General features: G+C 38.8%; 4 protein-coding genes and 2 long non-coding RNA genes across 9 annotated transcripts in view; 2 read left to right on the top strand and 4 right to left on the bottom strand.

The window, feature by feature from the left end:
• Window positions 1-996, top strand: part of LOC113275223 (protein LOW PSII ACCUMULATION 2, chloroplastic-like) — a 2,262-nt gene extending 1,266 nt beyond the window's left edge. The window contains exon 2 of the mRNA XM_026524676.1: window positions 653-996. Within this exon, the coding sequence (XP_026380461.1) occupies window positions 653-795 (143 nt within the window). The 3' untranslated portion in view covers window positions 796-996. The remainder of the gene's footprint in view (window positions 1-652) is intronic.
• A 364-nt stretch (window positions 997-1,360) lies between these two features.
• LOC113275222 (primary amine oxidase-like) lies at window positions 1,361-4,346 on the bottom strand. Its single transcript, XM_026524675.1, has 5 exons — window positions 2,928-4,346; window positions 2,728-2,841; window positions 2,164-2,616; window positions 1,845-1,942; window positions 1,361-1,758 (listed from the first exon to the last, which is right to left on the bottom strand). Exons 1-5 carry the CDS (start codon window positions 4,257-4,259, stop codon window positions 1,548-1,550), a joined length of 2,208 nt encoding a protein of 735 aa, XP_026380460.1. The 5' UTR covers window positions 4,260-4,346; the 3' UTR covers window positions 1,361-1,547.
• A 34,876-nt stretch (window positions 4,347-39,222) lies between these two features.
• On the bottom strand, window positions 39,223-39,651 carry LOC113272391. Its single transcript, XM_026522234.1, has one exon. It carries the CDS (start codon window positions 39,649-39,651, stop codon window positions 39,223-39,225), a length of 429 nt encoding a protein of 142 aa, XP_026378019.1.
• An 8,440-nt stretch (window positions 39,652-48,091) lies between these two features.
• LOC113275221 lies at window positions 48,092-50,222 on the top strand. Its single transcript, XR_003323511.1, has 2 exons — window positions 48,092-48,791; window positions 49,004-50,222. It is a non-coding gene; the product is annotated as an uncharacterized LOC113275221 (long non-coding RNA).
• A 763-nt stretch (window positions 50,223-50,985) lies between these two features.
• LOC113275220 (primary amine oxidase-like) lies at window positions 50,986-57,104 on the bottom strand. Its single transcript, XM_026524672.1, has 4 exons — window positions 55,593-57,104; window positions 52,239-52,352; window positions 51,680-52,129; window positions 50,986-51,599 (listed from the first exon to the last, which is right to left on the bottom strand). Exons 1-4 carry the CDS (start codon window positions 56,916-56,918, stop codon window positions 51,288-51,290), a joined length of 2,202 nt encoding a protein of 733 aa, XP_026380457.1. The 5' UTR covers window positions 56,919-57,104; the 3' UTR covers window positions 50,986-51,287.
• Window positions 57,105-68,141: 11,037 nt separating this feature from the next.
• LOC113275219 lies at window positions 68,142-70,146 on the bottom strand. Of its 4 annotated transcripts, XR_003323510.1 has the most exons (8): window positions 70,009-70,146; window positions 69,746-69,792; window positions 69,279-69,622; window positions 69,095-69,164; window positions 68,910-68,973; window positions 68,722-68,787; window positions 68,473-68,628; window positions 68,142-68,265 (listed from the first exon to the last, which is right to left on the bottom strand). It is a non-coding gene; the product is annotated as an uncharacterized LOC113275219 (long non-coding RNA). The 4 variants fall into 4 exon arrangements; XR_003323508.1 differs by having other exon boundaries at window positions 68,145-68,265; window positions 68,473-68,787; XR_003323509.1 differs by lacking the exon at window positions 68,142-68,265 and having other exon boundaries at window positions 68,369-68,628.
• Window positions 70,147-72,089: the final 1,943 nt, after the last annotated feature.

Genomic DNA, 72,089 nt, shown 5'->3' with positions numbered 1-72,089 from the left:
TTCACAATTAAAGACATTTTTGGTCTCTAAAAGCATTAATGAGAAACATATGTTCTACAATTAGATCTTTGATTCTTTGTATTCCTGTTTTATGCTGTCTCTTTATAGGTAGTATCTATTAAGTCGAAAAGGTAGTTCACGTGTACTTAAGTCTAAGACCAACTTCTGAAGTCCTGGTAAAATATATTACCTCAAAGCATACCCTCTAAAGATATCATATTGAGTAATTGTCATGATCATTCTTTAATGAGCATGTTAAAGCTGCATCTGTATGCGATGATACTGTTTCTTTAAATGTGCTTATTTTACTAAAGTAGGAATCTGCATCTTAATAAGCTTTTACAATCTGATGGATGACGACATGGATAACAGATACCAACTTGCTTAGTCATGAACTAAAGTAGGAATCTGCATCTTAATAAACTTTATCTAAATTCTAATTTTGAGTGTGTTCCAAGTTGATTGAAGCAAGTGCTTTGTGATACTTATGTAATGGTTGGAATCTGCTCCAATAAAAGAATCCACAAGGTTTATTTTGTTGGTTTTGTATTTTATGTAATTATTTAATATTCGTGAAGTAGTGTGGTTTTCTGATTCGAATTTCTCTTTTAATGATGTTGTCATACCAAATAATATTACTCTACGTGTGCAGGATTCTTACCAGAGGACTGGGATAAATTTATAGTGAAGTATGTGTATCCAGTTTTCACCCCAACAGTCTTACTGTTCTTGGCTGGAAGTGTTGTATATGGAGTCGTGAAATACTTCCAAAGTGAGGAATCAAAAAAAGAATAAATTGGTTTTGCTGCGGGATCTAGTTTCATTCAACGGTTGCAGGCCAACACCGAGGGTCAATGTCTGAGTAAATATCTGGTATTAATCATACCTTTTTAACTTTATTTTCTGTACCGAGATAAATGAAATCTGTATAATGATGACATAATAAATATAGAATGAGTAATTTTCTGAAAATGAAACACCAACTCAGCTGTTCAACAACTATTGCTCCTGTGCAGTACTTTAGATTAAAAAAACAAAAAATTGCAGCCCTGTGGCGGTCCAAGGATCTTGGTCTTGCTTTGTTGATGTTTTAGCCATGTGAATATCGTTCAGTTTCAAATAGAACATGTGAAGAACAAGATGATATACAAAAGAGAAGCTATAATGTAGTTTGCCATGTTAGATTTTAGAAAATTTTCCTAGCAAAAGTGGGGCGTAATTTAGTAAGATGTACTTTTCTTCTTCTTTTCAGCTGGGTTTGGTCCTATCCCTTTTTTTCACACAACCCTGTCTTATCCCTGGAACATGAGCAGTCCCTCGGACTCACACATGTCGGGAATGAAGGGATGAATTTCCCTGGTGATCTCAAATTTTCTTTTCATTTTTCCTTCAAGTAGTATATGAATTTTAAGAGACTAGTTAATTCAAAGACATTATTTGCATATATACATAGGCATGAGATGCTCTTCAGAATATTTGTTTCTGCATACATTTGGTCATACTCGTGGACTGAATTCTTAGATTTAACTAAGATCGAAAAGCTACTTTCAAGCAGAAGCAGCAGCTTTGCAAATAGGCAAATCCTTCTCAAGATTTGGTGGCATTCTGAGAATCGGATTGCTTTCAAAGAAATTGACTGGCTTTAGGTCGAAACTCGAAGACACTGTCGGCATAATAGGGAAATCCTCTTGACACGGTATGTGGTGAAACCCTAATGTGTACCACAACACGATGTCTTTGTTTTGGATAGGCCGGTCCCTGCACATAGAAATAACATGTTTATAGAGAACATAAACCAATTTTGGAACCTAACATTCATAGGGAGAAAATGCAACAAGTCTCACCTCTCAGACCAAACAGCTAGAGTGTCTTCCCCATGGCTTTGGTACACAAACAGCCCCCCTGCCCATTGCTCGCTCCGGTTGTATGGTGTCACCCATATCTGATTTCCAAGAAAAATTCAACAAGCATAGTTCGATAAAAAATTAATGTAGTTGAGAAAATTCAGTCCAAACATGCAGTACTTTGGGTTGAATAGTGTTGACTGTTAAGTGAGGTTGCCTATTTATTTATGTGGAATCTTGTAAGAAGGTGGAAATTAGCATGTTAGGTATTAAGTCTGTAGGAACTCTAAGCCCACAGTAAAACTATTTTTTACTGTACCTGGTTGTTTGTAAATGCTCCTCTTTTCTGTGGAGGATCCAGATGATCAAGTAAACTAGCTGCAGTACCGCCAGGAACAATCTTATAACCAACAGGATTTCCAACTCTAGTCTCTTTGGATGGATTAATGACATGAAATTCTGAAGGTTCGTATAATTTGAGTTTGATCTGTGCATCCTTCTCAGTCTTGGCTACATTTCTATCAGCTCTCAGATAACTTCTCCTTGGTGACCCCTTTTCTGGTGATGTATTTTCTCTGACTAGATTTACCTTCACAAAAGAATTGTCTGATCCATCGACATCCATGTCTAGGTAGAAGGTGACATAGTGATCGTGGATGACGCCTACAACATTTTCTGACAGTATAGTACCGTAAAGTTTCTCATTTTTAGGCACCTTGTTCAGGTTGTCATATGGGGTGCCTTTCACCATTAGAATTCCGCTGAGTCCAACCTGACAGGATATTTGAGCCAAAAATGAGAATTCTGGAGTATCTTTCTGAAAGTAAAGGTATTTGGATTAGATCACCTAGCACTGTAACTGAATTTTAGAAAATAGAGATACCTTGACACGGATAAGTCCATCCATTTGGAACTCCCAGTCTACAATGTAATCATAGTTTGCAACTGAGGCTGCCATTCGAACCACCAAGGTCACCTTTGGTCTCACTTCTCTAATCTGCAGATAAATTGTCAAGCACACACTCATTTGCACCACCTTATATAGCAATGAACAATACAACTCTCTGACAAAGTTAGATTTACCTCCATTCCAGTGATAGGACTTTCAGCATGTCTCCAACCAATATCACCAGCATAGCTTTCGAAGACACATATCATATTGGATCGAATGAACGGCGTTCCATCGGAAGCCGTAAACACTCCATCCATATAGTGTGCATAGCGAGGACAATCGTTAAGTGGGTCAAGCGGCATAGCTTGTAAGCCAAACCCATATTCACCAGCATCCATATAAGTCTTAAAATACCAAGCATCAGTAGGATCCATATAAGGTACAAACAACTCTGAAGTTAATCCTTTATACATAACATTTCTTAGAACCCCAGTTTCTGAATCTCTAATCCTAGCTTGAGAAATAACCACACCAGCTCTCGGGTCAGGTTTTAAATGAAACTCCCAATTTGCCCATTTAACTAAATGCCCATCTTCAATCACAAAACTTGGACCTTTTGGTTGTTCAATTGAAATCGGGTTTAAAACGCGCATCATTAAAGGTTTATTCGGCTGTTTAGAAAATCTGTAATCAGTATTTGAAGCTTTGGGTATTGGAATATCTAAGCCTAAATCTGTTATTTCTACAACTTGTTTAGTATCCATATCAAGAAGAACTGTCAAACCTTCAATGGGTCTCATATAAAAATTTATTGTACCTTGCATGGTGTAACATTGGACTTTAATCAACCTTCTCTTTTCTTCCTTTGTCCCAAACCATCCAGTTGAAAGCGGCAAGCATGCAAGATCAGCAAGATCAACGCCGCGGCTAGCGATCGTACGGTTGAAATTAGCATCAGAAAGGGGTGCCCATGCTGCTGAATTCATATCTTCTATAGTCATAGTTGGGTAACCAGTTTTAGTTTCCCTAATATCATGTTGTATGACTTTGTTTGACTCCAAGTCAATAATGATTACATGGGCTTGACCATGAAGAAGTGCTACGATTGAAGCTTTTCTTGGTGAAAGTTTGTCACCTTCTCTCCATTTTAAAACTAGTTCCTTTTCTGGTTCTTCTAAGACTAATGAATGGATAGTAAAAGAAGATGAAGAAATAGTAAAAGGTGGGTAAGATAAGAGGATGGATTTAGCTTTGTTCATTTCTTGGATTGTTAATGGGTCTAATGGGTGGTGTGGGATATGAGATTTATGATCTCTGATTGTTTTTTTATAACCCGGATAGAAGAGATTGTTGGTTGATTTGGATTGGAATCTGTTCTTGGAAGTGCACCATGGAGAATAGTTTGAGCAGGTTAGTTGGTCTGATTTGTTTGGGATTAGATTGAACCATGATTTAGTGAAGAAGAAGAGAAATAGAGTTGTTATGAGAATAAACATGAAACGAAGTAGAACTCTTGACTCCATATCTTATCAATCTAAGTTGTAGTAAGGGGGGAGATATATAGAACCAGAGATAGAGAATTGTTTGTCTCTCTAGATAGAGTGGAGATAAGAGAGTGAGAGTGATCAATGGAGAAGAAGATGAGTGTGAAATTTTTGTTGTTACTCTCATTGCATCATCACTATCACAATCAAAAATGAAAAAAGTTTGTTTCGGTGGGTGGAGAGTCATGGTCCATTTGGTGGAATCTCTCTCAGTGTTTTGTTATTTTATCAGTTTAGAGAATATTCTTGTTTGCTTTTTCTTTTATCAAATATCCCAATTGAATTTTTTTTTGCCAAAAGAATCAGTGGACTGTGATAGATTTGGTCAAATTGGTCACATAGTCAAGGGACATAGGATGCAAAACAGCAAAACTTGCAAAAGAATAGACCATTCTGAATATCTGATGCACTTCCACACCCCCATCTGGCTAGTCGGTTACATAGTCACTCTTACTTATGCACCAACAGGGTGTCCAACTGCCCATCTTTAGTTGGTTCTCCAGTCCACTTCCTAAAAAATCCTCATAAACAATGCTATTAACCTTTATGGGCTTTATCCTGAAAAATGAATGGATAGTGTGTTGGTGCAGAAATTGGTATAGGTAAAGAACCCTTATTTTGGGCATACCAAAATATTTCTAGGCATACAAAGTAATAGTCCTAACTTGGATGATCTTATAAGGGGTTTCTTATGGGTAGTTCAATTACCTATATATCCTTAAATCTTTTAAATTACTAGCAAACACAAAATCAGTTTCATTCCAACCTTTCTTCTTCCTCATCTCCTCTGCCGCTCGCCGAACCTCCTCTCTATTTATTTTTTCATCCACCATCGCCGAAATTGATTATCGTCGATTCGTGAAAAGTTATTCGACGATTCTTGAAAAGTTAATCGAACCTCCTCTCTATTCGTGAAAAGTTAATTGATAATCATCGATTCATGATACAAAAACCTAAAATTAAGTTTAGATTTGCGCCGAACTGTTCTTGAAACTGAACCCTGAAAGTGCATATGAACGGCTCGGCTTAAAATGCATATCAGTTTTGAGCCGAACTACAAAGAATATCACAAGGTTAAATACTACAAAGGGAAATTAATAGTTATGTTCGGCTCATACGATAATCATATTTTGTGCCGAACCATGAACATATAAAGGTTTCGGCTTATACGATATTCTCAATATGTGCCGAACCGTTAATAATAATATGTTCGGCTCATACGATTTTCAATATATAAGCCGAACCACTGACAATTTTTATTCCAAAACTCTCAGGAGGAGGTTCGGCTTTCTATTAAACTTTCGTACAAGCCGAACTAGTATCTAGCAAATGGGTTGGAAGTGGAAAATATTTGTTCGGCGCATACTGTAAACAGTTTCAGCGAGCCGAACCGTTCATCAATTGGTTGGTTCGGCTCATAGATTTAAGTCGAACCTCAACCTGGTTCGCCGAACCATGAAGAAATTAACCATTTGGGAATCATTGTTGTAGTTGATGTGTATTTTCCTAGGTTTTTTAGATGAATTATGACCCTCCTCATCCTCCATTGAATCAAGACGAAATTTTTTCTCACTTTCTCCTTCTCTTTCTCAATCAAAACTTTGATTTTTCCCCCCAAATTTTTTCATCTAAACAACCTTTATAATTCTGAAAATTATCTTAATCACTAAACAAAAGTTTTAATCACCAATCCAAATTACTAACACTAATACATAAAGGGTAAATTAGCCATTAAAAAACAATTTGGTTAAGGGGGTATCTGATTTTGTTATTTCACATCCCTTTTTGTCTTTATTCAGTATGCCCAGAAAGATTTTGGTATGCCCAAAATCAGGATTCTAGGGAAAGGGAAATGTTTCCGCACTTGGATCATTGGGAGAATAATTCAGCCACACAACCTAGGCATCCTTGTTAAGTTGTTATCGCTGAGTTGCTTGGGCTTACGTAAAATATTGAAAACGTACGGACCTTTTTTTGTTGGCTACTGATGTAGTGATGGGTGTAAATGTGTCGCACTTACGTGCTTATTAAATTATTCCACACTTACATTTTGGTTGTCCTCGAGCAATACAGAAAATATAACCGCTCAATAGTTGGGTATGGGAAAAGATACTCGTTCCACAAAGTATAAATAAAAAAAGTATTCGATCAACAGATGGATAGGGAGAGATATCTGCTAAACACCGAGACGGATCCACTAAATATAGTAAAGATATGTCTGCTAAACAGCAAGACAGTTTATCTGGAGAGAAAATCCCGCTCAACAGCTGATCATATCATGCAAAAAAAATTTAAACCCGCTCAAAAAGATAATTATGAAAATTCCTAATAAAAGTGAGAACCTATAAAAATTTAAATGCTTAATCACTCCCCTACACTTAAACATTACATTGTCCTAAATGTAATTGAATCGTCCAACGTAGAAATTAAGGGTGGAAATCCTAAAATGCGATATGCAACAAAAGATAAACGATATAGTAAAGGTAATAAGTATGATGAGTTGACTCCCATGAAGTGAAAGATATTTGTTTCCCAGCTTGCATATAGCAAGTAATCTCAAACAAGGTGAAAATGGTATCCCAAAGTAACCTTCCAAGCATATATATAAAGTCTGAAAAGCGGGGATCAATCCAACAAATCAGGTCAGCTGAAAATATGAAACTGCAAATACTATAAATATCAAAAAAGATATGTGAATCCATAAGTAACGCACTCCCATAAAAAACAAGTTCAAAATGTTTACTAGTTTCGATTCTCAATGGAGACTCCAAATTGGGTATTAAATCAGCTGAAATATTTTCAGCGGATTCACCAGAAGTCGGTGGAAGAAATGCATTAGTAATATCAATAAGCATCAAATCACAGAAATTGGCAAAATGATCTAAGCAAATAGATTTGTTACTGAGAATTACCTGACCAGTATCCGTATGTTCAACACCTATATAAGCGTCTTGAAAACTACTAGGTGGAACAACAAAAGAAGTGTTTGATGTAGCAATCCCGCAAAAAATTGGATTATCTAAATCGGAAAAATAACATAAGCAAATATCTGACAATTTAGTTTTAGTGTACTCCTTACAACCTGTAATGTCTTGAGGCATGTTTCCGAGATCCTCATTATAATAGCGAGTATGGATAAAGACATTTATATCCATTTTCATATTTCCAAAAGTAAGCTCCATGATTCCATTTCAACAGTTGATAAACGCATTAGAGGTAGCCAACCCGCATTAGAGGTAGCCAACCACCTGGGTGTGGCTACTCTAGGCCTACCTAAAATGATAGGAACCTGCCCACTAGGATTAGAATCCAAAATAATAAAATCAACAAGATAAAAAAAACTTTTAACCTGTATATGAACATCCTCTACCACTCCCTAGGAATTTTAATGCACCTATCAGCCAATTTGGGGTAACATTAGTGGGTTTCAAATCACCAAGTTCTAATTGCACATATACAGAGTATGGCAAGAGATTCACACTGGCCGCTTGATCTAACAATGCATGTTCAATCCTATGTTCTCCCATGGTGCAAGCAATCGTAGGACAACCTGTATCTTTAAATTTGAGTGGAGTTTTCTGTGATAATATAGCTTACATGTTCAACAAGGAAAGATTTTTCATGTACATTCAATTTTCGTTTCACAGTGCACATATCTTTTAGAAACCTAGCATAAGAAGGATTTTGTTTAATGGTATCTAAGAGGGGAATGTTGACTTTAACCTATTTAAAAACTTCTAAGATGTCATCAGGACTAGCTCCGTTATTACGAGGTACTAATGCTTGAGGAAAAGGAGTGTGGGGAACATAAGAAATTTCAGAATATCCTTTTTCGGTTTCTTCGGGTTTTTTTTGTGTTGAAGGAGTTACATGTGTCATAGTAGGCGGGTTCCTATCTTGCACATTCTCCTCGGCATCACTAACATGATTATCAATGACCCCTCCACTTCTGAGAGTAGTGACGAGCTGTACATGATGGGTTGAATTACCACCAGATGTGCTTACCTCAAAAGAACCCTTGGGGTCAAGCTGTATTTGACTCAGGTACTGATCCTTGTCTCGCTCACTTAATTGGCTAGTAATACGATCTAGTTGTTTCTTTAAGTTCGCCATAGATCTTTGAGTATCCTGCATAAACAAACTCGTACTTTCTTCCAAACTAGAGATTCTTTGGTTAGAAAAATCATCAGTAATAAAAGATGTATGTGCAATAAACTCAACATGCTTGATTTTAGCAATTCTTTCTAACAACTCAAGTCTTCGTGGCACAACAACAATCTTGGCCTCAGAGTTTAATTCACAATCAACTCTGTAAACCCCTTTGATACTAGTCATTATGGGTTCTCTAGCTTCCCACTCTTGGGGTTTTTTTTTTTTTTTGCTACTTCATGCAAAAACTTTTAACCTTCTTCGACAGTCTTATCAGAGAAATTACCACCACAAAGTGATTCTATTTCTACCAGTGTTTTGAGCCTAGGAATATCAAATCCATGGTGTGTACATTATATCAAGAGATCATGGAACCTATCTAAATAATCATAAAGAGATTTTCCTTCTTGTTGCGAAAAACTATTCAACTTTTGACGAATGGCAATAATTTTATGCCTAGGAAAGCATTTATACAAGAATAGAATATTCATGTCATTCCATGATTTTTCCTTTTCCTTCAAGGAAAAAGGGAACAACCTAAATCCTTGAATTTCATTGTACCACACAATTCTTCAAAATCTCTAATGTGGTAGTAAGGATTTTCATTCTCCTTACCATAGAAATTAGGAAGTGCTTGAATGGTGCTTGTTCTAATCTCATAGGTTGATGTGGTGGTACGCGAAACAATACATGAAAGTTGAGAGACTCTAGTTGGGAACATATAGTCTCTCAAACTTTTAATCGGAGGGTTCGTACCCTCATCATGTGTTTCCGTCATGTACAAAGGGTTAATTATAATAATACGATCAAATTGTTCTCTATCATAACCACTTGGTAGATCCTGCATATGAAAACAATATGTAGAAGTTTGTTCAAACTCACTTTGCAAATTACTCTGCGAGCTTTTCAAATACTTACTTTACCGCATGTCTTAGAGAGATTTCAACTGTGCGTTTCAACCTCGGTAAGGTAGCTAAATAAAATCAAACAAAACTACGTAAAACGAACTAAGAAACCTAACGGAAAATCAAAAATAAACTATGTACAAAATATGATAAGGAAAGAACTAAAAAATATATATATAAAAGAAAAACTAAAAACAATAACTACTAAAAATAATCTTAAACCACGACTAGAAAATTAATGGTATCAATAAGAGAGTATTTTGCAACCATTCCCCGGAAGCGGCGTCAAAAACTTGATGGGTCGAAGAACCAACTTTGATTAACCGTAAGTATACTGTGCACTATATGTAAATAAAAAGATATTGTTCTTTAGGTGTATCTAAAAAATATAGAGAAACCCTTTTCCTTGGATTAACTCTATAGGTTAAGAAACATTTTTCTGTATAATCTCCTAGTACAGCTTAAGAAGAGGATCTCTCCGATGTAGACTAATAAGCTTATATAATCACTTAAAACAACTTAAGAAGTGGGTACTCTCCGATGTGAAACTAATAAGTTTTTCATTCACAAACCAAATCAATAAGTTATTTTGTTTTCTCAAAATCTTTAAAATTTATTTTTAGTTATTTTTTTCAACAATCCAACGCATGAATGAAAACCGCAGTAAAATATGAAAAAAAAAATAAACCAACACCTCGACCTCACGACTTGACCTCACCGAACAAATTGGAGGACCGTGAGTGTGTTAGAATCATACTAGACATGCCAACGTCCTCTACGTCACACAAAAGTGTGTTGACCCTAGGCTAATACTATCGATTGCAAAAAACATAGTAGTATATAGAGTTTTCATCTTTAGATTCCCATATGTGGGATTAAAGGTTCTGTTCACGAAAGCGAAAATGGTCTAGTGAACCCTCAGTGACCATTTTATCCTTAGTTCCAATAATACCAAAACCATCAAAAGAACATGGAACTCATTTTTGTAGAATCCAGTAGACATTTCCTTTAAGATAGAAACACTACTACTTGTTCGTCTCGAGTAGTTCTAACGGTTAAACACAATATAGAGAACCAAGAAGAAACAAGAAAGAATTCGACAAACAAAAGATTTCACTTATTTTTTGGAAAAACTCTTACAATAGTGTTTACCTCACAATAACTAGTCACTCAAAGTTCTCTAACAATAAGAACCCTAGCTGCTCTTTCTTTCTCTCATAAACAAATGTATGTAGACTCTCTAAGAATAAGATATCTATAACTCCAACCCTATGGGTCCTTTTATAGATCACACAAACTTGTCCCCCAAGAACTTCCTAGATTAGTTTTCTACCTAAAATAGATAACCGACTCAACTAGGAAACCATATAACTTGGGAAACACCCAAGTAATATTTATGACCCATTCTAGAATATTCCAGAACTTAACGGAACAAAACCTAACAATCACCACCTTTTGTGACGTGAACAAAACCAGCAGCTATCTTCGTACTTCTTCACTTTGACGTATGAAAATCTTCTTTTGTCTCACCCTTATTCAGGGACACCCTCTCATAAGGGCCCTCAATTATCTAGGATGATAATTAAGCCATGTCCAAAGAGGACATAGTCACTGACACCTTCCGTTGAGTTGTCTTGAACTTTCGTCTAGAAGCACCACCTAAGCCTAACCTCCTCCTTGTTGCATCAGCACCACCGGAACATATGTTTCTTAAACTTCTAGCACCACCACAAACTACTCTTCCATGTAAGTTATACAAGTTCCTGCACCGTCTTGCCATCAAGATTACACTATTGCCATGATATACACTCATTACTCCATGTTTATTAGAGTATCTCATTCCAAGTGATTCTATCTAGTTAAACTAATTAGATTCCACTTCATCTCCGGCACATGTCTATCATTTATGATTGTTTGAACTGAGCCATCAAACAATTCCTGGCGAACTTCACCGACTCCATGAACCAACAATCTAGAGTCATTCCCCATGTAGAAAAACCCGCTGCAATCTTCATAATTGATGTATAATGAACAATTGTTGCAAACATGCACAGCGGCACCACAATCTAATACCTATCCTCCCTGACTTTTAAGATTTGCAGGCGTCAGTAGGACCTCATCACGATCACCATCTTCCGATAGCATCGCTAAGGCTGCAGTATCTTTAGGAAAGTTATCCGAAGCTTTCCCAAAACCTTCCTTCTTCCTAGTACAATCTCGAGCACAATGCTCTGGCTGACCACACTTGTAACAGTCACCTTTGAAAACAGTTCGTTTTCCTTTGTTGTTACCAACTCTCTTCCCATCATCTACAAACATATCTTCAGAAATATTACTAGCCCGATCTCTCTTTCGCATCATCTCCTCCGTAGCTAAAGCGTTGCAGACTTCTAATGTAGTAAACGATGATCGACTCATAAAATTCCGTGACAATGTTTTGTACGATTCTGGAAGTGTCCAGATCAGTTGTAGAGCTTTGTCTTGATCATTCAAATTGTCACCAATAACTTCAAGCTTCGATATTAATGAATCAAAGGAAGAAATATGATCCATTCCCGGAGTATTCTCTTCCATCCTCATATCATGTAAAAGACCCTTAATAAAAATCTTATTAGTCATTGTTTAGCCATGAACAAACTTTCAAGAGAGTCCCATAGCTGTTTTGCTGATGTAGCATCCTTGATTGCAGCATGAACTTGCACTTTTCTAGCGAGATGAAACCGAATCTCCGACAAACACTCTTTATCCATCTTTCTCCATGCATCAGTAACATCTTCTAACGACTCCATCTCATCTGAATCTTTCTTTTTCTGTTGCTTCATCGCTGGACCTTTTAGGGCATCGTCCAAATCTAGCACGAAAAGATAATCTTTCATATTCATCTGCCAAAGACTAAAATCAGAACTCTCATCAAACCTTTCCATACGATAAGACTTTAATTATCCATACTTTTCTATCGCAACAACTCCTTCTCGACTATCCACGCCCACCACACCAATTTTAGAATCCAGTAGAGATTTCTTTTAAGATAGAAACCCTACTACTTGTTCGGCTCGAGTAAGATGTTCTAACGATTAAACACAATATAGAGAACCAAGAAGAAACAAAAAAGAATTCGACAAACAAAAGATTTCACTAATTCTTTGGAAAAACTCTTACAATAGTGTTGACCTCACAAGAACTAATCACTCAAAGTTCTCTAACAATAGGAACCCTAGCTGCTCTTTCCTTCTCTCACAAACAAATGTTTGTAGACTCTCTAAGAAGAAGATATCTATAATTCTAAACCTACGGTTCCTTTTATAGATCACACAAACTTGTCCCCAAAGAACTTCCAAGATTAGTTTTCTACCTAAAATTGATAACCGACTCAACTAGGAAACCACATTATTTGGGAAATATCAAAGTAATATTTCTGACCCGTTCTAGAATATTCCAGAACTTAACGGAACAAAACCTAACAATATTCTCATAATGAATTAAATTCGATAACAAATGAAAATCACATAAAAACACGAGAAATAATATTTTAGGCAGAGGTGTCCATGAGGTCTTGAACCTTTGCTTAGAGAGATATTACCGAAACTACTTGCTAGAGGCAGTGAATGCGATATCTTGAACTTCCAGCGTTTGATGTAATTCGTGATAACAACCATGCATGATATCTCCAAGGTTGCTTCCAAGCTCGTGGCGTCGTGTCCATTTTGTCCCTAGACGTATCATGTTTCTCATAATGCTCTAGAGAATCAACTCATATTCTCATAGGAAGCAACTCACTTTCTCATTCAGATAGGTGAGTTCTATCAAGATTGTTATTGCTATACCCCAATTCAATCTTAAATTGAAACTATATAACTCATTAAGACTACTTAAAACTCATCCTTCACATGCACCATAGGGAAGGACATAGAATGTAAATCTCTAAATAGTACATACCTTTAATTACCACAAATTAGTTGTCTCATTGAACCTTCATCTTTGGATCTCCAGACAGTAAGGTTGAGTATCCTTCATGTTAATTTTATTTCATGAAATTATGTCCCATCCTTCTCGATGCAATAACAAACTATCTTTTTATATTATACTTTCATCAAACGATCCACTGATTTTTCTCTAGACTTTACTAAGTTTAGAAAAATCGCTTCATTAGAGAGTGGTTGTCTTACCGAATTATCCTTCTCCGATTTTGTCTAGAATTTTCCATTGCTCATTTATATTGAGTTTCCGCAATGATGGCCACAGGCTTCGGTCACAAAGGAATACCGAACAAAAATGCTTTAGTCATTCAACTTCCTTTCATGCTTTAATTTAAGCAAACAAACTTTTTTTTCATCTCAGTCAAGTTCCTCATGTTTTCCTGTCATTCAGCTTCCTCTCACGAACTTTGTTTTCATCTCAGTTGAGTTCCTCATGTATACTTATACCTCTTAATACAGTAGACACATATGCTAAGATTCTCTAGAGTCTGAAATCACAACATATCTCAATGTTAGTACAACATGTATCATACACAGGCATAAATTAAAATGTACCTCATCAAGTACTGCAAATTTCTGATATGATCATCCCAATAATTCTTCTAGGGACACAACTGTATTTGTACACCTAATCCACTGAACATTTTCAACACGTTAAATGCATCGAGTTTGAGGAAGACCATTTCCGTCATAATTTGTTCCGGTTCCAATGATCCTTAGATCATGCTTGTCTATAACAACTTAGTCTTTCAATCAAGTGTAAACATCACATCTAGGTGGTTGTAAAACATATAAAGGCATTTAAATGATATATGTAATACATACTAGGACAGTCACTACATCTTCCTCCAAAGGTTAGCGTAATATATATCAAATATTTGAAATAAAATATGTACCCAAGCATAACGCTTTATGGTCCTATGATAAGAACATCCCTGTAATTCTCCAAGATAAAATGAAAAACATGCATACCTATTTTGCAACACATATTAGTTAATTATCGTTTTCTTCAACTTAATTATAAAGAACCAAAGAATCAACTTAACTATCGTTTTCTTCCGAGAATCATTAAACGACAGTATGTGCCCATCCTCTTTCAATGATTGTAATAGTACAGGTACACTATCTACATATGATACATAACTTCATGATTGAAAAAAAATATTTAATGGTGTAACCTTTTCTATATCCAACTACTTCCAAATAATGGAAGAATAGGATTATGTTAGATTTCTAACAATAAAATAATATGTAACAAGCCTAATGTATATTGATCATGAAAGAGATTGATTGCGAACATTTATTCCCTTTGCAAAAAAAATATTTACCTATCAATAAAGACAAATCAATGTATATGTACAAGGATTCTTTTTTCTGTGAAAATAATAAAAAACATACTAAAAACAAATAAATAGTTTTACAAAAATAAAATCATTTACCACTCAGTGAAAAGAGCTCGTGTATGATAACGTGTAATGAAACTAAAAAGCAGAGAATAATAGACATAAAGTAGAGAAGAGAAGTGGAAAGAAATTCTTATTCATGTGTATCTTTACAAAGGTTTAGAAATATATTCATGGAGTTTAGGCACTTTTTTTTTATACTAAAAGAGATTTTATTTATTGAGTAGGATCAGTCAAAGGAGTTTTTTCAAGATCAATGAGACTCAGAACATCCTGACTTATACCATATGAATATTCAAAACTATGTCTTGAAGTTCTAGTCTTTTTGGATAAAATGTCAGCCACTGCATTGAACTTCCTATTAACTGACTTACAGACCCAACTACTTAACTGACTCAACAAAAACTTAATATCCAAAATTAAATTCTGGTTCTTCCAGTGAACATAAGGGATCTGCTCATTAACAGATTTTATTAGAACTTCACTAGATGATTCAAATTCAACTTTATCAAGCCTCCTCTCAATGGCCCGTTTACAGTTTTCTCCAAAGCTAGACACTCCATCTATTCTACTTCAATATCCTTAATCAGTCATCCATTAAAATTATCTCCCTTTGACTCTGAAATGGTCACCTGCACAATCTCTAAGAATTATTCCAATTCCATCATGTTTGGTTTCCTTAAATAGACATCCAATTAATTTTTCATCAGTTCTGATCTGGTGGTTTCCATTTTCGCATCTGTCTCAAAGTAATATTCCTGACAGATACATCAACTCCTTTTAGACTGTCATTAACAAGAATGATAATACTTGCAATGGTTACAGTTCTATTAGATTTAATATTTTGAAATATTAATGAGCACATTCTTCCATATTGTCCAAACTGTAAACGTAAATAAAAATAAGGTTTTCTAGTTTATATTACCTGTGACACCAGTCAACTGAGCCCCTGCAGAAAACCAAGAAATGACCCAGCCTTGAAAATCACCAAAGTCATTTAGTACATTAGCAACATTGATGTTAACCCCCAACCATACAAATCTAGCATATGGGAAATCAATAAATAGATGATCATCTGTTTCAATAGGAGAATTACAAAGCCTGCAATGAACATCAATGTCAGCTTTATACCTACCGATTTTATGCCTAATTGGTACAATCTTTCTTATGCATTTCCAAATAAATAATTTGGTTCTATGAGGAATCTTAAGATTCCATAACACCTTCCACACATGAGCTGGAACACCAGGAATACCTACATAAATATATAAATTCTCATTGATGACCGTATATGCACTTTTAACTGAAAAGTTTCCCTTTCTATATGCAGTCCACATAAGTTTGTCAGTACCAATAGCTGGAACATTCATGGCAAGAATTTTTATTGCAGAATTCGTACTAAACAAATAATTAACTAAATGTATATTCCAAATTGTGGTGCCAAAAATGAATAAGTCACACACAAAAGTATATGACACAGAATTGATGAAACCCTCAGCAGGAATGGAAGGATGATCTAGACCAACAACCCAACTATCTAACCAAATCCTAATTCTAGTCCTACATATCACTGCTCAAAAAACTATAATCTTTAATGATATCTCTACAATTATATATGCTCTTCCAAACCCAAGAACTATTCTCATTTAGCTTATCTTAATGTAGAAAACCACATAGGCTAAAGTATTTAGCCTCCATAATTTAGACCCATAAGGCATCAGTTTCTGTGCAAGCTTTCCAAGCTTTTTTGCAAATAAATTAGATCATCATTGAAAACTTCAAGATCTCTAAACCCTAACCCTCTGTTTGTGGGTGAAACCCGTTTCTGCTGATTTCGGTAATTTCGTGTGAGTGCGGGTGAGAAACAAATCTAAACCCAAAAAAATGTACTGCACGGGAGTACATTTGATTCGAGAGATCAATCTGTACAATCCTGGCCTAAACCAAGAAATAGTCATTCCAGGCTTGCTTCGGTCACAAAGTGAAGGAGAAGGGTTGGTCTTAGGGAGGGAAGCGAAGAAAGTGTTGAGGCCAAAATAGTTGATTCTGTAAGTGTGGATGTTTTGCGACTTGTAACCGAAAGTTGAACTGGCGAGCTGAATGGAAAGCTACCAGGTGATTTTTGGATGTGTATTGTTCTCCTGACCAAAAACTTGTTGTCTGGTGGAAAATAAGTGAGACCTATTTATACAAGTCGCAATAAAACGTACCCTGGTCTCGTAGAAGCGGGAACATTTGAGTAATGGAAGAAAGGAGTAACGGGTAACGCCTGGAATTGATGTTTCCATAATGAAGGATACGTTTTCACCATTACTTCTTGTCATTACTAACCGCCCCGCTTTATGACACTTTCTTGTAATGGGCGCATTGCACGCCGCACGCTGTAAACCTCCAGACCAATACCCTGATGAGTATCCCCCAATTTGTGACATGTTTTGATGTCTCGAGAGTTTTCGTGGAAAACATGTAGCACTTTTCTACGTGTGGCAAGTTAAAATTGAGAGGTTTGTCATAGGTAAATAGCATATGTGATGCTAGGATTGTTTTGGCTAGTAGTTGTGGCATGGTGGCATGCCAGTGGTCGTGGCATAGCGATGTGCTAGTAGATTTGGCATGGTGGCATGCTAGTGGACATGGAATAGCGACGTGCTAGTCTCTGTGGCATGGTGGCATGCCAGTGGCCGTGGCATAGCGATGTGCTAGTAGCCGTGGCATGATGGTCTTCCAATAGCCGTGGTGTTGTAAGTGGCGCTGGCATGCGCGTCTGGTAAGCGCGTCTGGAAAGCGCGCCTGACATGCACGTCTGGCAAGCGCGTCTGACATGCGCGTCTGGCATGCACGCCTGGCATGTGCGGCATGCTGGCGTTTTTTGGGAAGCTAGCGCGTTTTTGGGAAGCTGACGTGTTTTGGGAAGCCAACTTAGCATGGCGACTTTTTTAAGGCCGTGGCAGGTTTGAAGCGACCTGATTGGTCGACGGGAATAGGACCGGCATGCTAGGGCGCGACCACACTTTTAGCGCGTTGTGGAGGATTTTGTTGCCTAGCTTGTTTAAGCATGGTTTCGATCAACGGGGTCCAGTATACTGCGCGGGGTGCGAAACCCTAATTTTCAAATTAGTTGGGTTTATGAGTTCTTTGCGAGTTACCACAATAATTAGCTGGATTTTGTATGCTGCCACACAAAATCTTTATCTACAGAATGCAGTGTGCTTTCTGTCTGAACATTTCGCGCAATGGCCTTAACTTTGGTACTTGGAGGTTCATGCTACTCCGCTGCGAGTGAACATAAATCCGTCATATGCCATACCGATTAAGAGTTCTGCTGGGGAACATAGCACAGGAAAGTACTCAGTGAGTCTCGTATTGGCGAGGTGCCGAAATTTACAGAGTGTTATGGATAAAAGTATATTGAGAGACTCAATAAATGTGTCGGTGGATAGGTTAGTACTCGCAGCACCGTTTCCTTGCAGATTGACGTCACAAGCGAGAGTAAAATCGAGAGAGCAAACGTGAACAGATCGCCAAGGAAATCCAACTAACCTTTAGTGTAAGACATAAGAAATATGTGATCCTTTTGCTGGCGGATTTTGCATAGATTCTTCTTGGCGTTGGCACCGGTGCTAGCTTGACTTGGACACTACTTGGCTTGGCTTGGGCGCGACTTGGCTTGGTTTGGGCGCGACTTGGCTTGGCGCGGTTTGGACGCGGCTTGGCTTGGCTTGGCGCGGTTTGGACGCGGCTTGGATTGGCGCGGCGCGACTTTTCTTGAGTAGCGGATGGACGTGTCTAGCTTGGGTAGCGGATGGACGTGGCTAGCTTGAGTAGCCGATGGCGCGGAATGTTAACACTGCAGGCCCAGCTGCCTTCTTTTGTGCGTGTCCCAAAAGGGAAACCCTTCTCTAGTTGAACTCCAAAAGACCATGCCTATAAAAGGCGTTACCCATCTTCCTTACTTTCGTATTGTTGGTTTTGTTTCCTCACCTTGGTGCTAGCGGAAAAGACTTGGACCAGCGGAGAGAAGAGCAGCGAAAGTAGGCGAGCGTATTTTAGGTATGTTTCTTAACGTTTCTTCTCCTTTGTTTGCTCGTCTGTTTTGGTGTAAACCCTAGCCATAGGCCTGTTCTCCACAAACCTGTAGAAATCCTCTAATATGAATGATTCCTATCCGACGGTAGTATTGTAGGAACGTTGGCCACAACATCAATAGCAGTGGAGCCGATTATTGTATAAAGCAAGCACGTATGGATGGTAGACGTAGGTTCCTCTCTTCGTAAAACCTAGTTTTAGTTTGTGTTTGGCCGTGAGCGATATTACCGCGTCAAGACACGGTTTCGGCCAATAGCATGTTTTTCCACGGCAAGTGTTTGCTTGAGTGAACACCAGTACCCATTCCCTTTGACCGCGAGTGCCGCGACGTGTGGCCAAAGAAAATTTCCCATAGAGAATTTGTTGTCAGATCTTAATCATTGTACCCTAATTTCTTGACAAGATCCTCACGTGTGGTTTCCTTCAAGGTAGTAACCTTTCTGTTTTTGTTCCGTTGTAGTTACTTCGAAAGTAAAAGTAGCACAAGGACTTTTGTTAAGATGTCACCTGAAAGCAGTTCTGCCGCCGCATCAAGAAATGCTAACAACTCCAAGCCGAATACGGATGATGAATTTTTTACAAAGCCTTATACACTTAGGAGAGCTCATCCCAAGTATGTGGCGATCCTTTTGAACGATTCAGAAAATGAAGGAGAGGTCCAGTCGGTTCGTCCGAGGCGCGTAATGCGGTTTTGCCTTTAGAGGAAAGAGTATCCTGCTTCTCCAATCGACTTCAAAATCTGTCAAAGTCCATTGCGCTCTTTTGATAAATGGATGCAATTTATGATAAGTCAAGATTGTGTGAAGGCCGATTTGGCCAAGGCGAAATCATTGATGCTGTCATGGCTTCTGCAACACTTCAAATAAGGAAAGACATCCCGGGCTTGATCACTTTTATCTCCAGATGGTGTCCAGATACTCATACGGCCATATGTAGGTGGGGTGAAATGACCATCTCTTTAGAGAGTGTAGACTTCTTGCTGAACCTTCCCATAACAGGGAATCTTGATATCACGTTGTCTGATGATGAAAAAGAAATGCGTGCCACTCTTGACGAGAAGTCAAAAGGATTCGTTCGGAAGGATTACGAGACGAAGTGCTTCTATAGCAGGTGGGTGTCTGGGTGGTTCCCTGATGAGCCGGAGTCGGATCTAGTGTTGGACGATACACTCCATGTCGCTGCATTTTTAGTTCTGCGGCTATCTAGAGATATTTTCGATGATGGTTCTGGTAAGAAGGAGATAAGACAGGAGCTCATTAAATTCGCCATTAAATTGGCGAAAGGTGTCGTTCTTCCCATTGGCGGCTTGTTTCTTGGCTCTTTGTACACCCATTTGGATCATCTGGTCGCGGATATGTACTCTTAAAATGGTTATATGAAAGTGGATTCGCATGTCCACGTTGCTTTTCTCCAAGCATGGTTGTGGGAGCATTTCGTAAAATATGCTCCCAAACCGTTGGATTTACTTCCCGAGTCTTGTGGCGGCTCCAGAATACTGCTTTGGTTGAATAAGTGCCCAAAATCTGGATTAAAGCTCATCGAATTTCTTGACAATGCCTATGCCGTTAGATTTCGTCCTTGGGATCCAGTACATGCGTCCATAGTTCAGCCGAACACTTTCGCCGCTGCTCCGAACTTGACTTTTCTTTCTGCTGGAGAGAATATGAGCGTTTGAGAGGTCGTATTTATGCGAAGCTGTATCCCCGGACACGTGTCATCTTTCTTCCAGGGGTCTTTCGAGGCAGTCCCTTGTAATATTGACAGGGCGGCTCGGTATATGGGTTTTGACCAAGGGGTCTCATTTACTCGTCAGCCGGTTGCTCCGGAAGAATTGTTGCCAGCTTTCCTTGATGCCCGTGTTCTCGCGCCAGGTAAAAGTCTTCCTTCTTGCTCTCGTAAAGAATTCTGGTGATAACCTCCAGGTACAACGTGTTATGGCAGGATGAGTTTCTCGCCATCCACGGATTTTTGAATGACGTGGTGGAAAATTCTCGCGGTAAGCCTTCCCCTGCGACTTTAGCGGAACTTCCATTGTTGAGGGAGCCTTCTACTGCTAAGCTAAAATCTCCTAGGTCAGATGTGAACAGTCTCCAGAAGAAGGAGCGAAGGTCTAAAAATCGTGCGGGTGGTTTCCAGTCGGATACGGAAGTTCCTGTAACTTTACTTGGAGGTTCATGCTACTCCGTGTCTTATCTCCTTAACTTTGGTACTTGGAGGTTCATGCTACTCCGCTGCGACCAAGAAGATTACTAGACGTTTCGCGTTGTCTAAGCGGGTGGAGGAAATATTATCTTCAATTCGCGATATGTGCAAAGTGACTGGCCATACCGTTTCTCGAGATGTGATCTCAAACTGGGAGTTTCACCGGGACTTGTGCGTAGACTTTAAGTTTAATGCTTCCTGGTTCTGTGAGGGATTCTCCGAGATTCAAAAGCTACAGGCTGAAGCGGTTGATGGCCCTTCCGCGGATTTGATTAATCAACAGGCGGAAGAAGTCGAGAAGTTTTCCCAGGAGTTAAGCTGAAGCAGGCGTCTCTTCAGAGCATGATGGATATTTTCTCCAAGAAGAACGAGCCGTTGTTAAGCAATTTTCCTTGAATACTTTTACTTTATGAACTCCTTTTCTTAGGGTTTTTTTTTAAGGGCAAACGCAACGCCTAGTTATGGTCTGATTTCTTTTTGGATTTTTGGATTGATAGAGAATTGTTACTTGTGAGAGTTTTGGATTATTTTGGAATAACGGTCTTTTGATAGGTTAAAGTATGAATGCGAGTGTAAGTAGCAAATCATCCGGGAAAATTGTGAATGTTGCATGAGAAGGAAAAGATAAGAAACCTTGGGATGATTGGGTCATCGGCTTCCATGGAAAATGTGAAAATCCAAACGAAAGGTCATGTAAACATCATCTGGCAAATTTACTCGTTTTAGGGTCTTTCGCCAAAACTGAGTTTTCAGGGAGTGAATATGAGTCTTCACGTGATGCCGTAGTTGTTTTGAGAAGTCCCCAGTTGCTCTTTTGTTGTCTGTGGAACATATTCACGACAATCCATAGTAAAGCGGAGAATCCATAGCCCCCAGACGCATTCTCCTGAAACCCCGCTCTTCTTGGACGCTTAAAAGTATGGCATTCGCTGGTAGGATGATGGTAACGAGAGTTGAATTTATAAACGAGAGATTAATCTCCCACTGTGGTCGCCAATTGTTTGTGGGTGAAAACTGTTTCTGCTGATTCCGGTAATTTCGTGTGAGTGCGGGTGAGAAACAAATCTAAACCCAAAACAATGTACTACACAGGAGTACTTTTGATTCGAGAGATCAATATGTACAATCCTGGCCTAAACCAAGAAATGGTCGTTCCAGGCTTGCTTCGGTCACAAAGTGAAGGACAAGGGTTGGTCTTAGAGAGGGAAGCGAAGAAAGTGTTGAGGCCAGAATAGTTAATTCTGGAAGTGTGGGTGTTTTGCGACTTGTATCCTAAAGTTGAACTGGCGAGCTGAATGGAAAGCTACCAGGTGATATCTGGATGTGTATTGTTCTCCTGACCAAAAACTTGTTATCTGATGGAAAATAGGTGAGACCTATTTATACAAGTCGCAATAAAACGTACCCTGGTCTCGTAGAAGCGGGAACGTTTGAGTAATGGAAGAAAGGAGTAACGGGTAACGCCTGGAATTGATGTTTTCATAATGAAGGATACGTTTTCACCATTACTTCTTGCCATTACTAACCGCCCCGCTTATGACACTTTCTTGTAACGGGCGTATTGCACGCCGCACGCTGTAAACCGCCAGACCAATACCCTGATGAGTATCCCCCAGTTTGTGACATGTTTTGATGTCTCGAGAGTTTTCGTGGAAAACATGTAGCAGTTTTCTACGTGTAGCAAGTTAAAATTGAGAGGCTTGTCGTAGGTAAATAGCATATGTGATGCCAGGCTTGTTTTGGCTAGTAGCTGTGGCATGGTGGCATGCCAGTGCCCGTGGTAAGCGTCTGGCATGCGCGTCTGGCATGCGCGTCTGGCAAGCGCGTCTGGCATGCGCGCCTGGAATGTACGGCATGCTGGCATTTTTTGGGAAGCTAGCGCGTTTTTGGGAAGCTGGCATGTTTTTGGAAGCCAACTTAGCATAACGACCTTTTCGAGGCCGTGGTAGGTTTGAAGCGACTTGATTGGTCGACGGGAAGAGGGCCGGCATGCTAGGGTGCGGCCACAATTTTAGCGCCCTGTGGCGGATTTGGTTGCCTAGCTTGTTTAAGCATGGTTTCGACCAATGGGGTCCTGTATACTGCGCGGGGCGCGAAACCATAATTTGCAAATTAGTTGGGTTTATGAGTTCTTTGCGAGTTATCACAATAATTAGCTGGATTTTGTATGCTGTCACACAAAATCTTTATCTACAGAATGCAGTGTGCTTTCTGTCTGAGCATTTCGTGCAATGGACTTAACTTTGGTACTTGGAGGTTCATGCTACTTCGCTGGGAGTGAACATAAATCCGTCATGCCATACCGATTAAGGGTTCTGCTGGGGAACATAGCACAGGAAAGTACTCAGTGAGTCTCGTATTGGCGAGGTGCCGAAATTTACAGAGTGTTATGGATAAAAGTATATTGAGCGGCTTATAAATGTGTCGATGCAGAGGTTAGTACTCGCAGCACCGTTTCCTTGCAGAGTGATGTCACATCTGATGCAAGGTTTTACGATTTTAACCCTAAGGTAAAAACCACCATCAACACCCTCCTAATTCTTTAGGCTTATTAATAGAACTCCAACCTATGAATTTCATACCCTTGTTCTATTTATGACCCCACCAAAAATTTCTCTGAAGAGAATCTAGCTTAGCTATAAGAGTACTAGGAATTTTGAAACAACCCATTTGGTAAGTAGGCAAAGAATTTAAAACTGAGTTTATCATTGTAGAATTAATTTTGAACTCCAACCAAGTAATGGGTACTACTAAAATGGACACCTACATAATAAACTTCCATTAATAACAACAACTAATTTATCTTTACACTTATCGTAGAAACTTTTCAATTTGGTAGGCACCTGTCAGATAGACTAAAACCACCAAAATTGCTACATGTACTAATTTACACAGGGGTGTACTCATGATCCAGTAATTCCTATAGGCATGAGAGGTTTTTTTTATATGGATTTGGTGTAGTATAATTTGGTATCCTTAGGCCTATTCCTATGCACATGGAAAACATCAGATTTTTTCATATATGCATCTACTATGGGTATGCTAAACTGCCAAACGTATATGTCTATATGTCAATTATAACATATAGGCATACAGACATACTTTCCAGCGAGCGATAGAGTGTCCATCGCTAGATGGTCATAATATCGCTCGCTGGTCATTCCAGCGTCAACAATGGTCACTACGTCGCTCGCTGACATGATCATCGCTCATCAGTTCCTCATCCAACGTCTACAATTTTCCCCCTCTATAAATACCCAATTTGAAACTCATTTCAACTCACACCAGAATTTCTAAATCTCTCTAGAATTTCTCAATTTCTCAATCTTCTTCAAATCTAAAACAATCACACATTTTCTACGATTCTTTATTTCTTGTAATATGGATTCGCAATCTCAAAATAAAGGCAAAGGTAAAAAAACCAATGTCCGTGGTGCAAAATACAACATGACAGAGTATGAATGCATTTGTCGTAATTATGTTTTTTTACCCAAGATTCTATCGATGGTGCACAACAACATGGTAACACCATGTGGGAAAATATATTTCGTAAATATGAAGAACAAACCATGAACATCAATTGTCGTGATGCAAAAGGGTTGGAAGAACACTTCATTGTAATCAACAGGGAAGTAGCCACTTATGTTGGATTGATAATGCAAGCCAAGAGAGGAGGCCGGGAGAGTGGTCAGGTGGATGTTGATTTTGAAAGACAGGTTCATACAGAGAGGCAACGAAAACATGTCAAACAGTCCTCTTTCGAAAGATGTTATCATATTTTGAAGGTGTTGAACAAATATAATCCATATTTTTAGCAGGTAATCAACAAGTACCTGAAATGTCATCATATAATTCTTCTCACTCAACACCAAATTCTTCACCATTTCACCAGGTCCATCAAATTCTTCACCAGATACCCCAAGAAACCCAAATGTCAACTTAGTTCTCAATAATGATGATGGTAAGAGAAAACTTCCAGGGAGAAATAATGCAAGACTGACAAGAAAATTATCTCAAAAAGGAGGAAGCTCCAATGTATTTAACATGACGAAGTTTATGGAACATCAAAAGACCGTCGAGAAGCAAAGAGCAGTTGATAGGAAATTTTAAAACAGGGAGAGTAATAAAAGTCGTCTTTCTCAAGAAAAATTTGGGTTTGACTATGACAAGATAACATTCTTCAAGATAACGCTTCAATTATGAACGCCTAGCAAAAACATGTGTGGAAAATCGAATTTGATAGGATTCAAGCACAGATAGAACAACAAGCTGGATTTACTAACAACCAACCTAGTGGTGATGATGATGAGGATGGGTTCGATGATGAATTCGATGTAGTAGTTCCTTTAGATGATTGATGTATTAATTTAAGTTTTAATTTGAAGTATTGCATTTTAATTTGATATGTTGTTGTTGCATTCTACTTAATATTAGTTTGAAATGAAAAGTTGATTAATTTGAAATGTTGTTGCAGTCTACTTAAATAAGTTTCGCATATTAACTTAAACCAAAATATATAACTTTATATAATTAAACCAAAATACATAACTTAATAATTAAACCAAAATACATAATTTAATAATCACTGTCTCCCATGCTCTGCCCAAAGATTCAATCTCAGATCATCTCTTAAAATGTCATACAAATTCTGGTTCTGAATGTAACTAGTCATTTGAGCATAATTCCTTGCAGGGACGCCAATTTGTGGTTGAATCTCCGGCCTCAAATCTCCATCTTCATAGTTAGTCCATTCTGAATCACGACGGGTTTCCTGAATTACCATGTTATGAAGAATTATGCAAGTGAGCATAGTCTTGTGGATTTCACGAGGACTCAACCCACGATATGGGCCACAAATGATAGTGAACTTCCTCTTCAAAATTCCAAAAGAGCGTTCCACATCCTTCCTCAATGCCATTTGGTTGGTGTTAAAATGTCGATATATATGAACGGCCCAATGTACCGGAAAGAGGATGATGGAAGCATTGAACCAAGGTGGACCATTTTGGTTAGATACCATCCGCATGATAATACCCATGAGTGTACCGATGGTTGTTGATCATGAAACGGGATTGGGGACAAATTCCATACTTCAGATCTTCAAACATAGGCGACTTGTGCAAAACATTAATACCATTTTGTGAACCTGGAAGACCAAACAAATTGTGCCATATCCAACAATCATAAAAAGCATCAGCTTCAAGGATAACAGTTGGTTTTCGATAATGATCCTTATATTGACCGGCCCAATATATAGTGCACCTTGCCATACCAAATGCACAAAATCAAGACTACCTAGCATTCCTGGGAATCCCCTTTCCTCATTCTTCCTCGATATTTGTTGGACATCTTCCTCGGTTGGTTTTCGTAAATATGTCGGACCAAAATGATTAATCATTACTTCACAGGACAATGAAAGGTAAGTGAATGAAGTTCTTTTACCCATACAAAGGTACTCATCGGTCTCATCCGCTGGAGCGCCATAACCTAGAATCCTTAAAGCTGAAGTAACTTTTTGTTCAGGACTTTGACCACTAATATTCAGTGCATCAAACTGATAATTAAATTGAGGTTATACTCGACAAAGATCTTCAATAATCTTTTTCACCAGATGACGAGGCATGCGAAATCGACTTTGAAAATTTTGATCAGAGTACACACAATTGAGAAGAAAATAATCGTGCATCATCTTCTGGTGGTAAAATTCCCTCCCTCGATACGTATATCTTCTTGAGAATACTTCTTGTGGCTCTGGAACTCTAGGCATTTGGCCCGTATGTACAAGCAACAAAGTGTCGATTAGTTTATTATCTTCAGCTTCCTCATCGTCAAGTTCTTGCAACCTCATTCGATGCATTTCTTGCTGTAATCTAAGCCGATTCATAATAACATTCCTCTCTTCATTGGATCTCGCCATTGATGATTATGAAATTTAAAATTGAGAATAAAGACAAATAAATTGGTGAAATATATGTAGAAATAGGTGTGAGTAACTTGGTGAAGTACAAGGGCGTATATATAGGAATCAACAGGGGAAAATAGCCGTTGCAAAATACCCACTGATCGATAATCTTAATATCGCCAGTGATACTATTTATATCGCGCGATGGGATGCATGACGCCAGCGATATTCAGAATATTGTTGGCGTTCTAGATGATAACGGTCGAATCTCTGTCGCTCCGTGGTTTTCCCATAGTGGAGAAATTCGTTTGCCATGCCACCTGGTATGCCAAACAAATTTTTTTTGGCATGTGCATAGGAATAGGCCTTATAGCAGCAATTTAGAAAAAACAACATTATGCTTTTGAAAATATGGAATATATTAACTTGTCATTTTCCATCACTCGAGCATTGGTGTTGAGCAGAGCAGAACGCCAGAACGTTTCTCACTAGTAAAAGTGAGTTCTGCTGACCCACTTTTGAAGTAGCTGATATTTTACTGAATCCCTCCGTTAGATTAGGACCAAAAGGAACTACAAAGGTAGTACAGTGTACTAATTCTGTCACAAAAAAAGAAGCAAAACTTAGGGATTCACGGGAAGGAGCTCTGGTTTTTTCTCAATCTCTTTTTTATTATTGCGTTCTTAAGTTTCTTTGATTTTGCGCGGATTCATGGCGCAAAATCAGCCAAAGCCCCCTGATCTTGGTGTTCAAACGTACTCATGTTATGTCTCAAATTGATGCTGATACTTTGTCGCATCCACCTGTTCGCACGTTAACTGGAGATATTGTTATTAAGATTCCGCGTGAAACACATGTTAGGGCTAAAGAAGTTTGGAAATTCAGTTTAGTTGGTCGCTTGGATTTCAAAACCCTAACTTTTGATGATGCTAAGAAGAACTTATTGAATCAATGCTAGTTAACAGGTACGGTACAATTTATTGTATGGAGTAAGGGATATTTTGTGATCAAGTTAAACAACGAAGCTGATAGGAAGCGTATGAGCTATGGAGGTACGTGGAAAGCAAAGAGCCAACAACTTAAAATTCAGCCGTGGACTCCAATGTTCGATTCTGAATCTGATAAGATTACTAGAGAAACGCTTTGGGTAAGATTTTTGTATCTTCTTTTTGAATTTTGGGATGAAGAAGTTCTTTTTCGGATGGCTAGGGGTCTCGGCAAACCTGTTGCTGTTGATCCTAGGACTTTAAGACATGAGTATGATTAAAACATAACACAATATTTTGGTGAATATTTTCCACACAGACTTGGTGGATTAGGATTCCTTTTTATATAGATTATTACATTACTCTAAATAGAGTTTGATTTACAATGAATGAGAATAAGTAAATACGGTGATTGAGGCCTTGACTAAGGAATGACAGAGCTAATATTTTGCAGCTGTAATATAGGAGAATCAGTAACAATTACGCCATTGATTAAGGCTTTGCAGTTGTATCCTTAACATCCCCTCTTAAGTTGTGCATGAGTTTGACGAATGTTCAACTTGTTGCGCAGAAGATTAAAACGTGAAGCATCTAACCCTTTGGTAAAAATGTCGGCCAACTGATCCTTTGTAGAGATGAACTTCACTTCTAATTGTTTACGCGCCACCCTTTCCCTTACAAAGTGGTAGTCTATCTCAATATGTTTCATACGAGCATGAAACACAGGATTAGCAGTTAAGTACGTGGCTCCCAAATTGTCGCACCATAATGACGGAGTTTGAACATGTATTCCCAATTCTTTTAGCAGAGACTGAAGCCATATTAACTCTGACGTATCAATGGCTATTCCTCTATATTCAGCTTCAGTACTCGATTTTGAAACAGTCTTTTGCTTCCTTGCACTCCACGATACAAGATTACCTCCAAAGTAGATGGAATATCCACTTGTAGATCGCCTGTCATCCAAACTGCCAGCCCAGTCTGAGTCAGAATAAGCATGTAGTCGCGTCTCTGATGATTTGTTTAACACTAATCCATAGTGAATTGTATGCTTTAGATATCTCAAAATCAGTTTCACTAACTCCCAATGTTCTTCATATGGATCAGTCATGTACTGACATACTTTATTGACAGCTACAACAACATCTGGACGTGTAAGATACAGATATGGCAATGCTCCACAGACACTGCGATAGAGTGTTGCGTCTTCATATCTTTTGGTACCTTGTTTGGTGATTTTGGCATTCACTGCAAGTGGAGTATTTATTAGTTTTGCTCCATCCATATTTGTACGCTTGAGAAGATCTGAGATATACTTATGCTGACTGAGTATTATAGAACTTCCTTGTTTGGCAACTTCTACTCCTAAGAAGTAATTTAATTCACCAAGATCTTTGACTGCAAACACAAAATTCAGATCATGAATAAGATTTGTAATAAGTGACGGATTGGAACCTGTTATGATAATATCATCGACATAGATAAGCACATATGTAACTCCAGCATTTGATTGTTGTATGAATAAATAACTATCCGCCACTGATCCCTTGAAACCCAAATCAGTAAGATATGTGCTAAGCCTTGAATACCAGGTACGTGGTGCTTTCTTTAGACCATATATTGATTTGTTCAACTTGCATACATGATTGGGATAATCTGGATCTATATAGCCAGCAGGTTGTTTCATAAACACATCTTCTGTCAGTACGCCATGTAAGAAGGCATTTTGAACATCTAATTGATGCATATTCCAGCCATGTGATACTGCAATAGAGAGAAAAAGACGTATAGTGCTTGGCTTTATTACCGGGCTGAATGTTTCTGCATAATCAAATCCTTCTCGCTGGTTGAAGCCTTTTGCTACTAGCCGTGCTTTTCGTCTATCAATCTTTCCATCTGGTTTTTGTTTCACTCGAAAAACCCATTTTGAGCCAATTACATTCATCCACTTTTCATATGGAACCAGACTCCAAGTCCCATTGCGAATATGAGCATTGATTTCATCATCCATAGGAGGTCGCTATTCAGGATCCTTGGATGCTTCACTGTAGCATGATGGAGACATAAATTATGGTAATCCCAAAGGATATTTGATATCAAGGCATAACTTATTAACTGGCTTCCTAATACCATCTCTTGCTCTCGTAACCATGGAATGCTGCTGAGGTGGTGGCTGAGATGGAGTACTTGAACTGCCAACAGCAACTGTACTATCAGCTGTATTATTAGTGACTTGAACTGAAATTGAGGGTAAGATTTCACCTGGTGGATGCAAAGTATCATTAGATAATATATGATCTTGAAGTGTAGGTTCAGTTTGCACTTTGGAATTGTAACAGGGATAGTAACAGGTGAAGGAGCTTACAAAGTGGATGATGTGAGAATATTAGTAGATGGTACATATTTTTGAGATTCAAGAGAATACTTGTTGCTTGGAATAAAATGGGAAGCTTGTTTCTTCAAATTTGACGTGTCGAGAGATGTAGAGTCTATTGGTTGGCACATGAAGGCATAGATACCCTTTGTGTGCACCACTGTATCCAATACATACACAAGGAAGAGACCTTTGTTCAAGTTTGTTTGCTACATAAGGCCTAAGACATGGATAACATAGACATACATATACCTTGAGGAAGGAAAAATCAGGTTTCTTGTTATATAGCAGTTATATAGGAGATTTAGACTCATACTGTGAAGCTGGAATTTGATTTATGAGATAACATGTTGTTGTGAAAGTATCTGCCCAGTATGACTTTGGCATAGAGGCATGGAAAAGAAGAGCTAGACCAGACTCAGTCATATGCCTAATGCGTCGTTCTGCAAGACCATTTTGAGTTGAAGTATGAGGGCATGAGAATCTATGTATGACTCCCGAGCTATTGATAAAAGATGTAAATTTCTTGTATTCTCCTCCATTATCTGACTGAAAGACTTTAATTTTGTGATCAGTTTGATGTTCTATCAACTTTTTGAACTGTATAAATACTGGTAATACATCTGACTTCCTAGCTAGTGGGTATATCCAAGTATAATGAGAGAAAACATCAAGTAAAAGAAAATAGTAACGATAACCATTTCTTGAAACAGTTGGGGATACCCATAAATCAGAAACTACTAAGCTCAGAGGCTTATCAAAGGTTGATGAACTAACAGGAAATGGAAGTTTGTGACTCTTTCTTACATGACAAGAATGACAAAATTCAAACTTTTTATTCGATACTGGAAGGGAAAAATTCTTGATAACTCGGAAGACAGTCCGTAGCATTGGATGACCTAAACATTTACGCAAGATAGGTATTGTAGGTGCAACAAGAGCAGATGGTGAATATTTGATGATCTCTCGAACACCATCAAATATGTAGAGACCATTTTTACTCATGTCGCACAACAATATTGCTTTGGTGGGGAGATCCTTTACAAGAAAGAAACCAGAGTGAAATTCAAAATAAACCTCATTATCTTGACAGAATTTTGAAACTGAGAGTAAGTTAGTTTTAATCTCAGGAACATGTAGAATATTTGTAAGACGAAATGAGTGATTATTGTGAGAAAAAGAGGGGTTACCAATATGATCAATATGAAGTGCATTACCATTTCCAACTCGAACATGCTCAGTTCCATCATATTCATGGAAGATGTCGAGATTGTTGAGATTTGCGGTCAAATGGTGTGTAGCACCTGAGTCAGTTACCCAATTGTTGTCTGTTGCTCCACCAGGTAATGCTAAATATGCAGTTGGTTGACGTTTCTTGGGAGAAGGTTTATCTTCCTTGTAGCGAAACCAACAGACTTTGGCAGCATGATTCTTTATGTTGCAGATCTGACAACGTCCTTTTTCTTTTTCTTGTGGACTGTTAGATTGATTATTGAATCTTGGTTGTCTTTGCTGTTGTGGAAGAAATCCTTGATTTCTCCTTTGTTCTGTCCCTTGAGAGGATCTTGGAGTTGATGAAGATACGATGTTGGCTATTGTCTGTTGCAGTGTTTCCATATGTTGTTCAAGTCTCATATCATGTGAGAGCAGATGCGCATAAAATGCATCCATATCTAGCTTTTCAATAGTTCTAAGAGAAGTCACAATCATATCATATGCTTGATCTAGTCCACTGAGAATGGACTCCTGCATATCAGCTTCATCTAGTGCACTTCCTGACGCTGCAAGAGCATCAAACAATTGTTTAGATTTCGAGAAATATTCATGCATAGTGCTATTACCTTTCTTAAGACTATGAAGTTGTCTTTTTAGGTTCATCAGATGTGCTCTAGTTTTAGGAGCATATCATTTTTCCAAAGCATCCCACACCTCCTTTGAGGAGTTTAAGCCAAAAACTCGACCTAGAACTCATTCAGTGAGAGATGATAATATCCACCCTAAGAGGATCTGATCTTGTTCCTCAAATTTGGTATATGCAGGATTTGTAGTTGCTGGTGATTCTGGTTATGTACCAAGAATGGTTGGTGATGGTTTTTTGTAGTGTCCATTCACATAACCCTCTAGTCGATATCCCTTCAAGAGTGGCGTAAACTGAGTTTTCCAAAGAATATAGTTGGTGTCTGTGAGTTTCACGTTAATTAGATAATTAACATGAATAGTATGAAGAGTTGAGGTTTCTGGTGTTGTCATTGAAGAGAATGGTTTGTTGAAGAAAACGTGGTATGGATATTTCCGGCTGATACCAAAACATAACACAATATTTTGGTGAATATTTTCCACACAGACTTGGTGGATTAGGATTCCTTTTTATACATATTATTACATTACTTTAAATAGAGTTTGATTTACAGTGAATGAGAATAAGTAAATACGGTGATTAAGGCATTGACTAAGGCATGGCAGAGCTAATATTTTGCAGCTGTAATATAGGAGAATCAACAACAATTACGCCATTGATTAAGGCTTTGCAGCTGTATCCTTAACAGGTTATTTTGCGGCTGTTCTTATTGATATTTATTTTTCATAACCTCTTGGAAACATTATTGTTGATGGGGAAGATAATTCTGAAGGTTTTTATCAGGAATATGGAATTCTTAACGAGCCAAAATTCTGTGACTATTGTACATAAATTAGGCATGATGAACCAAAGTGTAGAAATAAGAAGTGCATTGAGGAAGAAAGCTGACAATGAAACTGATGTTAAAATCCAACAGGTTCTTTACAATTGTAGTGGCATGAAACTACACACTACATCCGATGGAGTATAGAGTGACTCCTCACAACATGAAGAAACATAAACAAATATAGACACAAGGATTTACGTGGTTCGGTATGATTGCCTACGTCCACAGGGTGAAAGGATGTGTATTATTATTCTTCTTCCTTGGTTACAAGTTGTACTCTCTCTCTCTAGTGGTAATGTTCTCTCAACTTAAGTAGGATGCCTTGTTTTCTCTCTCTCTCTCTTCGACCTCTCTTTCTCTCTCGACTAGGCCTTATATTTATAGGCCAAAGTCGACATACAATAGAATTACAATGTTGGTCACATTACATCATTTTAGATGTTCTCTATCGGACCTTCACTAATCGCCCGACTTCCTGGTTTGACCGATAGTTCTTAACCCGAGGCTGAGTCTATATCGCCTGGTTAGCACGATGCCGCCCTTCTTTCTTCTCGTTCATTTGTTTGACCATCTTCCTTTGTCTGACAGAGTGCTTTCTGATTGTTCGCCCGACCTGTCAGAGGATAAGGGTCACATCACATCCGACACCTATTGGGACATCACGTCCGACCCACGTGATACCTCGCTCTTTGCGCCGTTTGGTTCTATCATGTGCTTCGCCGCTCTTTTTTCTTTGGTGTATCATAGCTTATGAGCTTGCCACCTAGCCCTGTGGATTATCTATACCTACATTTATGCCCCTTCTTTCGCTCGTGTGCTTGACACGAGGGAAAGAAAATCGTTCCATCTTCCCACGTCCTCGAGCGTGCCGGGAATTCCGCCATGAAGTCTCCCACTAACTCTCCTTTATGACTCGTAACCGTTGCTATCGGTTGAGACGTTGTACCCTATAAATACCCTCCCTTATGTTCTCACTCCCTTGTTCTCCATTTTTCAGAGAAACGAAGTGTTGTTCATCTTTCTTCTCTTCCTCCCTTTGTTGCCGACGCCATTAATTCCGGTGACTCTCTTCTGTTTTCAATCTTCGTCTTTGTTGTTTCTGTTGGTGAGATTCGCGACAGTTGTGTTTAGTTCTTCCTTTTGCTTTTCTCTTCATCAGAACTCTTATCTCCCTGTTTGTTTTTCTTGCCATGGCTTCTTCTTCTCCGTCAATGACCGAAAAAAGGTGCGTGAGTGATACCTTCTCTGAGGGAGATGTCGTTTCTCTCGATTCCTTATTTTAGCTTGAGAGTCCTTCCCATCACGATTATCGTGCTATAAATTCCCCTTTTCCTGATGATTCTCCATCTTTTTCATGTAGGGCTGATAAGAGAATCTCCAAAGACTTGTCCGATGATGAGTTTATTGAACAGCTGAAGAAAGAATTCGGTCTTCAAAACTATGAAGTGACCCTAGTGTCGGGCCAAACGGGTGTGTTGAAGAAGACCGATGTCGATAAGCATGAGCAGTCGTCTGAGGCGGTCATCGTCACTCGTGGGCAGTTGGAACTTGGCCTTCTCTTTCCTCTATACAACCCTACCAGCCCTTTCTACTATGAAGTATTGTCGCAGCTTCGTCTGTATCGGGCCTTGACTCAGTGGAATGGCAACACTTTCCGTCTGAGTGGAGAGACCGAGGCGAGGGTCGCGGCTCTGCGGCCGATTGGTCGACCTATAAACCTGGAGATGCTCCCGATTACACTTCTGCTAATTTTATCGTGAACTACCGAAGCGGAATAGCTACCAATGGAGACCTTGATGGTTTTGCTGCTAGCCCTCATCGTCAGAAATCTATGCCCGAGGGTGTTGACAGATTGATGCTAGATGTTGATCCCCTTGGTAAAGGTTCCAACAAGCGTGCTCGCCACACCAATGACCCATACTGGGACCGAGTTCCACTTCTTGTTCGCGGCCAAATTTTGCATGGTAGATTTCCTCCTCCTCAATTTCCTGCAGAGCCTTATCCATTCTGGGTGATTAACGATGATAAGGTATGTTGCTTTATTTCTACTTTATTTGATTCCTGCTGTATCGGCTAGGTGTATTGATTACTTTCTTTTCGTAGGTTAAGCCTCAGGGCGAGCCTACCAAATCGGCTTCTATTTCCAAGAAGAGAAGCGCTGGCACAAGGGTCGGGGAAGACCAGGGGAAGGTAACAAACATATAGCTTTTATTCTAAGTGCATGTACTTGCCCCTGTTTTTTGCTTTCACGTGTTCTGACGCTGAACCTTGTGCAGAAAATCCCTAGGCGCGAGGATGAAGATGTTGGAGGGTCCGATACTGTTGGTGGTGAAGGTTTGGTTCCAAGGCGTAATCCTCCTCGGGGAAAGGTGGCTGCGAAGGGAGTAGTGCTGAAAAGCTCAGACATTGTGATCGACATCCCCGATCAAAAAGATGAGGACGATATATTCGGGGACGAGCAGCTGTTTGATGAGGATGCTGGTGGTCCGAAGGAAGGGGAGTTTCCTGCGGAAACTGCTATTATGACTTCTATCGCGCAGTCTAGAGCTCAGGGGCCGACCTATACATCGCTCCAAAAGCTGCCCCAGAAGGATGTTGGGTCTTCATCGGGTGTTCTGACATCTTTTACCATATCGGGCCCTATGTGTGATTCTCTTGGCGCATTACACTCGGAGGAATTCGGCTCCTATACTGATGAGAAGATGATTGCTGCCGTGCCCCTGTATCCTGACATTGCGTCGGTCTTTGATAATCTGGTAAGTGGTCTGTTTGATCTCTTTGTTTTGATGTTATCGGGCCTTATTAATATCGTCATGTGATGGAATTTGTAGGCGTTGAACGGTCGAGGTTGGAGGCTGCACTCCGCCGACAAGAGATTAGGAAGTTGGAGGCTGCTCTTCAGCAGGAGAAGGAACGATCTCGTGACCTGTAGATCAAACTCGCTGATGCTCAAGGTATATTGTTTACATAGTTGTGTTGATTGAGTTCTTCGTACCGATATCCTGAGTCAATTATTGTTCTTCTAGCCGAAATATCTAGTATAGATCTAGATGCTTCTTCAGAGTATAGGATTATGAAGAGAAAATGGGATATCGAGAAAGATCTTGTGGAGAATCTTCGACAACGAATTTGCAATAAGGATGGGAAGATAGACCGACAGGAGGCCGAGATCCATCAACTTCAAGAGGAAATTGACAGATATCGCCTGTTTGAGTATGTCCCCGAGGAGATAGATAACTTACGGGCTCGCTTGGGGATGTTTCAGAGACTTTCTGGTGATAAAACGTTACTAGCCGATAATCTGGAGAGTCAAAATGGTTCCCTTAGGCTTCAAAATTGATATCTTCATGAAGATCGACGACGAATTTTGAGGGAAAAAGCTGTGGCCGAAAAGTCCAACCGAGATCTTCTTGAAAGGACCAAGGGCTTTGATAAGATGTCCAGTGACCTAGAGTGGACCCAATCCCAGTTATCGATGCTAAAATTGTCCTATAATCGTATCTTAACAACCTTTGGTATCTGGCTTCCAACCACCAGTACCCTTAGGCTACCTCGGCACTTGCACACTGCCACTGCACCGAGTATCGAATATCCAATCGACTGTAAGTCACCTCGGAACTTCCACACTGGGTTTGCCCCGAGTACGAATGACCATTCGAGTGTAAGTCACCTCGGCACTTCCTCACTGGCTTTACCCCGAGTACGAATGACCATTCGAGTGTAAGTCACCTCGGCACTTCCTCACTGTCTTTGCCCCGAGTACGAATGACCATTGGTCGCTCATGTCATATTTCCTAAACCTCTCGGTTTTAAAGAAATGAATGACAAGTATGTTTTCCTATTTTCCTCGAACCCCTCATGGGTAATAGAGTTTCAGATGTTGTGTGTGCCGTCTGGTTTGAGTAATCGATAAGCTACCTCGCCAGCTTTAGACACGATTGTGTATGGTCCTCCCCACCTTGCCGCTAGTTTACCGCCCCTTTTGTCACGTTCTCAATCGGCTAGATATTTCAACACTAACTACCCCGGTTGAAACTCTCTTGGTCGAACTCGTTTGTTGTATTCTCGTTGTAATCTCCTTTGGTAATTCTCCATTTTTTGCAACGCCATCTCCCTTGTTTCCTCCAAGTCATCGAGCTTGGCCAATATTAGATCTGCCGATATGTTTCGCCTCCAGGATTCAGTTCTTGTGGTGGGTATCATTGCTTCAGTTGGTAGTATCTCTTAGGTTCCATAGGTCAGCATGAAAGGTGATAGCCTTGTAGCTTCCCTTCGAGTGGTTCGATAGGCCCATAAAACATTGTAGAGTTCTTCGCACCAATTACCGTACTCTCCATCTAATTTTTTTCTTCATATTATCGGCGATAGTTTTGTTTGTGATATCGGCCTGCCCATTACTTTGAGGGTATATGGGGGTAGCCTTGCTTTTTCTGATGTTGTGGGTGTTAAATAGTAGGTCGATGATTTCTCCCTGGAGTTGTTTTCCGTTATCCGAGACGATGGCCGCCGGTACTCCGAAACGACATATGATGTTCTCCCAAATAAACCTGAAGACGTCTTTGTCACGGATATGTATCAGTGGTTCCGCCTCCACCCATTTAGTGAAGTAATCCGTCGCTACTATTAAGTATTTTCTCTGCCCCGATCCCACATGTAATGGCCCCACGATATCGATCCCCCACTTGGAAAAGGGCCAAGGGCTCACCACCGAGTTTAGAGTTACAGATGGCGCATGTATCTTCTTACCAAACCGCTGACATTCTTCGCAAGCTCGTGCCATTTGTTTTGCATCATCATTCATGTACGACCAGAAGTATCCCATCGTTTTCGCTCTCGCTGACAAACTTCGTCCCGAGCTGTTATTTCCGGATGCCTCATAGTGTAGTTCGTTCAGTATTGTCTGGCCTTCTTCCTTGCTCAAACATCTTAAGAGGGGCCCCAAGTACGATTTTCTGTATAAGATTCCATCTCTTAACTCATAAGCGTCCGATTTGCTTTGGATCTTGTTGATATCGGGTCGCCCCTTGGGTAACTCGCCTGTCTCCAAGTACGAATGAATCGGTCTTTGTAATACTGGAAGACTTGCAAGATGTAGCTTAATATTCTGAAACGCCTCCTCACAGGTGTCCGTCCATTTGAATTTCTCTCCCTTTTTAAGAGTGCTAAAGAAATCCTTGCATTTGTCGGACGACCGAGATATGAATCGCCCCAATGTTGCTATACTTCCGCTCTGCTTTTGTACGTCTTTTATTGTGGCTGGTGACGGAATCTCGAGGATAGCTCTGACTTTCTCGGGATCTGCTTCTATCCCCTTTGGAGTGATGATATATCCCAAAAATTTGCCCGATGTGACCCAAAAATCGCATTTGGTCGGGTTAACTTTCATTTTATATTCTCTCATCGTTCAAAAAATTTCCCGCAGGTCTCGGATGTGATTCTTGGCTAGGCGAATTTTCACTAGCATATCATCGACATAGACCTCAATGGTGTTGTGGATCTGGTCCTCAAACATATCTCCCACCAACCTCTGATATGTGGCGCCTGCATTCTTCATCCCAAACGACATCTTGGTGTAGCAGTATAGGCCCCTTGGTGTGAAGAAGGAGGTGTGTTCTTGATCCTCAGGATCCAGCGGGATATGGTTATACCCCGCGTATCCGTCCATAAACGTTAGTGCCTCGTACCCCACTATAGATTCCACCAGTTGATCGATACTTGGGAGAGGGAAATTGTCCTTAGGACAAGCTTTGTTCAGGTCGCTGAAGTCGATACAAATTCTGACTCCTTCATTTCTCTTTGGTACCACGACCATGTTAGATATCCACTGTGGGTAGTGCGATTTCCTAATTATTCTTGATTCCTGTAACTTCTTTAGCTCCTTCTCGACGGCCGCCTGTAATTCTGGTGCGATTCTCCTCATCTTTTGTCGGACTGGCTTGAAGCTTGGGTCGATCCTTAGATGGTGACAGCATACCTAGGGATCTATACCCTCCATATCGTGCATGTTCCATGCGAATGCGTCCATGTTTTCCTTTAGCACCGCCACGAGATGGTTTACCTGTTCATCCGATAGTAAGGACCCGATCCTTACCACCCTTGGTTCCTCTTCAGTTCCCAAATTAATCTCTCGAGTAGGTTCCACGGCCGAGAAGTTTGGTCTTGATTCCTTCACTGGCGTCGTCTCCTTTAATTACTATGAAGGCTCGTTTCCTTGTACTTCGTAAGCCATGACCGCTTGCGAAATAACCTTTTCCAGTTCTTCTGCGACTTTGGCTTATTTAGCCTTTTTCTTCTCTCCCCTTTGTCGTGCTCTCCGCTCCTCATTTATCTGGGCGTCATCCTGCATGTACTGTCGGGATGCTTGTGGATCTCCTACGACTTCTTCTATCCCCTTGTACGTTGGGAACCGTAATCTTTGATGATAGGCCGATGCCACTCCTTTGATTCCCGCGATCCATGGTCTTCCGATAATAGCTTCATAGGGAGAGGCGACATCAACCACACAGAATGTGGTTAAAATATCCAGGTAGCCACCTTCATCTGATACCCTTAGAGTTACTTCGCCCTTCGGGATGGTTACCGTCCCATTAAAACCGTATATATGATATGTTGACCGGACGAGTATATCATCCGAAAACTCCATCCTTTTGAACGTATCGTAGAAGAGTACTTCGACGGACCTCCCACTATCTACTAGTACCATTCTTACCCACAATTCCTCAATTAGCAGGGTAATAACCAAAGGATCACTGTGAGCTTGGCCGTTCATCGGGACATCCTGGGCCGAGAAAAAGATAGGTCACACCATCCATGGTTTCATAGGCAAAGCTTTTGCCACACTGAAAGTTTCCTTCCCACTATGATCTCTCTTGTGGATTCTAGACACTATTCCGGGATTCAGATTGTACGCTTGAGTTGCGGAATGCGAAATCGTGTTGACAAACTGCGTGGATCTGTCGATCCGAACCTGATGGACTGGTGCATTGGGCGCTGCGATCGTCTGGGATGGATGTCGGACGAACTGTCTCAGATAACCATCTCTGATAAGGTGTTTCACGATGTCTTTCACTTCTCGACAGTTGTTTGTAGAGTGGCCTCGATACTGATGATAATGGAAAGATTCTGGGTGATTCTTGGTCTCTTCGAACTGTATCCCTCTTGAAGATGGGTATATGATGTCACTCCTTTTTTCGACTTCTTTGAAGATTTCTTCCAGTGGAGCATTCAAAGGGGTGTACGTTCTCTCCTCATGCCTTGGCCTCTTCCCTTTAGCTATCCATTCCTTCTTCCTATTTCCTCGCACGGGAGGACTCGGTCTCTTCTCGGGCCGTCTTTGAGTATCGTCCGATGTTGACTCGGGCGCTGCACTAGCTTCTTGCACTCCTCTATCTCTTGACTCTTCCTGGATTTCTTCTAGGGCGATGAAATGCTCTTGCATTTTCCTCATTTCTTTCAACGTTTGTGGTTTCTCGGTGAACATGGCTACCCAGATGGGATCCGATCTCCCGAGTGCATTTTCAAACCCGAATATCTGCTGGTCGACGGGTACTTTCCCAATCTCTATACACAAATTTCTCCATCTATCGGTCAATGATGTGAGAGGTTATCTGAACCGTCGGGCCAAGGTGAATAAACTGTTGACCCTGGAGCGAGGTCTGCTGTTGTGCATGTATGTCTCAAGGAAGGCTTCGACTAGAGTCTCAGAACTGTTGACTGTTCCTGGTGCGAGGTTGTAGAACCATTTCCTTGCCTCGCCTTCCAAGCTTGCAGGGAATAATTTGCACATTACCACCTCATGGTTTTTCCATTGTATTAGGGACGTTGTGTACATCTTCAAATGCTCAATTGCGTCTCCCGTGTCGTCGAACCTCGATGGAAAGGTAGGGAGCGTGCACTTAGGTGGGAAGTCCCTTAGTTCTAGCTCTTGGGTGAAAGGGGTCCTCTCGGCCTCGCTTATAACCTCGGCGAGCTTGTCTTCTTCGCCGGTTCCTGACAGCTTCCTTATTTTCTCCTCCAACTCCCTCAGCTTGGCTTCAGTCGCATTATCGAACCTTGTGTTTCTCTGCTGATTATTCCTCTCTCGCCTTTCTTCGTCTGTTGATGAATCCTCGGGTGGTCCGTATCCCCTGACGGGTGGTGTCTAGGGTGGTCCCGATCGACCGAAATTGCTTGGTCCCACTGCAGGTGGTGCTTGCCCGATTCGGCCTTGGTGACCCGATGTTCCTCGACTTGAGGATCCTCTCGACCTCGGCCTTAAGTTCCGTAATTGATAGTTCTCGAACTCTAGAGCCAGATTCCTCTGCTGAAGATCTCTTAAAGCCGCCTCTTGCCTTCTTTGGCTTTCTAGAATCGCGAGCAGTGTTGGATATGTTCTCTCATGGATGGAATGACCATTTGGATGGCCTAGATGAGCAGAGGGTGGTGCCATCGTCACAGGTGGTGGAGGTGGTATATTGGGAGGTATCTGAGTCGATGTCGCCGGATCGACCCCGATAACCGCTTCTCGTCCCAGTTGTACTCGCCTTAACCGTTCTTGCTCTCGTCTGAGGGCTTCTTGATACTCAGCTTGTCGTATGATGTTTCGTCTTTGAGCATGCAGGATCAATGCTTCCTCGTCATCTTCTGTGTATGACGCGGTAAGTCCATCTATTTGACCATCCCTCCTTTCGGGCGAGGCGATTCGCTCCAAAGGCGATGGGTCATCATCTCGTCCTACACCAATCTCCTCATCCACAATTGCAATACCTCTTGCAGCGGCTCGTGATTCATATGGTGGTGGATGCCCGTCATTCCCTCTCCTCGTCCCAGTTACTCCCCCTTGCATGCTACTACCGGAAATCGTGTGGTTCCTCAAAGTTCTCCCTATCCCCGACGTGCTAGCCATCGGACGTGGTACACTGTCAGTCCGAGAGTCGTCCCTACCTACGTCAGCAAAAACAGACAACACCTTACTTTGACCTGTTTTGAAAAGTTTCTATTGCGCGTACGATTTTTGGAAGAAAAAGGTGACTGACACTAAGACTGAGTTTTAAAAGTACGATTCCCCCTGGCCTACCAAGCTGACCTTGCCAGTTTGCCACGTTCCGACACTAAGTGTTTCTTTTAGACGGGTATCCTGCTATGTCTCTTTCAAGGGAACGACGTCTCTCTCAGTACCACGACTCTGCAATAACTACAATTTGTCCTACATTCCCTAGACTCCAAATCATTAGCACCTAGTTTTTTGCAAGTAAAAAAGGTCTAAATTCGTACTTTTATGAGGTCAGCATGCCATGGAAAAAGCTAAACTAAGACTTATGCACTTCCTTGGAACTGCAAAGGGATGTCTTCCCTTGATTCCTTGGATTCTTTCACCAGCGATGTATGATTCGTCATGTTGTTGTTTCGGCACTTTCCCAAGCCAACATGGAACCTCAAACAACTTCCACCATACATCAAATATGTTAGTTGGGAGTTTATGAGTTTTTCGTTGTCGGACTCACAAGACAATAACTAAGATCAAAATATGAAGAGAAGTAAGAAAGATGATACGAAAACGAAAATTGAGACCTGAAAACAGACTCGGCTAGAGACAAGACTAGTCGACTGTTCAGATTTAACCCAGCTGAAAATGTTTGCTAACAACTCAATTTTCTCAACAAAAACTTAACTATACCAGCAGAACTCAAACCAAACGATTATAAAAAGACTTTTGCCGAGCAGAGTTCATCCCCTAACATCAACTAACACGCAAAGTGTTTTTAGGAGCTTTTGGATCGTCTCTGCCGGTACATGCAGTCAAGGTATCCAGAGAACTTAGACGTCCCCTTAGTCGGCGCCAGAATGTAGTGGCATGAAACTACACACTATATCGATGGAGTATAGGGTGACTACTCACAACATGAAGAAACATAAATAAATATAGACACAAGGATTTACGTGGTTCGGTATGATTACCTACGTCCACAGGGTGAAAGGATGTGTATTATTATTCTTCTTCCTTGGTTACAAGTTGTACTCTCTCTCTCTCTAGTGGTGATGTTCTCTCAACTCAAGTAGGATGCCTTGTTTTCTCTCTCTCTCTTCGACCTCTCTTTCTCTCTCGACTAGCCCTTATATTTATAGGCTAAAGTCGACATACAACAGAATTACAATGTTGGTCACACTACATCATTTTAGTTGTTCTCTATCGGACCTTCATTGATCGCCCGACTTCCTGGTTTGACCGATAGTTCTTCACCCGAGGCCGAGTCTGTATTGCCTGGTTAGCACGATGTTGCCCTTCTTTCTTCTCGTTCCTTTGTTTGACCATCTTCCTTTGTCTGACCGAGTGCTTTCTGATTGTTCGCCCGACCTGTCATAGGATAAGGGTCACATCACATCTGACACCTATTGGGTCATCACGTCCGACCCACGTGATACCTCGCTCTTTGCGCCGTTTGGTTCTATCATGTGCTTCACCGCTATTTTTTCTTTGGTGTATCATAGCTTAGGATCTTGCCACCTAGCCCTGTGGATTATCTACACCTACAACAATGAAATGGCCGAGCTTAAGAACTATTGGAAGAAGAGAATTGCTGCTAAAACAGATAATTCGCCGGAGAAATCAATAGAGCAACCTGCAATACCTAAGGATGACGTAGCTCCTGCTAATCAAGGGAAAGAGAAAAACACTACTTTTGTTGGTACACACATTCGCTTTACCAGCCCTGCTTCTAGTGCTACGGCTGGTGATATTCCGGATTTGCGCAATGAAAGTGCAACACCGGAGTTGTGCAATGATGGTGCAACATCAAATCTGAATGTGCCGCGCAATGATGATGAAACACAGGCTGATAGAACAGAAAGTACTTCGCCCATTATGCACAATGATGGTGCGATTATTCAGAGTACGCATATTTCTGGCACAAATGGCGCAACTGAACCATGGCAAATTTTGCGCAATATTGAAGATGAAACTTCAGAATCCGATGCTGCTAACTTGGAGAGGGTGGAAATAAATGTTATAATGATTATGATGAGCTACGACGGAAGGCCATGGAGCTAGATAAGGCTGTTGATCTGTCAAAAATTGAGCAAGACCTTGCTTTGGCTAAATTGCAAAATGCACGAAGGTTGATAATTGAGAAAAATAAACAAACTAAAGTGTCACAGGCTCAAACTACACCAACGGTTATTAAACATATAACCATGGGTTATCCGCCTTCAAATTATATTTTAGAACCTATTGGAGATGATGGTTTTAGTTCTCCAACTAAAACAGCTAGAAGAAAATCATTGGCCGAGACTTTGGAGTCTATTGAGACTTCTAATAGGTTTGAAACTGGGACCGAAGAGATTGATGAAGAAGTTGAGATGGTTTTTTTGGAGAAGCCACCTGAAAATATGCAATCAATTAATCCAAATTATGGAGTAGTGGATGAAGAAGCTAAAAAACTAGATTGGAGTGCCGCTAAAGATCAAGAGGAACGTGAAAAGAAAGAAAAGGCTGAAAAAAAGAAATCAGATGAGTTGGTTAAGAAGTCCGGAACATCAAAACCAAAGGCTCCTAAGAAGAAACCAAGGTACTACTAAGCCACATACGGATGGTGAAAGCCATGTAATATTAGAGATAAGAGGTAGAAGCAGGACACGACAGGGTTCGGCAAGCCTTTCTATAGAATCGGTTTCTTAATGCGTGTCTTTTATTGGAATGCTCAAGGCTTCGCTAAAGATGGTGCAAAGGCCAAGTTAATAGAGCTTCACAATTTGCACAAACCTGGCATTATTTGTATTGCGGAGCTGAAAGTTTTCTGCACTACATGTTTTGTTAGAAGTCTGAGGTTGGATGATTTTAGTGAAGATGTTATTACTAATGAAGTTGATGGTGAGAAAGGTAATATTTGGGTCTTGTGGAAGAATTCTTTAGCTCGTCCAGGTATTTTATCTTGCTCAAAACAAGCTATTTCTTTGGATTTTGGTGGTGATTTTATTATTGTTGTTCATGCTTCTTTTAATCCAGTTACTAAATTGCTATGGCAGCTGTTGGGGTATGGTTTTATTTTTATTCCTTAGTTGGTACTTGGTGATTTTAACTGTATCTTGCTATTAGATGAAAATAAGGGTGGTATGGTTCCGAAGGATGTTTATATGAATGAATTGGACTTATTGAGGCTGACGCTATTGGTTAGAAATATACTTGGTCAAAATGTTAAAGTGGTCATCGTAGAATTGTTTCAAAACATGATATGGCGGTTGTTAATGATGCTTGGCTTTATAAATATGTAAAGATCTTCCTAGAATTGCGTCGGATCATTTCCCTCATTTTGGTTTTGTTTTTGATATTCCAAGGCCAACTAGAGCTCCTTTTCAAATTCAGAAGATGTGGTTGTTCCATTCGGGTTTTATGAAACTTGTTGAAGATAATTGGAAATTGAGGCTAGACAGTGCCCCTCCTTTTGTTTTTGCTAGCAAAATAAAGAGATTAAGGGAGGTTTTAAAGTTGTGGAATAGAACCGTTTATGAAGATGTGCAGTTTCGATTGAAGCAAGTTGAGATTAAGCTTGAAACGGAGAATGATCTTCTGGATTATGATCCGGCTGATGAGATTCAGTTTAAAAAGGTGATGGATGCTAAGAAGACTGTTGATGATGTGAGAACTGATTTGGCAATTATGATCAAGATGAAATCGAGAGTTACTTGGTTGGAGGATGGTGATCAAAATACTCGATTTTTCCACAACAGCATTCGCATGCTAAGGAGCCAAAATATAATCTCAGAACTTAAGATTTCCACTGACTATACATTGTTTTTGCAGGATGAAATAAGAGACTATATTGTCAATTATTACAAAGAAAAGTTTAATGGTGGAGACGTGAATATTGATCCAAAATTGTTTGATATTGATCATTAAAGTATCCCAGATGATGAGTGTGCTTTTATGGATGTTATGCCAACTCTGGAATAGATTAAAGAAGATGTTGTTGATTTGGGAGCTGATTTTGCGCCGGGTCCATATGGTTTCTCAGGTATCTTTTACAGAAAATGCTGGGATATTATTGTTGGCGATTTATTTAGTGTCATTATAAATTTTTGGGTGATGCGAAAAATTCCCAATGACACTAATTCTAGTTTCATTGTGCTCATTCCAAAAAACAATGCATCAGATGCAATTAAGGATTATTATAGGCCTTTGGTTTGAGTAATTTTTTCTTCAAAATCATTACTAAGATTTTGGTTACCAGACTTAGTACGGTGCTGAATAAGTTGATTTCTGAAGAACAAGTTGCGTTTATGAAGAGGAGAAACATTCATGAAAATATTTCTTTAGCTTCTGAGCTAATCAATGAGATTGGCGCGACTAGGAAACATGGTAATGTTGGCCTTAAATTAGATATTGCTCAAGCATTTGATGCGGTTAGTTGGGACTTTGTAGCTGAGGTTTTTCGAAGATATGGCTTTTCTGAGAATTGGTGCGCTTGGATTCTTAATATTTTTCACTCAACCCGGATTTGTATTATGATTAATGGAAGTCAAGAAGGTATTTTCAGCATCACCAGAGGTTTACGATAGTATGACCCACTTTCACCTTTGATTTTTGTGCTTGTTGAAGATGTTTTGAGTCGTAATCTGTCGAAGTTATTTGATCGGAAAAATATGAATGCTATGGTAAGCAATAAAGGTGTGGCTCCAACGCATCTTCTTTTTGCCGATGATATTCTTATTTTATGCAAAAGAAATTTGCATTGTTTGAACAATTTGAATGAGATGCTTGGTATGTATCAAAGGGCCTCAGGCCAATACGTAAACCGTACCAAAAGCAAATTTTACTATGCTCTAGTTCTAGGGCCATTGCTATCTTAAATGTTTTGAGCGTGGAAAGAGCTATATTTCCAGATAGATATTTGGGAATTCAATTGAAGCCTGGTATTATGCGCCATATACATGTTAGGCATGTGGCTGAGAATATTATGGATAAACTGGTCAGGTGGAAGGGTAAGCTTTTATCCTTTCAGGCTAGATTGGTGTTGATTCGTTCAGTTATTTCGAGTTATGTTATTCATTTTATGGATGTTTACAAATGGGCAAGAAAGATTATTGAGCATGTTGAGAGGGCCATTAGAAATTTTCTTTGGTCTGGCGATGTTGAAAAACGAAAGTACTTTACGGTGCTTTATGATAGTTTGTGTTGTCCAAGAAGAGAAGGTGGTATCGGCATTAAGAGATTGTCACGGAATTATGGAAGTTGCGCAATAAAGCTTTTTTCGAGGGTGCGACAGTCAATTGGCTTGGTTTCAAGGGCCGAGTTTATCAGGTAATCCGTGATAACTCTATTAGAATAAGGGGCCATATGTTTAATAATTTGGAAGATTTCCGCATCTTAAATTACTTCAAGGTGCAACATCGATCAAGCAAGGATTCTACGCCTATTGAAGTGAGTTGGCCACCTCCTAATCAAGGTGAAATTATGATTTGTTGTGATGGTTCATCTTTTGGGAACCCAGGCCAGGCCGGAGCTGGTGTAATTTTTCGTGATGCCAATGCAACGGTACTTGGTGCTCTTTGTGTTGGCCTTGGTTGGCAAAACAATTATTACGCGGAAGTGTGCGCCATTATTTATGGTCTAATGCTAGCCAAGTCTTGGAATGTTAAGAACATATGTGTTCAATCAGATTCGAAGAGTTGCATTCAAGCTTTTCAGAGTGGTGAGTTGCCTTGGCAGCTTGTTCAGAAGTGGAAGATATCAAGTGCTTTTTATAGCAATATTCGCTATGTTCATAACTGTGGAGAAGCAAATTTTTCTGAAGATACCTTAGCCAAATAAGCATGTTTGTTGGCTGAGGATGTATATGAACTTTATGAGGGTTGGCCAAATTTCATTCCGTCTATGGAATGATGGCCTGGCAAAGTTTATTTCCGCTTCAAATAGGTTGTGCTTTTTTAGATGGCCTAACTGGCCAGCTAGAATATCATGGCCTTAGCTTTTGTACATATTTTGCATTTTTAATGAATCTCCCCTCCTTTAAAATACTAAGTCATATGAGCTCCCACGTCGCACGGTGAGTATGACACCCCCCTCAAATTAAATTAGATAAAAGCTTTCATAGAGCAATTCTGGAGAGCACAAGTGACGGAACTCTATTGGTCGAGACATTAAAACATGAATTACACTCTGCTTACACCCTGTATTTAACTGGCCGTTTGTAACACCGTTAGCCAAAACGTGCGTATACAATACTTATGTGTGAATTTACACCTAACTAATTACTTACACTTGGTTTACACCAAATACTTAACTGGACGTTATTGACGACCGTTAAGTGTACAATACACCCATAAGAAATCTAACGTATTAGGGGATTTCCTCCTGCCCTACTTTACTTCTTCTTCTCTGCTGAAAACCCATCTCCGAGTCATACCGTTCTCCAAATTAAACCCATGAACATCAGCGATGTTCTTCTCTGCTTTGTCATCTGCTACTCCAAATCAAATACCTATTTCAGATTCCTCTTTTTTCATCTCTGATTCTTCTTCTCGGCATTGAATTCGAACAAAACCCTAACCCGTAAACCTAAAACCATCTCAGATCCATCTACTCATCCAAATTAGGTGATTCAAACACAAATTTGTGCTTTTTGTCGTCTCAATTCGACAACCCATTTTCCAATCCTCCCATACCAGTAAAAACTCATCAATCCCCTCTTCACAGTAGCAGCAGGAAGATGTCTAGGAGAAACTGTTCATAGGGCATATATGTTAATGGGTGTTTACAGTTTGCCCTCAGCCAGTTGTGGGTTTTAAATTCAGAGCCATGTGTGTTTGTGGAAATGTCAATGAGAAACTAAAGGTTCAATTTTGGACTTTCTGGTTTGGTCTCGCATTACTGTAAGTTTTTTCACTATGCAATAGTTAAGTTTTAGAATTTGATTTTAGTTCTGCCCACATACCATATTTTTGTGCCCGGTCTATGAATTTCACAATATCTTCTGGTGGGTTGGAGATGATGGAAGAGCATGATGATGTTGAAATGTGTCGGGAAATTGCAGTTCTGTCTTGATTATGTACATCTCTTAGTCATGGTTTTAATGAATGTGCAGGAGGAATTAGTGGTGACTGGAATCTTACAGTTGCAAGCAATGGCAAATGGAAGTGTTGGTTTTAAATGTATGTCTAGGATACAGGAAAAGAAGAGCAGGTGTTGGTGGAGCCGTAAATGAGAATCACAGTGGGCTGTAGTTGTGTAAAGCTAAGAAATGCAGGGTCACAATGGTTGTGGTAGTATGCAGTGGTGGTGCTGTCACTACAAATGGTATCTGCAGATGAAGAAAATGGTTTGTGATGTTGAGATAACGAAGTTGAGATGGACAAGAACCTGACCAGTTGAAGATATTAACTGTCACCGGTTAAAGAGATTGAATCTTTGAAACAACTGGTGGTAATGTGGTGCTGGAAGAAGTTCAAGGAGGAAGAGATGGTTGTGCTGGTAATTTACAGAGGCAGTTGGTGGAATTACTGAAGCTGTTATGAATGGATAAGCAGAAGATAAAGTTGTTGTTGGTGCTGCTACCAGAGAAGGTGAAGAATATGTCAATTTCTGGTGAGTAATGGTTGTATGTGAAGTTGCAGTGGAAGTTGGCGTTGCAGTGAACGAAGTGAAGTGCAAAGCTGGTATGAATTGCACGATTTGGTGTTACAAGCCAGCAAAGAGAGGGGTTGGTCTTGGGTTATCTATTTTTGTTGCAGGTTTTTGTGTTGAAACTGGAGTTGTAGATAACTTTCAGTAGGCTGTGATGCAGTTGAATGTATGATTGCAGTTATGCAGGGAATTGCAAGAAGAAAAAGGAACTCAGTGAGCTGGTAAATGAATGAAAATAGATGTATATGTTTATGATTTTAATCTGAAGTTGATTTGGTGCTGATGCTCATGGTACTTTTGGTGATGAAGGAATGTTGGTTCAAAATGGAACTGGTGGGGTTGGTGTTGTAGCCAGAGAAATGTTGGTGGTATGAAGCTGCAACAAAGCTGTTGGGTTAGAGTTGATGGTGATCACTGAAGTGAGTTAGGTGGTAGAGTTAGACAAGATGGAGTTGTTAAGCATATTGTCGTTGCAGCTCATGGGGTCCAGAGGAGTTGTGCTGCAGATGAGCTGGCGATTGCATGTTTAGCAGCTATGGTTTGTTGTGGATGAAATATTGCAGCTGCAGTATTGAATGAATGATTGAGAATCAGGTGCTGTGTGTGTGTGCAGTTGCAACTAAGATGTGAATAAGGGTTTGTGTATGTTGTTGAGTCAAGAAACAAGAATTCTTGTTGAATACTTGCTTACGATGTTGAGTCATGCTTAGAAAAATATTAACCATACCAAATCAAAAATCTTAAGCAACAGGACGAGGAGAAGCCGAGCGATACCAAATCAAAAATATGGTTAAAAGAAAAAAAATGCCAGATGCGTAGCACGGGCATAATCAAAAATCTTAAACATATATCGGGGCAAGGCGAAGCCGATTTACACCAAATCAAAAATCCTAAACATGCATCGAAAATCCTAAAAATGCATCGGGACGAGGCGAGACAAAGCGGTTCTCCGTACGCGTCGGGCACAAAATCCAGTTTTAATTTATTGACGGAGTAAAAGAAAAAAGTACTAATTCTGTCACGGAGAAATGAATCTACTGGTTAGATCTACCGGGATCTAGTAGTAGACTAGAGGGACCAACCAATCAATTCATGGATCGCGGAATGGAATCTTACTCTTGAATCTTTCAGCTACCCTTTGTACTTGTCTTTTTTGGAAACATCTTATCAACCGTAGGCTCTTTGGCCCTAGCTGGGGTATATTAACTTTATTACTCTTCCACCCATCATCGTCTGAAGTTGAAAGATTGCCTTAAATTCAGATGAAAATCTAACTAGGTGATAGAACATGTCTGATACAGTGTCAAATTTTAGTAGAAGAACAACTTGCAAACTGGGTGCACTTAAATCTACCCAACTCTCCTGGTATACTTGCAAACTTCAATACTCCTACTCAACCGCTAAAATTCATTCCCCCACAGAGAGGAAATCAAGTATCTATCATATTTTTGTACATTCTTATAATAAATATAGATTGATAAATACAGTTTGTACTGTATTTTTGAAACAAATAGATCACTACAAAGTTTACATCTCATGAGATGTGTGATAGCGCACAACTATCTGCCACAAATGGGTAACTACAAAATCTATGCACGTATGGAAGACTAATAATACTCCCATAACTAAACCTAATTAATGTACAAAAATTTCAATGAATGGAAATCAAACTAGACAAGCTTCTACAGAAATATAGGCAGCGGGTATGTATAGATGGACGACTAAAGTGAACATTTGCCATACTATCAAGCTGATGCAGATCTAGCAGAACAAGAAGGGAGATCTTTCGGGACCGTGGGCGCAACATGAAGGATTGGATTGCTGTTGAAGAAATTTGCAGGTTTCAAGGCGAAGCTCGATGATACTGTAGGCATTATTGGGAAGTCCTCTTGGCAAGGCACATGGTGGAACCCCAAAGTGTACCAAACTACAATGTCTTTGTTCTCAATAGAACGGTCCCTGTCAGACCAAACAGCGAGTGTATCTTCCCCCTTACCTTGGTATACTAGCAGTCCTCCAGCCCACTGCTCGCTTCGATTGTATGGAGTTACCCAAATCTAACAATATCAAGAGGGTCAGCAGTTGGTTTCAACTACAGTAAAAACTCATGATATTTTTGCAAGAATTAATGAATTACCTGATTATCGGTGAACGCACTGCGGTGTTGGGGAGGATCGTTATGATCTAGCAAACTAGCAGCGGTACCTGCTGGCACAACCTTGTAACCAGACGGGTTCCCAATCTTAGACTTCTGAGATGGGTTCACGACATGAAACTCTGACGGGTCATAGAGTTTGAATTTGATTTGTGCATCTTTTTCTGATTTTATAACATGCTTTTTAGTTCTCAAGAAACTTTTTCTTGGCGATTCACCTGGCACAGTCTCTTCTTTTACCAAATGCACTTTGACAAACGAATTATCTGGCTCGTCAATATCCATGTCTAGATGAAACGTTACGAAATGATCGTGTACAACACCGATCAAATTTTCAGATACCAATGGACCTGACGTATTTTCTTCTTCCGGTATTTGATCAGCGTTATTGTAATAAGTTCCTTTCACCATCAACATTCCGCTTAGACCAACCTGTGTGATTAAAGATGCATCAATAATTTCCTGTCACAATTTAGATGTAAGAAAGAGGAATAGTTTCTATATCGATTTTTTGTTTTTGGAGATCCCAAATGGATTATACCTGGACTCGAATTAATCCATCTTCTTGGAATTCCCAGTCTATGATGTAATCGTAATTACCAACTGTAGATGCAGTTCGTACTACTAGAGTTACTTTTGGCCTTGCTTCTCTTATCTGGTGCACAAAATTTGAAATAGAAGTAATGTCAGAAATTAGCACCTTATTAAAATTACTGTTCTATTTTTTTTTACTCAGCAAAAAATTACTGTTCTATTTAAGAGACATCTTTCAGGCGTGGTTGGTTATCAGCGGTCCTTGGTTATAAATCTATTAGGCCACTCGTTTGATTGATTTGATTAGTCGTTATACAAGTCCCAACTACTCGTTTAAGGAACAATCTTTGAATTAGCTCTAAACGAGGTTTTATGTACTGGAACTGATCATTGATTGAACCGGTCGGTCATACTAAATTTTGAAAAGACAGTGATTGAAATTTTCCGAAAAACAAAATTAATACTGTATTATTATCATAATAGTTTGAAATTTCAGAATTTAAATTTTTCTGCTCATACGCAGGGGCCGAGGCAACATGTTGCAACCATGTGCAGTTGCACCCCTCATATTTTCAAAATCAATAGAACCCGTAGCATTTTCAAGCCCAAAAACAAAAAAGTTTGCACCCCTGAAATCTGAACCATTTTTTAGGGATCATGATTTTTTTTGGGACCATGATCTTATTAGGCCAATCTTCCTATACTTATAAAGGGTGTCCTAAAGTTAGGTAAGTACACATTTATCCTTTACTTTAATTTAAATTAAAACTAACCTAATAACTATGTAAATCTAATCATATATATCTAATCTAAATGAATCTATTAACCAAAATCAAAATCAAAATCAAAAACAAAAATAGGAGGGAATCGAAATTTTTTAGTTTTGAAAAAAAAAATTATCCTCTTCTTCTTCTCTCTTTGTTTGACGTTCCTCGTTCGATTGAAAAATGAGTATTAACCATCAAAATGAGTTGAAAATGGAAGTTGCAGAGAGAAGTTCGACTAGAAATTATGTGAAAAACTTTGTCGAACTAACCGAACCTAATGGAAATGCTGAACATGAAGAACAGTTTGGCTATTTCGCAAAAACAATTTCCCAACCGAACCCTAATAGTTCGGTTAGTTGCAAAAACATTTCCCAACCGAACCTTAGTTCGGTTAGTAGCAAAAAACATTTCCCAACCGAAACCTAATAGTTCGGTTAGTTGCAAAAACCATTTCCCAACCGAACTTTAGTTCGGTTACGTCGCAAAAAATGTTTCTTAACCGAACTTTAAGTTCGGTTTGATCGTAAAAAATTTTAAATTTTTTTATAACCGAACTATTTAATGGTCACACCAAATATAGAGTTCAGTTTGATCGCAAGGAAAAATTTCAATTTTTTATAACTGAACTTCTTACTGGTAACTAATCACTAATCATTAAGTTCGTTTTTGGTCATAAATTTGGATAACCGAACTTAATCGCAAAAAAAATTAAAATTTCTGGCAAAGAAAATTTTTAATTTTTTGTAATAGAACTTTTTAATGGTAACTAATCATTACTAATCATACTAAACACTAATCATACTAATTATTAACTAATAACTAACTAATCATTAAACTAACACATTCAATTAAAAAGGGTAAATTTGGTATTAAAAAAACATTTAGATAAGTGATACTTAGGATTACTCAGTCTGAAATCTCATAGTTTGCGCCCCTAAGCCCAAATTAAAGCAAGCCCAGAAGAAAAGTCCAAACTGACTTTCTTTCTCCCATAATAATCGTTCACAACACGGTAAGAGCTTAGGATCGTAACTCAGTCTCTCTGTCTCTTATACATTTTTTTTGCTGTGTATTTTTTTTTGCACCCCTCACTTAAAATTCTGGCTCCGCCCTGCTCATACGTGACAAGTTTAAATATGCAAGCGCAAATTTAAGTTAGGCCAGGAAAAAAACAAGATTGCACATGCGCCAAAGATCTTGTTCACACTGACGGCCTACAGCTGGGCTAACCTGGACTTTAGCCCAAGTAGCCATCATAGTTCAACAGCCTAAAAAAGTGAAATGCTTTGGTTTACCAAGACTATTAGCCCGGACTGGGAAAAGAATGAAGACTTCTTGGGTCCGTCGCTGCTTGTTCAGGACTTCACGTAAATTATTTGCTCATCATTTAAACCAATCATATCTCGTAAATTAAGCTTGTTTTCTCAAATACAGTATGATTTAAGTAAGAGGAAAAAGAATTTTGGATGGTAATGTTAGTCAGATGATAGTTAAAAAATTCACAAAATTGGTTAAAGAGACTAAAATCAACAATTCATGGGTGAAAAAGACATGTAAAATATGATACTGTTTAATGGACGAGAATGTAAAAATAGCTAGGATGTAAACAGTTTCATCCTACCCATTTTCAAATACTTTTTCTTATTTTTAATTTACATCAGGATGCATCCAGTTTCATCCTCGCTCTTTTTTATGTTTAAGCCAGGATGAATCCAGTTTCATTCTTGCTATTTTTTTTTTGTGTCTATTTCACCATACTAATTTTTACTTGTCCATTAAAATCATGTTTTAAAAATATTTGGATAGATGACCCATTTTCCATAAAAAATTCAAAGAAAACTTCTTTGTCATGTGGTTAGCATGATTGAATCGGTTCACAGATAAACTCACAGTTAAATCGACATTTTTCTTTTCGAAAGTTTTTGTCTATCACATGAAACAGTGGATTTCACTGTGGGTTTCATGGTGTCAATATATTTTGAACTAATTTCCTATCGGCTCACAATGTTTAATTTTTTTTTTTCTTTATCTGATCCTTTTATTCTGACTTTTCAACTTTGCAAAACAAAACATCTACTCGACTCTTGTCCCATGAAAACGTCGGTTGTTTGATTGATGTTTTTGTTCCCAACTGTAAGGAAGAAAATCTTTTGAACTAGCTTTATACATATAGTACGAGATTTTATAAACTGGACTGACTCAGTATCTGAATCGGGGTCAGAATTGATTTCGAAAAGGCAAGCAAATTTTCAAACTTTTCATAGAAAATCAGACAGAGATTTCAAAATCTATATTATTGTGTTCATATGTTACAAGTTAGGTTGCAATAATTAAGTAGGCAAGTTAATTAATAGGCCGGTAGAGTAGAACAAGAGGCGGGCATGCATTAGAAGCCCACTTGATGATGATGCGTCAAAGATTTTGTTCACAATTTTGCGTAAATCTTTTGCTCATTATCATTCATATATATAAAGCCTTGATTGTTTTCTCAAATATGGTTTTAGTGAGAACGTAAGAAGAAAATGAATTTTAAATAGTGAAGAAGAAAAAAATTGCTTATGATATTAGTTAAGATTTTCATTTGGTATATATACCTCTGGTCTTCCAAAATCTGGACTTTCCGAGTGGCGCCATCCGACTTCACCAGCGTACCGTTCGAAAATACAGACCATATTCGATCGCACAAACGGCTTCCCGTCAGCAGCAGCAAAAATACCATCCATGTAACGTGCGTTATGAGGACAATCGTTAAGTGGCACTAACGACATAGCAGTGAGACCCATACCATATTCCCCAGCATCCATATACGTCTTAAAATACCAACCTTCACTAGGATCCATGTACGGTACAAAAAGCTCTGACGGGAAACCTTTGTACATCACACTTCTTAACATGCCAGTATCTGGATCTCGAACTTTAGCTTGTGAAATTATAACTCCGGCTCGAGCATCGGGTTTTAAATGGAACTCCCAGTTAGCCCAGTTCACTGTGTGCCCATCAATAGTGAAACTTGGTCCAAGAGGTTGTTCCATGGATATGGGGTTGATTGGTTTTATGTTTAATGACTGCTTATTCTTTTGCTGCCTAGAGTACTGGTAATCCGTGTCAGTTGCTTTCGGAATCGGAATATCATTTCCAGTGTTGTCAATTTTCAGAATTTCTTTCTTTTCGAGATCTACCGTGACTGTTAAACCCTCAATGGGTCTCATGTAGTAATTCGTGGTACCTTGCTGTGAAAAACACTGGACCTTTGCGACTCGTTTACCTTCTTCATTTGGCCCGTACCAACCGGTGGCCAGCGCAATACAAGCTATATCGGACAATCGTACACCTCTGGAAACGATAATTCGCTTGAATTCTTCGTTTTCTTGGGTTATAGTTGTCGCTAACATTGTATCCTCGGCAAGAAGCATTGGGTACCCAGACGACGGGTCGATTTTATGACTAATGACCTGAGAAACTTCCAAGTCTACTGCAAGAACATGAGAATGAGAATTCAAAAATGCAATTACTATAGCTTGTCTAGGAGGAAGGGTATGCCCTTTCTTCCATTTCAACACAGTAGACTTTTCGGGTTCGTGTAGAGATAGAGTGTGAATAGAAGGATAATTTGTTGAAAATGGTGGGTGAAGTGAAAGAATGGTGTTAACTTTGTTTATTTCTTGCAAAGTGAGTGGATCTAATGGATGTTTTGGAGTTTCAGTATAATGATCAATGGGTTTACCAAGCAGGTTTTTGTTTTGCAATAAAACATTATTAGATTTTGAGTAAATTCTGTTCTTTGGAGTGCTACACCATGAAGCGTATTCAGAGCAGTCAAGAAATAATGAATCTGTGGGGAACCATGAACGTACTAAGACTATAAGAAGAAGTGATGAAAAGAGAAGAAAGAAACAGTGTAGATATGTGTTAGCTTCCATTTGAGGATAATTAAGCTCTAATGGAAGCTTTAAATGACAAAGTGAGAGTTTGGAAGAGTGAATGGTGAAGAAGAGCCACTCAACGGCTTATATAGAAACCAAAACTGTGGGGATCTCTAGAATGAATCTTTTTAATTTATTTCTGATACGTTGAGGAATCTTTACAGGTGAAATTAGATTCTGATATCATTTTACGAGAGAATGTAAAGGTCTTAAATTCTTTTGACAGTGAGCTGCGACCTTGCTAACATACAAATAAATATCGGCCGCTTAGCAGAGAAAGTAAACCTGTATACACATGGAAGCCAAGAAAAAATGATCGGTGTACAAATAATTTAGCCCACCCAAATCTAGCACACCTGCTGGCTGGCTTAGCACGTAAAGTCAATTCAGAAATTTTAGTCTCGCTCAAGATTAAATCATCCACCAAAGCTTTTGAAAGACCTACTTAGATACCTCTTTTTTTTCTTTTTCGATTGAGACCTTGGATGTAAAATTTGAGAAGATATTTATTGAAGTGATAATGAAACAGGATATTTATTTATTTTTCGCTATAGAGGAAGAAAAAATAGAAATAACAATGGCTGGTTAAATTGCTATTTATACACTCCATTTGACGGACTCTTTGATTAAGGCTAAAAAATTATTAGGTACACAATCATTGGGTAATATGCCATGTTTACTATATTAAGTTTTTTTTGTTTTTGTTTTTTTTAATGCCCTGGACTAATAGTCCCTAGACTACATCCAAAGTTCCAAACTCCTTAAATTGGAATGGATTTCAGCAACTACAGGATTCGAACCCCTACATCCGTAGTCGGAGGGAGCATACCAATCACCAGATCACTTGATAACTAGTACTGTATAAAATTCAAAGTAAGCTTGATTTGGACCAAATTAAGGCATTTAAGTTGATTTTCTTAGTAAAGGGAACATTTTTTATTTAACCAGCTTACTAAACCTTTTTTTTTGTTTTCCCTTTTTTTTGGAAGCAGCCATACTAAGCATTTTGTTTATCTATGAATCCTCAATTATAAAGTGTTTGGGTTTCTCTTTCTTTTTTTTTTGTTAAGTCCAATAAAGTGTTGGAAAATTGGTCATTTATCCAAAAAAATTTAAAACATGGTTCAAATGGACGAGTAAAAATTAGTATGGATGAAATGGACAAAAAAAAATAACAAGGATGAAACTGGATGCATCCTGATATAAATTAAAAATAAGAAAAAATATTTGAAAATGGGTAGGATGAAACTGGTTACATCCTGGCTATTTTTATATTTTTATCCGTTTAAACAGTATCTTTTTAATTTTTGTGCAATTAAACAGTATCAAAATGTACGAATCTTTTTCACCTAAAAATTATTGATTTTGGTCTTTTTAATCAATTTTGTGTAAAGTGTTTGGGTATGTCATATCAATTAAAATATTTCTAATTGATTTTGTTCGGTGACCTCCCCAAATGCCCAGCAATCTTCAAAGATTTGGTGCAGCGGGAGTTAAAAGGTAAACACCTTGGTTTTCCACTCTATTAAAAAACGGCTCCCTGTCTACTGTCTTCATTTTTCCTCTCTCTCTGCTTGTCCCGCCAACTAGAAACGAAAATGCTATCTAAGTACTGTTTTTTATGCTTCGAAAAAGAAAAATGAATAACTAGGAGTCTGCCGCGTGATCTCGTGGTCTTCATGACTCTTCATCAACAGTCTCTTCGCCCTGTGCCTCACAAATTGCAGGCGACAGCACTGCAGTTGTACTGTGTGAAGTGTAAAGTGCGAAGTGGGAACCTTTTTAAAGTTTGTGAGACTAAGACCACGCTTTAAAGTCCACCTTGACTATCTATTCTTTTTTTTTTATTGATACGCGAAAGCCGGAATCAGACCCCTATCCGAATCCAGCCAGTTCTACTGGTTCCATTGCCAGACCCAACACCGGTCAACTCACTATACAACTAAGCTACTACAAACCTTTACGGCGGCGGGGATTGAATCCCTGACTTCCTCCTTACTGGAGTTGATGGGATACCACTGAGCTACGCTCTTGGACCCCTTTGACTATCTATTCTAGTTGCCTCTTTTGGGATACCAAAAGAGCAAAGACGAGCCAAACTATTACACCCAACAACCAACCAGAGAAAACTCTAAAGTTAGATCATAAATCATGGAATATAAAGTTGGGTACTTTTTGTCACACTTTTATTTTCACACTATCTCGTATTTTGGATATTATTTTTTTATAAAAACCAAACCATGGCATAGTCGAAGCTAATATTTTGGGATATAATCGTCTTACAATGCTCTACATACTCACAAAAAATAAGCACATTTCGAAACGTATAACTCCACCATCTACTGTTTTGAAAATCGACCGTCGAAAATCAACGAATCTTCAACCGTTAAAATTTTCAATTGTTGGTGAAGTTTAGTATTTCGGAATTTGCTCATTTTTTGTTGGTATGAAGAGCTTTGTGAGACGAGCAATATTAACCTTAAATATGCTACCATTTGGTTTTTATAAAAAAATAAATAGCGTCCAAAGTGTAAGATAGTGTGAATTTAAGAGAGTGAAAGGTTCGATCCTCCATCATACTAATACGAGTAATTTTATAATATTTCGACTCCCCCATGAGGTTTTTTTTATTTTTCGGTTGGGTCTTTCGGGCATCCATTTCTCCTTGCTTTGTAATCTCGCGATAAGGGCAAGCAGTATGTTTTTTTTTTGCTGAATCACATTTTTCATTGATGGAAAGACTAAAAAGTCAGGCTAAAATACAGGACATACCAAACAAAAGGGAAAAAGTACAAAAACAGTAAATAAACAGAAACCATAGCTAAGCCTAAACAAAGGAAAAAGAGGCCCAACAACAACCTAAAAATGACTACTCATACATGACCCTCAGATTTTGAAAAATTCAATCACTTTGTTGTCATAGATATTACTCCAGCTGGTGCCCTTCACCCTGTATTTTCCTTCATTGACAGTAAAATTTTACTCTTCAAACACATGAGATTAGGTTTCTTCTCATAAAATAGTTTAGCATTCCTTTGAAACCACAAATCCTTCATGGTGGTTGTTGATGGTGGATTTTCATTTAAGGCTAAAATTGTAAAAGCCAAAACTATGCGCTAATATCCTGGAAAGGATAAAGCCACTGATAAAGTGGAGAATACTTCTTCACTATAAACTTATAGCATTACCAATTAATGCATGACCAGCCTTGTATTTCCTGTACTACTCCATTCTCATTATTGGTGCGGCATGACTACTGAGTGATCGCTCTCAGCAGAGCAACACGAATCTCCAAGCATTAAATAAGGAGGCATGTACGAAATACCCGTACAGGCTATAACTCTCGGAGTGTTATACTAGCCCGATCGAGCATCTGGACTGTCCATATCAGTCTCAGAAACGATCACGACCATCCAACTTCACCAGCATGATTGGATGGTTTAGATAGGATCCATAACCCCCAGGCAGGTATTGGAATATTCACCACCGACCCAATGCGGGCCCCGCATGGTCGGCCTCCCCAAAAGGGTAGCATGGCTTGCCAAATCGTCCATCCAAAGCAACGCGGACGTGAAACCCTAATGTAGGGTCTGCGGCACATTACATGTGTCGCAAAGCAGTCTCAACCATCCATCTTCGCATGCATAGATGGAGGGTGTAGACGTAGATTCAAAGGGCCCAGAGCATATCAACACAATCACCATGGGCCCGCCTACATACATGACCAATCGGTCAGGACCAACTATAGTTGGTCGTTTCAGTTCGTGCGCCCAAAATCAGGCATGACACACGGCCGGTGAAACCCTAATTAGGGTTTGAACATCACGAGCGTCCATTTTCTCCTGCACGAATGAAGGGTCCAGGAATAGACTAGGTAGGTCCGGTGCGCATCAACATGATCACTGTGGGCCCATCTATCTCCACACCCGATCGGCCAAGGCATATCATGCCTGGTTTCCTCGATTCACACGCCCAAACTAGGCGTGGTCACACCTCCCAATTGCAAACTAATCTCGACCACTCAACTTTTCCGGACAAATTGAGTGGCTTAGATCACGTTTCTATGGGACAATAAAATACAGGCGTGTACTCCAGCCCGTCGTCTGCACAACAGACTAATCGGCCAAGACCGACCAGGCTTGGTCGCCTCGAAACGGGCGCCCAAAGTTGGCATGATGCGCGGCCTTTGCGGCACAAAATCTCTGTCGCAAATCAATCCTAGACGCTCATCTTTATCGGACAAATTGAGCGACCTAGATTACACTTTCACGAGACAATGAGGTGTGGGCATGTATACCGGCATGCCGTCTACACGCATGCCCAATCGGCCTTGCCAAAATCGTGTCCCAAGCTTGGATTCGACCAAACTGAAGAGTGATGCTTGTGCACCTCTTCATGAACCCTAATTCCACTAACGGTCGCAGATGAGTGTATCAAAGATCATCCCATCCACTCAACTTCACCTGCTTGGTTATACAGCCCTGGTCAGGAGTTAGTTGGTTAATGAGGTGTCGTGGTGATTACCATCCGCCACTCTACCACACCATGTGGTCAGCAAAGACATGACTTGCTTGCGCAGCCTCCAAACCATCACATGAAGTAGGCTGGACATGATGCTATTTTAAGACGCTCAACAGCGATGCTTCATACATGCTGAATATATTCGATGCATTACATGCATAGAATTCACGTGATATTTTACAAGTATCAAATTCCCAAATAACTTAGTTATTTAACCTAGCATTACATGCTACCTTTTGTGGGTCCCACGATCCGCACATTCGAGACATCAATCATGTCACAAACTGGGGGATACATACTGGGGTATTGGTATGGCGGTTTACAGCCTGCAGCGCACAACGCGCCATCACAAGAACGTGTCAGGAAGTCATGGACGGTTAGTGATGATGGGAGAAGTGGGCAAGACTGATCGTGTAACACTAACACACGCAACTCCACTACTCCATCACTCCACTTACTCCACTTTCCATGAGAGATGTGGGTTAGGCTCAATGACTTGTATAAATAGGTTCTCCTCCCTATTTCCAGACAGAACAAGACAACAGAAGCAAGTGTCGATACAACCGTATTCAAACATCGGAACTGATAGCTTACATTCTGCAAGCCAGTTCAGCTTTCTGATACAAGTCGTACATAACCAACACCTTCACAATCTCAACACCTTCTTCGCTTCCCTCCCTAAGATCAACCCCATCTCCTTCACTTTGTGACCGAAGCAAGTCTGGAACGGCCATTTCTTGGTTTAGGCCGGAGTTGTACAGATTGATTTCTCGAATCACAAGCACTCCCGTGCAGTGCATTTTTTTAGGGTTTAAATTCATTTCTCATCCACGCACCCCAAATTATCAAAACCAGCAGAAATAGTTTTCACCCATAAACAGTGGTACAAGCTGATATCATCCATAACTGCTTAACTAATGGACTTTTACCTTTGGAAGCTTTACAGATATCCTCAAAAGTATAAGGAATACCAAATCCAAACACTGTATTAAGCCACTTCCATACCTGAATGCTGAATTGGCATTCCCATAAAGTATGCTGCATACTGTCCTGTTCTGCAAAACAAATACAACAAACTGAAACCATATCATAACCCCTACTCCTCATTATTTCATCATCCACATACACTCCCTGCATCAGCTTCCAGACATTGCAAGCAATGCTAGGATGAATGAAATATTGCCAAATTCTTTTAGTCCAAGACAAAGTAATTCCTCTTTTCCTTATTTTCTCAACATCATCTGCTGTTGAAAACTTTCCATCTTTGCCTGCAATCCACATCCTCTTATCACTACCTCCAATTATTACTGGCAAACTAGCAGATGAAATAACATGTTGTAACTCAGGAGGAATCCTCCAATTTCCTTCATATATCAAATCTTGTACCTTTATTCCAATATTTCTCTTAACATAATCAGTGTAACCTATTGTACTGATCAAAGAAACATCACCATATCAAACATCAAACCACACAGAAATTGATGCTCCATTACCCACATTCCACGTTATATCTTCTTGTAACACATTCCAAGCCCATTTCAAACCATTATCTACTGAAGATTGCTTCCAACTAGCACTCCATTGCCCATACTTGTTCTGAAATTTGGCAGGAAAAAATAATGCCCATTCTTGATCAGAATTAAGTATATTCCATAACATCTTCATTAATAGTGATCTATTTATCACTTCTAGCCTTTTAATACCAAGACCCCCTTCTTCATAAGCACAAGTTCGCAAGCAGTATGAGACTGGCTCAAATAGAGAAATGTAGTTAAGCCAGGAACATAATAAATGACAATCATTTTGAACCTTGGCTAATTGGAGGCGGAAACTAAGTTTCTGCCCAAATAGTATTATGTGGAATCTGAGTTACTGCCAAAGTCAAAGGTTCTCCATGACCAAGCAGGAACCCAGTTTCCATCGAATGCTTCTCACTTCTCTTTCTCCTAGAAGTTGTTCTTCAAAACCCAATATAGAATATTTTTTTCCCTATTCGATTTTGAGTATGCTGCAGGTTGTTTAATGACATAATTTCAAAAGGGTTTGTTTTATAATCAAAGGTGGTTCAATTAAAATTTCCAATTTTGAATCTCACTATAACAAAAAAATAATAAGACAGTTTTAATTAGATGAACTTAAGAATTAGTACGTACATAATATAATTAAAAGTCATTTGTAAGACAAACATAGTTGTTTTTGTTGTAGGGATAATTGTAATATGTTGGTCTAGTAGGCTCTATCATACAGGGTTAAGACTGCAAGATCCTAATACATGATTTTCATATCTCTCGACTCGCGAGTTAGACGAACTTGTTCTTTTTCTGATGTTAGCATATCTTGAAAAAACTGTTGTCGTGTTTGTTGATAAGGTTCTTGATTCTTTTGTAGGATGCATAACTCATGACTGAATCTTGCAGTGATGGGGTAGGTGGTGTGCTTTGTGCTGGAGTTTGTTGTGAGTTGTATTCAATGCCTTGGTTTTTAATCTTCTAGGATAAGCCTTGCGTTTATTAGGTAAAGTTTAAATTTAGGAGGATTAAAACAAAAATATAGGTTTTCGTTATTTCTCAGAAAAGATTGAGTCGAATTAGTGTGACATTAGCGTTTTAAAAGAGCTTCAGAATTAGTTCCCAATTAGAGGTATAAGATGACGGCTTGAAGTTGAATTTGGTTGAAAGGTATAAGAGCACTGATTGGTTGAACCCATTAAACGTTGGTATGTCAAGTTTGGTTGTCAAATTTAGTTCCAAAACTCGGTCGCTCTAATTGCTTACTAAAGTAGATTTCGTTAGGTTGGAATTATGACATATAAATGTTGAGACAGTCTCTAATGATTCTCTGAAGGATTGATCGTATTGAAGACAAACAAAAACATTATCCTTCAAATTAAGCTTAACAGGTATAGATATATTTCTATTGAGTTCTTACAGTCATATTCATTTAAAATATAATATGCGAAGTTCATTTTACATGGCTTTTGTTTTTTAGATTACTTGATCATTCTTATGACCTAAGTGTCAAAAGGAATGACACATACATTATTTGTTTCTACAACTTATTGGATTATGAAGTACAATTTTCAATACATTCGAGATTTCAGCATAACATTAAGGTTGGACTTGTTACTATGTAGTGTTAGACGTTCGATGTGAATGCATTCTTTGAAAACATGTTAGAAAGAAATTTCATACATGATAAATAGTTTGAACTCGAATTAAGTTTGGTATTTAAATCAGGATTCGAGATCAATCCCAGAACCGATCATAGGTCTGGTCCTAGAACAGATCTTATCAGGTCTAGTCCCAGAATCAATCATCTTTCAGGTCCCAAAAGCGATTCATTATCGATTCTAACTTGCGTATTTCGATTTGTGAGTTATATCATTCTTGATTATTCATAAATTGGAAATGCGTGCAAGTTAAATTGGAAAATTCATATGGAAGGAATTATTAAACACATGAATATAAATCCAATATGTAATTATCATTCATATTAATTCCTTTGGAACTCAAGGCTAGATCCTAATTGCATTTGAGATTGATACGTGTTACTATTTTTAAATTAAGTGTGTTTTCCTTTCGCATAAGATTGCACATAACTGTTGACCGAATCGGAAAAGTACATGGATGTGCATCTAGCTGAATACGGTTGTTATATACTAGTGTAGACATAACATTCCATATGTCGTTCTAAGTCCACAAGACTAGTATTACGTAAAGGCATCAATCCCAAGTTTAAGTCTAGGAATACTCAAGAGTGTCTAGGAATACTATAGAGTTTATGTAACTTAACTAAATAACATACTCCCTAGAGGAGCACCGGATCACTAAGGAGGTGCTCTTTCAAGCCTATAAATATGTAATTTTAGCCTCAAAACTAATTAAGAACCCCGATAGATGCATTATTTACATTAGTTTGATGCTCTATTTTTAATTCTTTCATGTTGGTTTTAGTCTTCTATGCTTTGATTTGTTTCGTTTTTAGTTCTTTAGGTGTTTTAAATATTAAACCAAAGATGAAGAAAGGAGTGCATTTCAAAATGATGGTGGTACCGTGTACACCACAATCTTTCCGTATCAACCTATTACAGACACACCTTGTGTAATCTTACAGAAACAATAACTGTCAAAAGATTATTTCAACAAGGTGTAAAGAACTAATTAATATACGGATACATATGGGACTATGGAAACGAATACAAATTAATGTACGACTCCAATTACTTTATTATACGGATACAGATTAATGTACGAGTTCATATGGGACTATGGAAACGAATACAAATTAATGTACGACTCCAATTACTTTATTATAACTATCACAATAATTATAACGCGAAAATTAAATTAGTGGTACGAAACACAAGATTTTGTTTATGGGGAAAACTGCAAAGTAGAAAACCTAGGGACCTAGCCAGTTTTGAGTACTCTCAGAATTGGGTTGCTATACAAATGGACGACTGCAACTTCGTATAGTAGAGACCAAATAAACTACTCCTAATGTACTCAGTTCCTTCAGTACCCCTGCGCCTACAATCAATCTAATTTACTCACGTGAATCCCAAGACAAAGTCCTTTCACCTGATGTGAATACTTATACTCTCAACTCCTTTGAGTCGTAACTCGAAACATCAAAGAACTAATCTGTTTCAGTAACCACCTCATTTATGAATCTTTCAAGTCCAGCAATGATCAGGGATAAAATTGACTATGAAGGATCTTTCTTTTAATCGATATAAACTCCTCTCTTTAAAGATAAAACCAAGACAAATATTATGGAAACAATCTATCCCAGTGAACAACTATCCCAACAAATCTACAAGGAGAAGCAACTAGACAGTTTGTTTGACTGTTATAACAAGTTTAACGTTTAACGAAATAAACTGCTTGTTTGGATCCTAGAGAATCAAGTTGACAAAGCGGGGGTATAACAACCACACCCAATAATTCGTTCAACAATCTGTATGGACATACTCCAATAAAATTCCGAGAGCACCAGCTTATAAAGCGTGCTCAATCAAGAAATATATCAAAGAGTTATATCTCAATTTCTCAATACAATCTGCAATCGAACAGATAGAAATCTGTGAGCCCGATTAATATGAGAAACAACTTGGATGGTACCAAAGACCAATGCCCAAGTGCCAATCAATTCATATCCAACAATCAAAGTCTGATTTACCAATTGATTGAACTACGCATAACCTGTGATATTTCAATTATATAAACAAATATAATGCGGAAAAGAAATAATACAAACACCAGAAGTTTTGTTAACGAGGAAACCGCAAATGCAGAAAAACCCCGGGACCTAGTCCAGATTTGAACACCACACTGTATTAAGCCGCTACAGACACTAGTCTACTATAAGTTAACTTCAGACTGGAATGTAGTTGAGTCCTAACCAAGTCTCACACCGATTAAGGTATAATCGCGTTCCTTACGCCTCTAGAATCGCGCCGAATTCTGCGCACTTGATTCCCTTAGCTGATCTCACCCACAACTAAAAGTTGATACGACCTAAAATCGAAGACTTATAAACAAATATATCTCCCACAGATAAGTCTATTCTGATAGATAAATTTGTCTCCCACATAAGTACCTATGAAGTTTTTGTTCCCTTTGTTGACAAGTCAAGGTGAACAGAAACCAATTGATAATCCGGTCTTATACTCCCGAAGAGCAGCCTAGAAATATCAATCACCTCACAATAACTTAACTATATGGTAGTAGAAGAAGTTATTGTGGAATCACAAAGAATGAGAATAAGACAAAGATCTTTGTGATTACTTTTAATATCTTACCTACCGGAGATAAATCTCGAGTAAATCTTAGAGAAGATAGTACTCAATACGATTGAACAAGTAAGATCAGAACACGCAACTACATAGAAAATAGTTGGGTCTGGCTTTACGAATCCCAAATGAAGTCTTCAAGTTGTTAACCTATAATAGTTTTGGAAAAACCTAGGCTAAAGGAGAATCGACTCTAATCGCAACTAGGACACAGGAAAGTGTCGGGATTAGTTTTCCAGTTGCTAGAGTTCTCCCTTATATAGTCTTTCAAACCAGGGTTTGCTTTCAATCAAAGCTAAGATAGATTAGCAACAAAGCATTCAATATTCACTGTTAGATGAAAACCTGATTTAAGATTCAAGCTAAGTCTGCTTAAAATCAAAGCAATATATCTCCATCGTTAGATGGTCTTAGCTTGTTACACACAAATGAAATATACCTTCATTTAGATATAGGTAACCGTACCTAAACGTGTATATTGAGTTGGCTCAATAATAGTTAACCGAAATTAGCCATATGAACACTTTTGTATTAACCACATTCATCTAACACTTTTAGATCAACTATGATGATCAATCAATCATGAAAGATAACCAAATGAATCTAATTGTGTTTCACATAGAGTTGTTCAATTATTCACTATCTCATAGAAATATATATGAACCAATTGAATCAAAATCGATTCATAAATGTATATGTTCATGAGAATGAAAAACATACTTAACCGATTTTAGAACGTAAACCACTAAGTTTGCAAACAGTTACGCAAACTATAACTTCCGGACTTTGGTCTTGTCCATCCGTTTGCAAACGGGTATGCAAACAGCAGTCCCGGACCTAACTTAGGTTGAACCGTTCACATACTAGTATGCAAACAAGGTTCCCGAACTTTAACAGTTAAAACCGTTTGCATACTAGATATGCAAACAAGGTTCCCAGACCTGAATCATACCAAAACAGTTTGCATGCTAGATACCTCATCTGAGGTCAAGCTACATAGACCCAAACACCACTTTCAAGGTATCAATTCTGAAACAAAAACAAAGGCCGTGACAAGCAATTTCGTCAGAGCATAGTGTGAAGGCCATAACTAGATAAAGAAGTGACCTCCAACTTTTTTCAAAGAGAGACATTATCAGCCAACTTATCCAAAAGTTGTTTTTTCCGTAAATCCAAACATATTAGAGAAATATGTATCGGGAATTGTAAGATTATAAGGATTAACATAAAACTCACATTAAGAAACTCGTTGGGAGGAGTATCCTTGTGAGCCTCGGGCTTAGGAACATCAAAAGTGATGACACGACTTTAAGGGAAATGTCGTGCAGTACAGAAAATAATACCCTTTTGTATATCCTCTCTTAAAACAGGTTCCAAATGCTCCATTGCAGTCTAAAAGGACAATGTCAAGCAGTATCAATTTTGCATGAAAACTGTAATGTTTCTACATGGAAAGTGCAGCAATTACTTCCCAAAAAAAAAAACCTTTGTTTTATCACGAATGACTAGTAGCAAAGTTGTTTTGTGAGTACTAAAGAAGCGCATCATAACCTACAAAAAAACGAAATCCAATTGTTAACCATTCCTCATATGTGTCCCACACACATCTTCTAATTGCATCGCGTAAATTCCACTTCTAAATAAAATCCTGACTGAGGTGAAGATAGAGATACCTGAAAACCTGTTTTAAGAAGAGGCCTGTTGGCAGACTTCTCTCTACCGATATCATGACACCGCCTAAAAAAACCAATTATAATGGTCAACGTCAACCCAAGAAACCAATCCAAAAAGATGGAGCAACTACATGACTGCATTCCTGAAGTGCACACGAAATTATATGTTGTAACCGGCAACTCACATGTTTATCAGTACAAAGTCTGAAATCACCAAAGCAAAAAGAGCACTTTGCTTCTGAAATGTTGTAACATCTGAGTTTAACAAGCAAGATACAATCAGCATAAATACTTGTATGCAACGATCCTACAAGATCCAACCATGAGGCTTAACTTAAAAAAAAATGAAATACAAATGTGATAAATCACCTCCCCTCTTTCTCTTCTATCAGTTCCCTCCAAATCCATGGCAATCGTGCAAGGCTCAATACCTACACACTTTGCGACCCAAATTCCCTGGGTAGTTTGACTCCTGTAATAGTGCAATAGAACAGTATTCCCTCAAAATTTCCTGATCATGTTCAATTCCTCTGAAACAAAAAGAAACAAATCAATGTCCTCATATAGAAATTTTCTCGAATAAGTTGAGGAAGACTTCCGTAAACCTAAGGCCACGTCTGGCTTTACATTCACGCACAAACTTTTTATTTTTGGTAATCTAGTATGAAGTATTTCCATCTTCAAAGTTCTAATTCTGATGAGCAACACAAACCCTAAAATCATAAAACAAATACCCATATTAGAACAACAAATCCTAAAATCAGTTCATATTTCCAAACCCTAAAATAGAAATTATCATAAAACCCTAAAATCATTTCATACTTCGAAACTTATACCTTCTAAATTGGTAGAAATTTTTCAAAATTCTTCAGTACTTCAAACCCTAAAATAAAATCAGAAAAAATAAATCGAATTAGATTTAATTGAAGAAGAAAGACTAAAATCGAAACTAAGATGAAACAAATCGTATTAGATTAACAATTTCACAGATTAACAAATCATATTAGAAAAAACAGATGAAATGAAACCCTAAAAGCCATACGATTGAAAAACATATGAAACCCAAGAAATTGAAAAACTTATGATGATGAACACGTACACTGATCGATGATTGAAGATTATTGAAGATGATTGAGAGGTTTCTGTGATGGTTTCACGGCTGTCGATTATTGAAGATGAAGTTTCACTAGGGGTTTCAAAGAAGAGAGTCAGGAGCAGAAGAGAGAAATGAGATATGAGAAATGAAATATCGATCTGCTCGATTCACCAAGGCATGGGAGGAAAAGCAATGTCACGCGTGTGAATGGCACACGCGGGGGAGGAAATATCCTCTAGTATTACTCATCTTGGGTGGAATAATAATTGCACGCATGTGAATGGCACACGCACAAACTGCAAGTGTAACGACCCAAGTGTGACCAAGAATTTCGTAACTGCTGACCTCTGTTACAAATTATTGAAATATTCGTAACGACTAAGATCTGTTACAACCGTTTCGTAACGGACATTTGTATCGGAAAATTTGTAACGGCCAGTAAGCCGTTACGAATTTCAGTTACTAATCTGTAAATTCGGTGTAGTGTAGGTACGCATATTGTGTTGTATCCAGACAAAGGTTTTTGTTATAATCATCCATTTCAATCATTGAAACATCCTTAGAAGATGACAATAGCTGTTTCACACAAACTATTAGCTTATAAGTAATTTTCAAGTGATCGAATGATCAATACGAAACTTTCGGAGTCGACATCAAATGATTGTCTCACACAAATCATGTAAGATGTTTCAAGGCAATTTCCACAATAACTATACGCATAATGATTGACTTATTATTTACTTTCCAACAAATAAATTGCTTCCAACTAAACTTGTCAAGAATATGATGAACGTAGCTAAAGCAAAAAGATTTCAACACATATTTCGAGAAATAGATAAGCGAGATAAACTCGGATCGAAATATCAAATGTGTATAATATAAAAGTCTATATAGCTATACGACTTAGTCTCAATAGAAGATATAATAAAATAGACTTCTGAGTGATAGACAAGTTTTAGTCTCCACATACCTTCTGTTGATGAAGATCCTCCAAGATCTCCTTAGTATATCTTCATTTTCAATCGGTGAACGACGTGAAGTATAAATATCAACTACACATTCTATCCTAATCCGAGACATAGCTATAAGTAGACTAGAAATCAAGACTCTAGTTTTGATCAACTAAATTTGAAAAACAAGCTTTAGATAGCAACGCTTGCGAGTTCGACCGAGCAGTGCTCTAACAAAAGTGTATAATAAGAATCACGAAGATCATAATACGAAAAAAAAAAGTCTTGAAACATTCAATCTTCAAAGTAACCGCTGCACAAACAACTTGATTCCTACTAATAATCAATACACTCAGAATGAAATATGTTATCATTGATTGATTATAGTTTTTATCAACAAATCTTGAATCACTAAATATGTAATAGTAAATCCTTAAGCAAAATTGAATGACCTTATATCCGAAGTGAAAGATTGTAGAATAATCAAGCTTGATCAATATATCAAGGATAAGTATACCTTTAGTCAATCAAATCAATAATCAAAAACTAAAATAACAATACGATTTAGTTTCCCACCAACGGTAATAATAAAAGCTTTTTAATCCCAAAGAAGATTTTAAATGAAGGCAGTACAAGAGATTTCACCTAATTAGATTACTCTCCTCCATCAACGAGTTGGCTTCAAATGGTTAGGTAGTTTGTCAAGGGATGAGTTTGTAAAAATACAATCTCCACTATTATAGTGTTATGACAAAGGCTTTAGTGGAAGACATGGTATTTACATTTCAGAAATTTCCCAAAGTTATTCAAATAAATTATTTTTGAAATTAACAAATACCAGTTGTATTCCAACTTATAAACCGAAATCACTTTTAGTTGACAACGAATATTATCTGGTATATATTCATATACTTTACTTATATAAAAACTAGAGATATGTGAACCTATGGGATATGGTAAGCATATACTTTCTAATATCTAAAAAAAATTGAATTTCGATTTCAGGATCTTGCCTTGAGTATCTAAGGAAAATACTTGAACATTAAGCATTAAGAATTTATCACATGTTCAAATCATTATGTCAACATCATGTGCACATTCTAAATTCAAACCGTGCACATCTCAATATTCGTG

This window comes from Papaver somniferum, chromosome 4 (assembly GCF_003573695.1).
Source record: "Papaver somniferum cultivar HN1 chromosome 4, ASM357369v1, whole genome shotgun sequence".
In the NCBI taxonomy this organism is placed as follows: domain Eukaryota; kingdom Viridiplantae; phylum Streptophyta; class Magnoliopsida; order Ranunculales; family Papaveraceae; genus Papaver; species Papaver somniferum.
Note: the sequence above shows the minus strand (reverse complement) of the source record. Positions and strands in the feature narration are given on the sequence as shown.

Coding starts and splice junctions, on each gene's coding strand:
- LOC113275222 (XM_026524675.1), bottom strand. CDS start 4,259: ATGGAGTCAAGAGTTCTACTTCGTTTCATGTTTATTCTCATAACAACT. Junction 2,617..2,727: donor ATGGACTTATCCGTGTCAAG/GTATCTCTATTT, acceptor ATATCCTGTCAG/GTTGGACTCAGCGGAATTCT. Junction 1,759..1,844: donor CTAGCTGTTTGGTCTGAGAG/GTGAGACTTGTT, acceptor TTCTATGTGCAG/GGACCGGCCTATCCAAAACA.
- LOC113272391 (XM_026522234.1), bottom strand. CDS start 39,651: ATGGTACTAGTAGATAGTGGGAGGTCCGTCGAAGTACTCTTCTACGAT.
- LOC113275220 (XM_026524672.1), bottom strand. CDS start 56,918: ATGGAAGCTAACACATATCTACACTGTTTCTTTCTTCTCTTTTCATCA. Junction 52,353..55,592: donor CAGATTTTGGAAGACCAGAG/GTATATATACCA, acceptor TTTGTGCACCAG/ATAAGAGAAGCAAGGCCAAA. Junction 52,130..52,238: donor ATGGATTAATTCGAGTCCAG/GTATAATCCATT, acceptor TTAATCACACAG/GTTGGTCTAAGCGGAATGTT.